The sequence below is a fragment of the Haematobia irritans genome, chromosome 1, assembly GCF_050003625.1.
Source record: "Haematobia irritans isolate KBUSLIRL chromosome 1, ASM5000362v1, whole genome shotgun sequence".
NCBI classification, from domain to species: Eukaryota; Metazoa; Arthropoda; class Insecta; order Diptera; family Muscidae; genus Haematobia; species Haematobia irritans.
In genome coordinates, this window is record NC_134397.1 from 49177633 (window position 1) to 49248573 (window position 70941).

At 33.9% G+C, this 70941-nt stretch overlaps 7 protein-coding genes and 2 long non-coding RNA genes across 13 annotated transcripts; 4 read left to right on the forward strand and 5 right to left on the reverse strand.

Annotated features, from left to right (window-relative positions):
- Positions 1 to 811: 811 nt before the first annotated feature.
- On the forward strand, positions 812 to 8848 carry LOC142220843 (dynein regulatory complex protein 11). Its single transcript, XM_075290218.1, has 6 exons — positions 812 to 1633; positions 3025 to 3437; positions 4852 to 5005; positions 5058 to 5812; positions 8447 to 8617; positions 8683 to 8848. The coding sequence occupies exons 1-6, from the start codon at positions 812 to 814 to the stop codon at positions 8846 to 8848; spliced, it is 2481 nt and encodes an 826-aa protein (XP_075146333.1).
- LOC142220849 (U6 snRNA phosphodiesterase 1) lies at positions 8844 to 11565 on the reverse strand. The gene is made up of 4 exons (XM_075290226.1): positions 11423 to 11565; positions 9636 to 9971; positions 9419 to 9581; positions 8844 to 9040 (listed from the first exon to the last, which is right to left on the reverse strand). The coding sequence occupies exons 1-4, from the start codon at positions 11518 to 11520 to the stop codon at positions 8867 to 8869; spliced, it is 771 nt and encodes a 256-aa protein (XP_075146341.1). The 5' UTR covers positions 11521 to 11565; the 3' UTR covers positions 8844 to 8866.
- Positions 11566 to 11689: 124 nt separating this feature from the next.
- On the forward strand, positions 11690 to 13815 carry LOC142220854 (metaxin-1 homolog). Its single transcript, XM_075290233.1, has 5 exons — positions 11690 to 11907; positions 12065 to 12211; positions 12396 to 12671; positions 12902 to 13300; positions 13364 to 13815. Exons 1-5 carry the CDS (start codon positions 11827 to 11829, stop codon positions 13439 to 13441), a joined length of 981 nt encoding a protein of 326 aa, XP_075146348.1. The 5' UTR covers positions 11690 to 11826; the 3' UTR covers positions 13442 to 13815.
- MBD-like (methyl-CpG-binding domain protein 2) lies at positions 13705 to 15715 on the reverse strand. 2 transcript variants are annotated; one of them, XM_075290234.1, is made up of 3 exons: positions 15344 to 15715; positions 14807 to 15145; positions 13705 to 14423 (listed from the first exon to the last, which is right to left on the reverse strand). In XM_075290234.1, the coding sequence occupies exons 1-3, from the start codon at positions 15469 to 15471 to the stop codon at positions 13940 to 13942; spliced, it is 951 nt and encodes a 316-aa protein (XP_075146349.1). In that variant the 5' UTR covers positions 15472 to 15715; the 3' UTR covers positions 13705 to 13939. The 2 variants fall into 2 exon arrangements, with proteins under 2 accessions (XP_075146349.1, XP_075146350.1); XM_075290235.1 differs by lacking the exon at positions 14807 to 15145 and having other exon boundaries at positions 15344 to 15711.
- A 746-nt stretch (positions 15716 to 16461) lies between these two features.
- pll (serine/threonine-protein kinase pelle) lies at positions 16462 to 20086 on the forward strand. Its single transcript, XM_075290236.1, has 5 exons — positions 16462 to 16627; positions 16755 to 16952; positions 17944 to 18056; positions 18125 to 18847; positions 19009 to 20086. Exons 2-5 carry the CDS (start codon positions 16755 to 16757, stop codon positions 19511 to 19513), a joined length of 1539 nt encoding a protein of 512 aa, XP_075146351.1. The 5' UTR covers positions 16462 to 16627; the 3' UTR covers positions 19514 to 20086.
- A 1473-nt stretch (positions 20087 to 21559) lies between these two features.
- On the forward strand, positions 21560 to 28680 carry TTLL6B (Tubulin tyrosine ligase-like 6B). Of its 2 annotated transcripts, none has more exons than XM_075290238.1 (5): positions 21560 to 22074; positions 23094 to 23390; positions 23450 to 24247; positions 24312 to 24801; positions 28482 to 28680. In XM_075290238.1, exons 1-5 carry the CDS (start codon positions 21698 to 21700, stop codon positions 28590 to 28592), a joined length of 2073 nt encoding a protein of 690 aa, XP_075146353.1. In that variant the 5' UTR covers positions 21560 to 21697; the 3' UTR covers positions 28593 to 28680. The 2 variants fall into 2 exon arrangements, with proteins under 2 accessions (XP_075146353.1, XP_075146354.1); XM_075290239.1 differs by having other exon boundaries at positions 23109 to 23390.
- A 1031-nt stretch (positions 28681 to 29711) lies between these two features.
- On the reverse strand, positions 29712 to 39916 carry pygo (pygopus family PHD finger). Of its 3 annotated transcripts, XR_012717920.1 has the most exons (4): positions 39065 to 39916; positions 36086 to 39006; positions 35804 to 36009; positions 29712 to 31242 (listed from the first exon to the last, which is right to left on the reverse strand). XR_012717920.1 is itself a non-coding variant. In XM_075290237.1 (3 exons), the coding sequence occupies exons 2-3, from the start codon at positions 38760 to 38762 to the stop codon at positions 31122 to 31124; spliced, it is 2874 nt and encodes a 957-aa protein (XP_075146352.1). In that variant the 5' UTR covers positions 38763 to 39006; positions 39065 to 39916; the 3' UTR covers positions 29712 to 31121. The 3 variants fall into 3 exon arrangements, 1 of the variants encoding a protein (XP_075146352.1); XR_012717919.1 differs by having other exon boundaries at positions 35804 to 39006; XM_075290237.1 differs by lacking the exon at positions 35804 to 36009 and having other exon boundaries at positions 36010 to 39006.
- Positions 39917 to 42274: 2358 nt separating this feature from the next.
- LOC142220859 (uncharacterized) lies at positions 42275 to 44414 on the reverse strand. Its single transcript, XR_012717921.1, has 5 exons — positions 44055 to 44414; positions 43626 to 43989; positions 43230 to 43561; positions 42834 to 43165; positions 42275 to 42769 (listed from the first exon to the last, which is right to left on the reverse strand). It is a non-coding gene; the product is annotated as an uncharacterized LOC142220859 (long non-coding RNA).
- A 4810-nt stretch (positions 44415 to 49224) lies between these two features.
- LOC142238539 (uncharacterized) lies at positions 49225 to 49602 on the reverse strand. The gene is made up of 2 exons (XR_012722749.1): positions 49482 to 49602; positions 49225 to 49419 (listed from the first exon to the last, which is right to left on the reverse strand). It is a non-coding gene; the product is annotated as an uncharacterized LOC142238539 (long non-coding RNA).
- Positions 49603 to 70941: the final 21339 nt, after the last annotated feature.

Sequence of the window (70941 nt, forward strand, 5' to 3'; positions counted from 1 at the left end):
GGGAAAGCTCAGAGGTCTTCCTAAAGAGTGTATGACCTTCAGGTGTATGATCAAATTATTGTTATAGACTCAGCAGATCGGATGGAATTTTATCAGACCGCCTTAGGGTTGGTAAGGCACTTTTTAATATCCGGCACAACTAAGATTCAATGGATCGCCTGATGTGCTCATTTTGTGGAACAGTTTTGTCTATTGACCATTTCAGTTGGTTGCGCGATGCGCGAATAACATTCGAATTCGTGCTCATAACATCATTGATATTTAAACTAGCGTTCATTATAGATATTTAATATTTTTTAGGTTATATTAGTACACATGATTATGTATTAATTTCCTATTTTCCCTATTTTTAATCAGCCGATTCTTGCTTTAAGACGGTTCATTTCATTTTCTATTCTAATTTCATTTTTTAGTATTTTCGCTTTCGTTCTATGATGGGGTGCGTATGATCTTAGTTATCCTGCGCCTTTTATATATATTTCATAAATTGTATTTATGTGATATATTTGAAATAAATATATAAATAGAATACGGTGGAAATATTAGCCCTACTATGAGCACAAACCCCTCAAACATTTTACGTTAAAAACCCTTGCCCCTTGCTTCTAAATAGGAACAGGTGTTTCTGGCAATGTCTTTGGTGGTGTGCCCAGAAAAAAAACATTTATTAGGATTCAATATCGAAAGGATACAAATGTATGTTACCATGACATCTCACATCAAACAAACATTATTGTGAACAGCACTATGGCCTGCCACAGTAGTCTTAAACATCACCTCGGAACATAAACGTATTATCCATAGAAAAAACATGTCCAATAATTATTACAATGAGATATGGCATTTATCTCAACACGAAATTGAGCTATTGGCAATTGAAGATTTCGAAAGACAAAACCAGGATGTGGACACAACAATTGCAGCTCAAACATCCGATTTAACATGTGATGAAGCAACGCGCAAGGCACTAATTCAAGCCAGCACATATGAATTCTATTTGAAATATATCTGTATAGCAAATCGATTGGAGGAAGTGTATGACAAAATGATACAACCACAAAAGAGACAATTGATAAGGAATATCCTTAATGCATGTCTGGGTAGAATCATTGAACTAAAACATGATCTCGTTAATATCGATCTCATGGAATTTAGTTATAATGATGCAGTTGTGGAACGTTTAAAACTGACGCCCATAGAAACTGAGTTGAGGATACCTCGATACTTTCTCAGAGAGAGAAAAGCAGAATTGGAACATCGCAATAGGACAATGCATGAAATTCTCGTTAAATTGGGATGGGTTGAAGAAAATCCAGTTTTTGAAAAATTGACAGAGATTGATGCTATACGTTTGATCCAGATGCATGAACGTGCACGTCAGGGTCGATTACGGGCCCATTTTATGAAGGAAATACGTATGCTAAAGGAAAAGGGAAAAAATGAAGAAAAAGATAAAGATGGCAATGATTCTGGACTAATGGCAGCTCTGAAAATTCAAAAGATTTGGCGTGGCCACACGGATAGAAGAAAAACCAGACGCCGGAAATTGGATGAAATGATTTTAATTGGCATGTTACCACCACCGGCATCGGTAATAAAAGCACGAGCAGAAAAAGCAGAAGCATTAAATCAGGTAAAGAGTGAAAAAGTTAGAACGATGGTGTGCAAAAGAAACTAAAAAAATCGCACTCTTCTAATAGTCCACCTGTAAATTAGGGTCCAAACAAGACACTTATGTCTCGAGAAATCAATTTCCTTTAGATTATGTATGAACTTCTCTAATCTCGTAATCGCAGGGATTCCGTCTGTGGAAATCACACTAACTTCCGTACGAAACAAGCTATCAACTTGAAAATTGGCACAAGTAGATGTTATTGATGTAGGTCGATTGGTATTGCCTCCATATAAACCGACCTCCATCGCTTGCCAAGCCGCTTAGAGGTGTTAATTTCATCGAATCCAGTTGAAATTTGGTACATGATGTTGGTCCATATCGGTCCATAATTATATACAGCTCCCATATAAGCCGATCTCCAGATTTGCCTTAGGGAGACTCCAGCAAGATCAAATCTCATCTGATCCGGTTGAAATTTGTTACATGATGTTAGTATATGCCCTCTAACAACCATGCAAAAATTGGTCCATATCGGTCCATAAATATATTGAGCCCCCATATAAACCTATCCCCAGATTTGACCTCCGGAGCCTCTTGGAGGAGCAAAATTCATCCGATTCGATTGATATTTGGTATGCGGTGTTAGTATATGGTCCCTAACATTCATGCAAAAATTGATCCATATCGGTCCATAATTATATATAGCCCCCATATAAACCGGTCCCCAAATTTGACCTCCGGAAACACTGAGAGGAGTTAATTTCATCCGATCTGCTTGAAATTCGGTACGATCTGTTAGTATACGCCATCCAACAACCATGCAAAAATTGGGCCATATCGGTCCATAATTATATATAGCCCTCACATAAACCGATCCCCAGATTTATCTTACGGATCCTCTTGGAAGAGCAAATTACATCCGATGGAAATTTGTTTGGTTGTTAGTATATGCCCCCTAACAACCATGCACAAATTTGAAAACATCTGTCCATTATTTTATATAGCCCCCATATAAACCGATCCCCCAAGATTTAACTTCGGAATACTCATGAAAGAAATAATTTTATCTCATCAGGTTGAAAGTTGGCGCTCTAATTGCTATGCGGTTCATAATTATTTATAGACTCCTCTATATAAAACGACCAAGAACTAAAGAGGCTTATAAAGGAATTTATTCTGTCTTTTTTATCGAACATAACTCGATATGGACTATGATGGTTAAGCCCTCTCTCCAGTGGACGTTCGAGATTTATATTGTTTTCAATCAGGTAAAAGAAAACTGATACAACTTTTAAATTTTGTGGTGGTACAAAACTTAGAGATGCACCCTCTCCTATGTAATTATTCTTTGATTTCGGTTAAAATATTTTGGTAATAAAATTGCATTCTTCTTCTTCTACATAACACAGATATATGAACAACGCTATGCTACGCAAGAGGCATTTAAAGAAAAATTTGAAGCTACCTTAGAGTTGGTACGAGAGGAGATTAAAACAAAGCATGGAGCTAATATGACCGAAGATATTTCCGATGAAATTCGTGCTTGGATAAAAGATTTTTACGATAAAACTGGAAAATTACCCGATTTCCCATCAGAAGATCAAGGCGGTTCATTGCATATTTTTAGTAGACCTGGAACAGAGAGTGAAGTAAGTCGTTCATCGGCTAGATCTTCTAAGGAATCCCGTAAAACAAAAGATAAATCCAAATCGCCAGCTCGTAGCGGAGATCTTAATGTCAATGAAAATCAAGATGAAGAAGGTAATGGACTGCAACCGGCTCAGTCAGTTTGTCTGCCGGATATACGAGTCGAAATTGAAAGGTAAGCTGGTTTATTTAACCCTTGTGGGAGCCACCGTGGTGCAATGGTTAGCATGCCCGTCTTGCTACACAAGGTCGTGGGCTCGATTCCTGCTTCGACCGAACACCAAAAAGTTTTTTTAGCCGTGGATTATCCCACCTCAATAATGCTGGTAACATTTCTGTGGGTTTCAAAGCTTCTCTAAGTGGTTTCACTGTAATATGGAACGCCGTTCGGACTCGGCTATAAAAAGGAGGTCCCTTATCATTGAGCTTCCCAGCAAAAAAATTTGGAAATTCTTCCAAAGGCACAACTTTAAAAGCACTTCCAGAAGATGCACTCCCAATGATGTTCTTTATTTTAACTACCCAGGAAGTTCTTTAATTCAATTTTTATAACTTGTTTTTTTCATACTTTTAATGGATAATTTTAACTTTTTTGTTTCAAATAGGTTAAAAACAGAGTAAGAATTCATAAAATGGTACAAATCATTTAAATTTTGTCGACAAAAATGCTAAATCCTATCTAAAAAAATTTTGAATTTTTGAAAATATTTGAGGTCAAACGTTTCCGACAAGCGTTAGAAACCATTAAAAATTACAAAAAATTATAAAAAATATTTATTTGACAAAATATCACAGAATTTTTTAATTTACAACCAAAACATTGAATTCGGATCACACCTAAAGAAGTGATGAAAATTCGGTACAACGGCTGTTGAAATAGAGGACTTCCGTCCTATGACAAGCCCATGTTAAATTCATCGCTTCTGCGTAAATTTTGCACAACTTCCGGATCCAAAAAGTACATTTTCATTACTTTTTTGGCGATGCTTTTTTTGCTGGGTTAATATGGAATCGGGCAGCACTCAGTGATAAGAGAGAAGTTCACCAATGTGGTATCACAATGGACTGAATAGTCTAAGTGACCTTGATAAATCGGGCTGCCACCTTACCTAACACTTGTGCACTCCTGGGTAAGTGCCCTTTCCACGTGCGGATTATGGAAATATTTTATTTTTATTATTATCTTCTAAAAACATACATTTCGTCCTTGTAATGGATAAATAAAAGTTTCAAAAAAAAAATATCCAAAAACTAAAGGAATAAAAACAACGTTTTAAAAACAATGTTGGGTCAAATTGACCCAAGGAGTGCACAAGGGTTAACATCACACAGAAAATGGAATTGATAACCGGTGATTGTACTCAAAAACTCAAGTGAAATTTTAGACCAACGAACATTATTTGTAAAATTATTTTGGCGGCATAAAAGTTGGTTTGGAAGAAAAGTATAAACGTAGATGACTTCCGCAAGCCCCTAGATTTGGCTTGCGCAAACTCTTAGTGGAGCAAATTTCGAAATTTTTTACATCGTTCTTTTTTCCCCCATTGAAATTTATTTATTTTTTTATTCATTTAATCAACTAAATTTAGGTTCAATGACATCTGGCGTGAAAAGGATGAAACTGGAAATTTGTTGCAGACTCAATACGATGACATGATATACGCTGAAAAATACGATGAAGTCGAAAGGGAATTTCGAAGAGTTGTTGATGATGTTATGAGGCAAGAACTGGAATTATTACAGGTAAGCATGCAAAAGATAATCGAAAATCGATTAAATAAATTTCTTATCGCAGACCGCTATTGGTAAAAAAGCAAAGAAAAACAACAAAAAGGCCCGAAGATCAGGCAAGAAAAGTAAGAAGAAAAAGGAAAAAGATTTAACTCCAGATCGAACCACAGAGTCTCTATATGAAGAACTGGTTACAAATGGCATAATAAGAAAATATCCTGAAATACGTTTGAGCCAATTTCTTGGAGATAAAGCTTTGACATGTCGTTCTGGAATAAATCCCTCACCTGGGGACATAAGGCAACTTCTGGTGGAATATTGTATACTACCATTGGGCTCGGAACAAATCCATAATACGTGCCCGCTTATACGATCTGTATTGCTTGCTGGCCCTAAGGGTTCAGGAAAGAAAGCCTTATTACATGCAATCTGTACCGAAGTTGGTGCTGTTCTATTTGATCTTACTCCTGCAAATATTGTTGGAAAATATCCCGGAAAGTCTGGATTGATAATGTTAATACATTTAGTATTGAAAGTTTCACGTCTCCTACAGCCAGCAGTTATCTATATGGGTGATGCTGAGAAACCTTTTATGAAGAAAATTCCGAAGACTGATCGTACAGATCCAAAAAGACTGAAAAAAGACTTGCCAAAACTTATCAGGAATATAGCTCCAGAGGATCGAGTATTATTTGTTGGGACATCCAATTTACCCTGGGAAGCCGATCAAAAACTTTTGCAACAAACATACAATCGTTTCATATATATACCGCGACCAGACTATGGGGCTTTATCACATGCTTGGAAAACATTATTATGGTAAGGTGATGAAGCAATCGTTTACATTAAAAACATAGTCGTTCACATATATATATATATTTTTTTCATTCTTTAAATATTTAAAAATTCGATCTGTTCTTCTCAAAACCAGTGATAATTGGTTTATAAATGTAGTAGCGAACAATTTTAAAACATCCATATCCCATCAAATTTTCTGATCTTTAATTTTAATCAATTTCTCGTAATTGACGAAAATCGACTAATCGGATATATACGTTATTGATCAAACCCAAAATGATTTTTATGAATATTAACAGCATCGTTTCGGATTTTCCAAACATTCTTTGTAGGCATAGCAGAAAAATCTGCCGAAAAAGGGGAAGCAGGCACTGTTTGCTGAAATAGCATATATGGTCTGCTATTTTTCAAACTCGATTACACTTAAACATACTTTAGTTTAACTGAAACAAACAAAACACTCAATCTTTATTCAGTGGGTCACAGACTCTAAACAAAAAAGTGTTGGTTGTCCAAACCAACGTGGGATGGAAGTAGAAACTGAGATCTACTCAAAAATATAATTCATGTGTTTCAGACCCGCTGGGAAGTTGAGATATGACCCATTTTGTGCTATGGGCCACTGATCCTGGACAGAAATCTCTAAAGTTCTTCCAAACGGAAATATGTGGGACGACCAAATCAACGTAGAATGGAAGTAGAAACCGAAATCTACTCAAAGACACAAACACTGTGCTCTAGACATGCTGAGGATTCGAGATATTGTCCACTTTGCGTTATGGGCTACTCATCCCGGAGAGAAACCTCCAAATATGTTCCCAATGGAAGTATGTGGGCTCACCAAACTAACGTGGAATGGAAGTAGAAACCGAGAGCTACTCAAAAACATAATTTAAAGGGTGATACGGTCAAAATTTGGTCAAGGGAAAACGCGTGTAAATCTGTGAAATCGTTTATTTAAAAAATCAAATTAAATTTCTTTTTCAAGTTCAATTAGTATAAAATTCAGGAAAAATATTCAGTTAGGCTTTCGCTTTTCCAAATCCGAATTGCCGGGCCTCACGCTTGACACCTGCCATCAGATTTTGTACAGCCACCTTGTCCACCTTCTTCGCCGCAGAAAGCCAGTTTGCCTTGAACTGCTGCTCGTCATTAGCAGTTTTTTTGGTCTTCTTTAGGTTCCGCTTGACAATAGCCCAGTATTTCTCAATTGGGCGGAGCTCTGGCGTGTTGGGAGGGTTCTTGTCCTTAGGAACCAACTGCACGTTGTTGGCGGCGTACCACTCCATGGCCTTTTTACCGTAATGGCAAGATGCCAAATCCGGCCAAAACAGTACGGAACAACCGTGTTTCTTCAGGAAAGGCAGCAGACGTTTATTCAAACACTCTTTCACGTAAATTTCTTGGTTGACAGTCCCGGAAGCTATGAAAATGCTGCTTTTCAAGCCACAGGTACAGATGGATTGCCAAACCAGATATTTCTTTGCGAACTTTGACAGTTTTATGTTCTTGAAAATATCTGCTACCTTTCCCCTTCCTTTTGCCGTATAAAACTCCTGTCCCGGAAGCTGCTTGTAGTCGGCTTTGACGTAGGTTTCGTCGTCCATTACCACGCAGTCAAACTTCGTCAGCATCGTCGTGTACAGCATCCGGGATCGCGCTTTGGTCGTCGTATTTTGTTTATCATCGCGATTTGGAGTCACTACCTTCTTGTAAGTCGATAGTCCGGCTCGTTTTTTGGTTCGATGCACGGTTGTAGACGGTACACCCAGCTTATTTGCGGCATCTCGGAGAGAGAGGTTAGGGTTTCGCTTGAAACTACCGGCAACTCTCTTTGTCGTCTCAGCGGCTTCCGGTTTTCGATTTCCCCCCGATCCAGACTTTCTGGCTGTCGACAAACGTTCCCCAAACACTTTAATTACATTTGTAACGGTTGATTTGGCAACTTTTAGCGATTTTGCCAGCTTTGCGTGCGAGTAGCTCGGATTTTCGGGATGCGCGAGCAAAATTTTGACGCTGCTCTACTTGCTTGGACGGCATTTTGACAACTGAAGAGTGAATTCCAAAATCAAAATAGGACCAACATTCTACATACACACACCTTCAAAATGAGGGGTGTTCAGGTTTTTTATATGCAAAATTGAAAGAAATACGTCAAGTTTATATTGACCAAATTTTGACCGTATCACCCTTTATGTGTTCCAGACTCGTGCCAAAAAAAATAATTTATAAAAATTTGAAGAAAATTTTACCAAAAAAATCTACCAAATTTAAAAAATTTTGTATCGAAGTTTTTTATCAAAATTTTATCAAAGTTGTATTTCTATAGAAAATTTTGTCAAAATTTTATTTCTATAGAAAATTTTGTCAGAATTTTATTTCTATGAAAATTTTATCAATTGCAAAACGTCGAATTTTGTATCCCTAATTCGAAAATTGAGATTTATTGTAAACATTTTCACAAAATACAGCTAGAAATTTATTAGTTCGTGTCAGCAATGCTGTAATTTTAGGGATCCATCTTAATGTAATGTAACTTTATCTAACATAACTTAATCTAATGTAATTTTAATGTAGGTTGTAATTTTACATTTTTCATAGATAATTTTGCACACATATAGTATTAAGAAAACTATTCCCTTGTTTTTTTTCTAGTGAATATTCTGGAGGTTTATCAAATTTAGACTGCAGTGTTATGGCCAAAATATCAGATGGTTATACAATAGGATCGGTTAATGCCTGTCTTAAGGAAGTGTTGACATGCAAACGCAAATTACAATTACGTTCTCAACCTCTAACTCATGCTGAGTTGATAAATGTATTATGGTACAAAACAAACAAAAACTTAATGATATAATGAAATAGTGTTATTTAATTATTTCCATTTTCAGCACCAGAGATCCTGTGTATAGAGAAGAAGAGGAGGCCTATGAATCGTGGTGGACCAAAACTCCATTGGGACGTAGACGACAAAAACTATTAGAAATGGAAGAAGAAGCTCGTCTAGAAGAACAGGCTCAAGCGGCCAAACAAGGCAATGGAAAGAAAAAAGTTTAAATCGCATGAATATTTATTTTATTTAAGTTGAAAAGTAAACTCTTTAAAACCACTTTTACATTTAATTTGATCAATTTTTAATTCTATTGGAAAATTATCATTTAAACAAGGTATAATGTCGGATAATTTTTTACTCAAAACATCGCAATAATCACCGACGCACCATAAAATGCTTATGTGGAATGATGGCTCCTGAAATATCCAAAAAATGTTTTTAATAAGGTTTTTTTAATATAAAACTACAACAGAAAGTTAGTTAAGGATCAACCACATATCAAAATCGCGTTATGCGCAGTAGCTTGTAAACCAATTTTTTATCACATTTCAAGAAAATCGAGGGGTAAATAAAGCCTTTTAAAAGTTAAAAAATAATAGAGTTAAATAGGTGCAATAGGTAAGTTTCCTATTACAAACCCAACAATGCAAAATTTCAATTTAAATTATGATAGCAACCGGCGGAAAGACATAAAGCATTAGATTGACTCATACTAAGCACATCAGGAATTATATATTAATAAAGGAATTTTGATCCAAAACAAAGAAAATGTGGATTGGTATAAAATTACATACCTCATAAAATGTGGCAAGTTTGAAATTCTTCATAACACCATCTACATGTTGTAAAATTTGCAACATCTTCTGCAAATGTATATCCTCCACTTTTACAGCTAAAAAAGTGCGAGTTCGCTCAGCGTTTGTGTAAACTTTCAACTGACTAAGCGAAGTTATAAAACTAGAATGAGCAAATTTTGAGAATTTATCTCTGTGGGCAATTTTATATGTATACCTCTGTATGGGAGTAAAAATGTCCTCTAAATTTTTCACGAAAGATTCTATAAAGTGATATTGTAGAACCACCGTTTTACTTAAACTAATATGCAGATCAGACACAGCATTAAGATCACATGTATCTTTAAAATATGCTTGGCATATATCCTGGACATCTTCGAGTACACTACTTAGGGGTACTCCAATGAAAACATATGTAGCCCAATTACCACGCTCGTGCTTGAAACTTCGTATACGCCCTTGATGAAGAGAGGGATCATTCGTCAAATTATCTTCATCGCAAGTAGATCGTTTTCTTTTTCCAAGTAGAGTAGTAGCCCTTGGAAGGATTGATCTGCATGAGAATCAAGAAGAGAATTTGGCAAAATATAATCAAATGTGTTTAGCTGCTCCCATTATTTTACTGCATTCAGTGGCAAACTATTTTCTTTCACTTACCATAAATATGAGTCTTGTTTTACAAAAGCTAGTCACTCTTTGGTCTTTATGTATCAAAAATCTATAACGTATGGCAATATACACTCATATAAAAAAATCGGCTAAAAAGAACAGTCGATGTTTGCTGTTATATATTTGTTTCTAGACCTTTAACCAAAGTATTTTCAAGGACCAAAAAAAGTTGAAATCGGCAAAAATTCTGTTCGCTGTTATGCCTTAATTTTAGAAATATTCAAATTTTTGAGCAAATACAAGACATATTGTTAATATATTGTGTTTAATGTGTTTCGATAGCTACTAGTCTAACTTTAATACATTTTTAACTGCCAAACATAAACAAGCTTAAGAGTATTTTACTTTAAAAACAGCAGACTTTATTATTTCAGCAAATCGTGACATTCCTTTTTCTGTTATTTTAGCAGATACTTCGGCTGTTTCTTTTAACAAATTTCTTCGGGTGTTGCTTTAGCCATAGATTTGAATTGATCGCCTTACTTGTATTGGTACTTTCACATGAATGAAAACCCGCAATGGCTTACTGCGATCTTTACCAAGTATTATGCTTAAAATCTGCTACCCCACTGAGATTTGGTTGACAAACCTCATATATGAAAGACGCTCTAAAAATCTTCAAAAAGATTAATGTGGAACAAATGGAAAATCCACCTTCAGGAGGCAAATGAGAAATTCGCTCGATTTGTGGTAAGGACTGAAGTTGGGATGGTACACTGCTAGGAATAATTTGCAAAACATAGCAACTTGTGTCTGCTGTTATATTCTAGTTATTCTTCTTTCAACAAAAATTGTACTTTTAAAACTTTACACAGCCAATTTTCAAGCACCCTGTTATGTTAGGTTAGGTATTGTGACAGACCGTTACTTTACTCACTTCGACTATTCAGTCCATTGACAATTACAAAGAACATTGCGGTGAAATCGTTCAGAGAAACTTTGAAACTCTCTGAATTGTTGGGTAGAACTGGGATTGAATCCACACTTTTGTATGCAAGACGGTCATGCTACGGTGGCACCCTTCAAGCAACATAAATAATCATTTTTAGCCTAAATAAATAAACAAGGATCTCATTCCAGGAGAATCATATCTAATAGGATTTCTTTTAAGCTATGATCTTTTTAACATTTTGATTCGGTTACTGGCCTATCGCTGCTAAAGAAAATGTCTTTCCAGATTTTTCTATTTTTGACTCATGATTTCGTAATACCGCTAGCCTTTTGGCGCCAAAAAAATGCGATACGCCCTAATATACGAATGTAAGTTCGTTCTAGTGCATATAATCTCTCACTTAAGATGCAATTGAAATTAATAAAAATATTGCAAGTACTTACAATTTTGAATCCAAAATATTTGTTTTTTTGTTCCATTGACTTTCCTTTTCGCCATCCTCTGAATCGGATGAAGAACTACTGCTATAATTCACCAACATGCTGTTTAAATCACAAAATGTTCTGAATCCCCCCAAACCCGACCACATTCCTTAGCTACGCGTCAGAAAACATGAGACGCCGTTCAATAGAAACTGCTTCGCAGTAGAACAGCTGTGCTATCAACGCGCCTACAAAACAAAATAAGAAGAAGCATTTATTTTGACATGACCGTTCATAACCTCGAACAAAATCTCAGTTGATAAGTAGAGTTTAATAGCCACAAAACTATTTTTGTAAACACTTTTTCTCCGTTATAAATGAATTAACAAATTTAATAAATTGAATTTTCAACACAATAAAGAAATATGAGATTAGGAGCTGTTTTATATGTATATAAGGGTGAATTTGGACTTCCTTCAATAGATTTTGAATGCTGTCGAGTTTTGGTATGTTGTTAACATCATTTTCTTTAAAGTTGCATCATATCAATTCGACTCACCATCCTTAAAAGACCAACGTCACTTCAGTATCAATTCATTCCAACGCATTATCACAATCTACGATGTTGTTTAAAATTCTTTTTTTTTTTAATTTTCCGATAAGTGTTTAATCAAATTCACCCGCTGCCCTGTTGAGATTGAAACAAATGCAAATCCCCTACGTTCTGGAGCCGGCAAATTACCCTATCTACAAATAGGTGATGAGAAATTTGTTGGATATCGCCAAATAAAGAAGTTACTAGACAAAGAGGTGAGTGAGAATCTGCAATTTTTGGTTGCTGCAACAAGCAGCCCCATGACGTAGGTAAAGGCGCACACACATACAAACAGTATAAGATGCATTTCGCACATACTTACCAATTGCGTTCGATGAACTCAATTGTATATCCTATGCAACTTTTGTTTTTTCTTTTTGTTTCTGTCTGTTCTTATAGGGTTATCCCGTAAATAATGAATTGCGTTTGAAGGAAAGACATGTATCCGAGTCCTTTGCCAATTGGGTGTTTACAAATCTACATGTTTATTATCACTACTACATGTATGGAGAACCTAATAATTTCGATGTAACTCGAGCTTTATATGCAAAGCGTACACCGTTTCCGTTTAACTTCTATTATCCATCATCTTACCAAAAGGATTCACACGATATTATATCAATAATGGGTGGTTTTGATATAGACGATAAATTGGAACATCATAATGTAGACTTTGTAAGTTTAAATGTGTGTTAATGTCTATTATCGTATTATCACCAGACAAACAATCATAGGGCAAGATTGTTTGTCTGGTGATAATACGACCGAAGTTTGACAAACATGATAACAGGTTATCATGTTATGTTAATAAAAAAATTAACATAGCATTGTAATATTAAAATTAAATACATTTTGAATTCATCCGACTTTTGTTAACATAACATAAAATTTACTATTCATTCCAGATAACAAATAATGCCAAAAAATGTATAAATGTTTTATCGAAACGTTTGGGTAGGAATATGTGGTTCTTTGGAGACCATTACAGCGAGTTTGATGCCATTGTATTTTCATATTTATCCATACTCTCTAAAATAAATCTTCCTACAAATCCCATACAAAATCACATAAAAGCCTGCCCAAATTTGGTAAATTTCATCAATCGAATATCGAGAGATGTCTTTAAGAGAGAAGCATTTAATTCTATAAATACAAGTAAAGATAATGCTTCACCGAATGATCCAATGCTGACGGCAACAGAACGTAAGTTCCTAGAGTCTGAGAAGAAAACAAAAATACTAGCCGGTATAGGAGCTGTTGTGGCTATGGGCACATTTGCAGCATTAAAAATATTTTATAAAAAAGTAAGCTAATTTACATTGTTCTCTGTTAAAATATATGTATTATCAACTTGTTGTTATTTTCAGTTTTCCAGTTCAAATGATTACTACGATGGTGGCATACAATACGATGATGATGATATAGATGAAGATGATATGGACTAAATTACAAAAATCCAAATCCGTCGTAATAAAACCCAAAAAAGAAACTGCCTTTATTTTTTACATTAGGCATGTTTTATCATTAGAAATGTCGTGTTATTGTTTCTTTTCTGGTACAGAAAAACTGCATTTACCCAGATAACCACATTTAAGGCATGTGTGCCAGCAATTGTTGTTGAGTTTAGCAATGCTATTTTTTGCTGTAGCAAGCCACAAAGTTGAGCTTTTGTTAAATTTTATTACAACTTTACATATAATGATGCCACTTTTATGTTTAAATTAAACCTTATTATTTTATCTTAATGTTTTGTTTAATGAAATGTTGGTTTTACAGTTTTTTTTTTTCGAAAATAAAATACCACATACCACAGATGAAACGTAATGAATCATTTTAATAAAATGAAGAGAAATAAAAAGAAACTATTGACTTAATATATACCTAAATTAGTATTTAAAAAAAGATACCTAGCAAATATAATTTTGCATAATGCTTAATTATTTTTATGCCTTTAGGGCTTCCTGTAATTTTTTTCTTGCCATATTCACACGGTCTTCTTGTCTTTTAATATCATCTTCGGATATGAGTATACCCTGCATTAATGGCTGGTCTGGGTTAATGAAAGCTGCTGCGTTTTTTTGAAATTCAGTCTTAGAGGCGGTTTGTCCGGTCACTGGGGTATTGAGAACATGCAATGCAGTGGCCAAGGATTGCATGACAGTTTGCTCATGGATATTGGGACCCAAGGGCTTGAGAACTTTTGGTAAATTTATATCATCAAATTGTTCGCCTGTGGCATGACAGGCCCTCATATTCTCCAAACGTTTCTCCCAAAATAGTTGCTTGGGTTTGTCTTGGTTTATCTGTTTGGTGTCATGTTTCACTTTATTCCATTCATGATTGCGTATTACAGTAACAGGTTGCTTAAAAATTGAAGCTGTTTGTCGTATGGGTGGGACCAAGGAAACATCTGTTCGCATTGCTCGGCTATTAAAAGGAAAATGCGAAAATTGTTAAATATTTCGCAAGCAAGTAATTTTTTTCAAAACACATCAAATTAAACTTTTTATGAATGTTGGCAAAGACCTATACTCCCTTGCCATCATCCAAGTAACAATATACATATATATAGGGGAACACAACATGCATATATAACTGATCAATAAAATGTGCGAAAAATAAAATTTAGCTTTTTAAACAAAACTATAAACCATTTTTTTTTCTGCAAAATATCGCCAATATTTTTTCTTAAGAAATAAATATAGAGTACATATAGATTTTTTTTTTTGAAAATGGTATTTCATCAATACTAAATAACATGAACTTTTCTTGACATGCAACACAATTATCCTTACTAGGCTCATTTCTACCTGTATTCTAATTGTTGCTGTTGCTTTGTATTAGACGATGATATATTGGAAGACGACGTTGACGTCGTTGTACCAGAACTCAACACATTATGTTTGCGCTTTAATGAGTTTCCGGTTTGGGGTACTATTGTAATACTGCTGCCACCGCCACCACCACCACCACTACCAGAGGTGCTGGCACCGGTTCCTGTTCCCGGCAAGCATCGATATAAAGAAATTGACGGTGCTGGTAAATGCAGTATAAACTTTCCCTTTTGAAAATCAAAACTGCTTAGATCTATGGCATCTCCCAAATGTCTGGCTAATTGGGGTTTACTATCAATACGCTTTCCAGTAGGACTGAGGGGGGAGGGGAATCAAAAAAGGTTGTAAGTTGTACAAGATGATTTGAATTTATTTGTACAAAAGGGTAAATTTGTTGGTGTATTTTGTTGTGTAATAGTGAGGATATGTTTTGCGTGCTAATATTGTGCTACCAATATTAATAAAAAATTTTGTTTCATTTTTTTGCACAAGTCAATAGCATACATTGCTTACCTGTAGTAGTATACATCAACTTTTCCAGCTGAGATTCCAGACTTTCGTAGAACTTCTTCTCTCTGCCATCCTTTGGGCAGGGCATTACAATCTATCTTTTTACGTTCTATTGATATATTGGAATTCATTGTGGAATAATCCAATTCTTTTTGCTGAAATTATATGTATCCCTTATAGCCGTGGACTTAAGGACTTTGATGCACAGTTTGTGGTTTTTACAAATTTGTGCGTATCCTTCTTGTGCGATTAGAGAGCTATTTCGAAGTAAAACCAAGTTTTTTTTTAAGAATTTATACAAAAATGCAGATTTAACAAGATTTTTCATAAACAAAATATCTAAAGTTTTTGACGTTTCCTTTTATACTATTCTGTAAACAATCAGAAAATCAAAGCCATCTACATTTTGAAAACGGTGTTAGCGAAATGACAATATTTAAGGTAGGGCCATATAAATATCTGATAATTGATTGTCATACAAAATTCTTAAATTCTCTTCAGATACATTTTAAATTATGTTATCATTGAGATGGAAGAAAAAAATTGTTTATTTTAATTTTTGATGAACTCGTCCTCGGAGATAAGAAGTGCATCAACTAAAATTCTCGTTAATGTTTGTTCTGATTTCACCCATTTTATATATGCGTCGTTCATAGTATAAGTTTATCCAGAAAATAACTCCCGTATCCAACTTTTCGAGACATATACCAGATATTGCCGACACTATAAATTATATTCGAAATTTTGGTTATCGCCAACAATGCGTATCTTTTGGCCACACCATAAGATTTTTTACAAACACATATATTTCATCCGGAATCCGGATAAACTTATAATCTGAACGTCACATTAATGGCGTTTGATCATAACTAATTTTGAACCGAAGACTTTTACCACGGTGGCTCTCGCATATATTAGTATATAATATTAAAAGTTAGTATATAATATTAAAAGTTGTAATAATAAATTGTGCATCATTTTATGACCCGTTCACACTATACATTTAGAAACAACGTAGATGTATGGATGAGGTTGGTGTGTAATACTACCTTTATTATACCTTGCTTCGTACGAATCGTCTTCAAAATGGAATTGAAAAAACTGTGTAGATGTCGCTTTGAGAAATTGGCCCCTTTAGGTCTACAGCAATATTTTATAAACATTATGGTGATCGTTATAACTCCTCCCTAAGTAACTTTCCTTCCATTTTCTCTACAATAAGTTGGAAATCTATTTTTAAAATTGATCTACTTCAATTTAAAGGCAAATGTTTTTGTTTCGTTTTTGGTACGTATCCAATGGACATATTAAATGTGTGATCATAGGCCACTAGTTGCATTTTTATTTTTTTTTTTTATTTTCTCGTGTTTTCCATTAACTGCAACATTGTTTGCGTACATACATGCACTTGCAGATGAGTCAGTGTTTATCTGTGAAGATGTCCGGTGCTGCAACAAAATCTAAAGGATCAACAACGACCCGCAATCCGCCATCAATTTTTATTTATGACCTACCCTTGTCGAAAACAAGCGAATTGTGCGAGCATTTGGATGCTTTGGGGGTGTGGATGCAATTAGCCAATCGAATGGGCTTCAGTGATGAGGATATTAAAGTGAGTATTTAAGTATAGATGATATTTTGGGGGCAATTTTTACTTGATACCAATATAATATGTGACCCTAAATAAATTAATAGAATATTATTCCACTTTAATAGAAGCCATACAGAAGAAAAAACAATCAATGGATAAGATGCTTCTAATTCTTCTATATATATTGGTTAGTGCCCTACTGTTAGCTAAGCAGTTTCTTAGAAATGAACTGAGGAATTAAAATGAGGCTTCTTAAAATAGATCTGACAGGGAGATCAGTAGATTTGGCGTCGAAAACAATGTGACAGGTGGCACATGGATCTATACAGTATATAGTACTCCGTTTAATTATGCTGATTTCCATATCAGTCTGGTCCTATTAGAACAACAATCTTAGCCAGTGTTGCCAGTATTTCTGGGGCTCTTGTCCCCAAAATAGGACGCTTTCATCCCCAAAAATCTCCAATTTAATTTAAAATTCCCCACAAAAATACCCAATGTTGTTGTAAAAATCCGTCATAATTTAAAATTTGGGAAAATATGCAATTTTTGTTATACCAGTTTGCGATTTACAATAAGATTAAGCTTTCAAAATCCAAAACCAGGAGACGGGTGCTAAAAATATTATGCAAATCGTCTTCTAAATACTCGAGAAATAAAAATGAGAGTTGGGTCAACATGCGTAGTTATGAATAAAAAAAAGTTCTGAATAGCCAAGAAATAAAATTGGGTGATCGATCAAAAGGTGTTGTGGCCCCGATATGAACTCTATTCTATAGAGTTCTTACGAGATAATTTCACAATAGTAAAAAATTTTTTAGGAAACTTGTTCTGATTTTTTGTTGAAGACTTGGGAGAAATGAGAAGTTTTTGTCAATATTTTTATGGTGACCCAAAAGTGGTTCTATATGTTTGTTTAAGATTATCGGCAAATGTATCATTTAGGAAAATTCTGAAAATTACAAACATACAATTGATACCGAACTTTCTAAAAAAATTGAAATATTTTCAGAGTATGGATAGACGAGTTAAATCATCCGGTGGATCACATACAAATGAATTACTTAATATATGGGGTGGTAGATATAATCATAAAGTTCTTGAATTGTTTATAGTTTTGTATAGGTAAGTCATCGTATATTTCATTCATAAACATAATAAAAAAATATTTCGTTCTGTCTGAAACTTTACAGATTAAAAGCATTCCATGGCATGAGAATAATCAAAGATTTTGTTCCACGAGACTATCAACTCCTTATACCAGATAGTGGACCTGCTCTCAGTAAAATTTTACCCTCAAATCCATTGGTAAAGTCAAAAAACAATGGAGGATTTACATCGTCTGGTGTAACATCAACAACTAATACAAATAATTCGCCAATCGTCTCCTCTGATGACAATAATACTCAACAACAAAGTAATCCGAATAATAACTCATGGAAAAGTCGTTCGAATATACATCGAGATCATCGTGCACATGAAAATCAACATCAAATGATTTCCATGAAGCAAAATAATAATCACCATGAAGCTAGTCTACCAGAAATCGATTATCAAGAAATTGCCGAGGGAACGGACAATTGGAATGAGAAAAATAAATTGGGTGAAGGTGGTTTTGGTGTTGTATATCATGGAGTTTGGAAGCATACCGATGTTGCCATTAAACTCATGAGCTATAAAGGTAATGTTGGACGTGAACGTGCCAAAATACAACTTCAACAGAGCAGAAATGAATTAAACTGTTTATATCGATTCCGCCATGATAACATTTTACCCATCTATGGATATTGCATACAGGGCGAGAAACCCTGTTTAGTCTACCAATTGATGAAAGGTGGTTCCTTACAGGATCGTTTCAATAAGTTTCCTCCACTACCAGTGCAAAAACGAATCGATATATGTGCGGGTACAGCAAGGTAAGGGATAAACAAGGTTAAATGCCTAAAAGCCAAAATTTTCTTGCAAAAAACCGATGCATCGGCTTTGATCACTTGCATATATATAAATTAAATTTTAAATAAACAAATTTATTTTTATAAATTTTTATTGATTATTTAAAATGTGTTTTTCTTTACAGAGGCATTTTGGTTTTACACACATTACTACCGAATAAATCATTAATACACTGTGACATTAAACCTGGTAATATTCTGCTTGACCAATGTTTACAACCGAAAATAGGTGACTTTGGTCTAGCACGTGAAGGTCCCCGCGACAACTCTTATATTGAAGTAGCACATGTTTGTGGTACCCGAGCTTATTTACCTCCAGAGTTTGTAAACTTAAGACGATTGAGCAAGCATGTGGATACGTACAGTTTTGGTGTGGTACTCTTAGAAATGTTCACGGGTCATCGATCAATTGAAAATAAAAATTTACTAACTAATAATATTAAGATATTGTTACAAAATAAAACCACTGATGATTTAATAGATTCAAGAATCGAATTAACATCTCAGGAGAAAGTGCTGTGCAAGACATGCATTGATCTGGGGATAGCATGTATAAAAGATGATCCCTTGGAAAGACCAAATATGGAGGATGTTGTGAAAACATTAAATCGTTTTGTTACAGTTGATTGATATGCATGTATGCCATAAAGTGTGATACGCGGGGCACAGATAATAGTTTGACTTTGGCAGGGAATGTGTGGATTAAAAAAACGACCAAACAAATTTCCGTTTCGAAAGTTTTTATGTGGCTTTTATATTGACGAGAAAATATTCCAACACAAAATTTTTTCAATTGAAATCATTTCTTAATTGATCGTTTTTTCTATAATAATATAGTTAATAAGCATAAAACAAGATGCAATGATACAAATAACGTTTTTGTAGATATATTTTTTCTGTATATAAAAATTAAAATTTGTTTATAAAGTTATTAGCACATAGTTAAATATTGACATTGTAAAATTATTTGATATTTAGTTTACTTTTTATTCTGTTTTCAATTTTATATGTTTAATTGACAAAGAACAAAGCTCTATTAATTGTTAGAAATGATTGAATTTTCTCAAAATTATTATTTTTTAGTTTAATAATATTGTATTCAAATTTTTTATTTACTTATTAAGAAAACATTCCAATATTCGGCATTTATACGGAACTTTTACAATTAAAATATAAGAAAATTCTTTTGGCATATAATGAAAATCTATTGTTTTGTTTAATTTCTCTGATATCAGAAAGCAACTTTTATTTCGGGTGCCTCTTGGTAGTATGGGGGAATTTCGGTAACCTTGCATACCGAATGTTCCAGATTTGATTCCTGGAGGAAAAAGCAATGCCAAAAATAATGTAAAATTTTTTTGCATTTGAAATTTGTCAAAATTTTATTTCTATAGAAAATTTTCTCAAAATTTTATTTCTATAGAAAATTTTCCCAAAATTTTATTTCTATAGAAAATTTTGTCAAAATTTTATTTCTATAGATAATTTTGTCAAAATTTTATTTCTATAGAAAATTTTGTCAAAATTTTATTTCTATAAAAAAATTTGTCAAAATTTTATTTCTATAGAAAATTTTTTCAAACTTTTATTTCTATAGAAAATTCTTTAGAAAATTTATTTCTTTAAAAATTTTATCAAAATTTTATTTCTATAGAAAATTTTGTCAAAATTTTATTTCTATATAATATTCTTTCGAAATTTTATTTCTTTAGAAAGTTTTGTTAAAATTTTGTTTCTATAAAAAATTTTGTCAAAATTTTAATTCATTAGAAAATTTTGTCAAAATTTTAATTCATTAGAAAATTTTTAAAAAATTTATTTCTATAGAAAATTTTGTCAACATTTTATTTCTATAGATAATTTTGTCAAAATTTTATTTCTATTGAAAAAATTTTATTTCTATAGAAAATTTTGTCAAAATTGTATTTCTATAGAAAATTTTGTCAAACTTTTTTTTTCTATAGAAAATTTTGTCAACATTTTATTTCTAAAGAAAATTTTGTCAAAATTTTATTTCTAAAGAAAATTTTGTCAAAATTTTATTTCTATAAAAATTTTGTCAAAATTTTATTTCTATAGGAAATTTTGTCAAAATTTTATTTCTATAGACAATTTTGTAATAATTTTATTTCTATAGAAAATTTTGTCAAAATTTTATTTCTTTAGAAAATTGTGTCAAAATTTTATTTCTATAGAAAATTTTGTCAAAATTTTATTTCTATAGAAAATTTTGTCAAAATTTTATTTCTATAGAAAATTTTTTCAAAATTTTATTTCTATAGAAAATTTTGTCAAAATTTTATTTCTATAGAAAATTTTGTCAAAATTTTATTTCTATAAAAAATTTTGTCAAAATTTTATTTCTATAGAAAATTTTGTCAAAATTTTATTTCTATTAAAACGTTTTGTCAAAAAAATAATATCTGTGGAAAATGTTGTCAAAATTTCATTTCTATTGAAAATGTTGACTTGTCGAAGCATTACCTTTCTAGTAGTTTTCGTTACAGACATCGCATAGTTTTCGATCTAAAACTTCGTCAACAGTCTTTTGACTCACAGAATTTTACAAAGTGTACTTTTATAACCATGCATAGAATAGTATTTTTCACCAAAAATGTACTTCCAAAACTTGCTCGAATATAAAAATAAATTATTTAAAATCACACAACATTTATTCGTAAAACAGGAATGATTGATTTAAAACCTTTCACAAGAAATTCCTAACCATAATTATAAAAAAAAACTATTTTCTGAGATTACCTCAACGGATTAAAACTCCTCAAAACAAAATACTACATTGTCCACTTATTCGATATGAATCTTCGAAAGTCGAAATTTTTCAAACGCATACAAACGTTACGACGTATGTCCAAAGAACAACTACACAGAGAAAGAGAACGTAGCCTTAATTTTGATTCGATTAATGAGGATATTTTTTACGAACGCAATGGAATGCCAAAACCACAAGAAGATCAAGAAAGTTATTGTGGCAAAAGAAGTAATGATGGAAAGTTTCAGTTGAATAACAAATCAAAAGGGCACCAGAAAAATGATGAAGAACACATTACGGATAATAAAACTACGGCAGATGGTTTAATTCACATCAATAATACCTGTTTTCGGGTGAAAATTCCAACTCCGGATAATTCTAAGGAAATGGAAAAATGTTCTGAATCGATGCCCTCTATCAGGTTAGTTATAAAATTAATATATGGATATTGTTTTGAATCCCTCAACTCAATGATGGGGCAGCTGTTACTAATAACCATGAAATATTGAACAAATTCACAAGCACAATTTAAGTGTTCGGGCTTCCCCATAGTGTGCTTGTCATCCTTAAGACCACACGTCCTTATACACTCCTATATGTTTCTCCTTTCCATTCACTCTGATCACGTGGACTCCATCGACCATGAATTATTTTCCTTTCCAAATGTGTCTGCTGAATGGATACGCCCAGGTTAGGTTAAGTATAGTGGCAACTCGTTACATCAAGTTCACTTTGAACTTCTATCTCCCAAGACAGGTGTACTGCTAAAAATGTTTGCTATTAGCACCAGTATTTTTCCTATATTCCGCTCATTCCATCATTATAGTACACAGAAAAAAATGTCACGAAAATTTGTTCAATTAAATTCTTAGGATAGGTTAGGTGTCAGCCCAATGTATCAGGCTCACTTAGACTATTCAGTCCATTGTGATACTACAGTGTTGAACTTCTCTCTTATCACTGAGTGCTGCCCGATACCATGTTAAGCTCAATGATAAGGTGCCTTCTTTTTATAGCCGAGTCCGAACGGCGTTCCACATTGCAGTGAAACCACTTAGAGAAGCTTTTAAACACTCAGAAATGTCACCAGCATTACTGAGGTGGGATAATCCACCACTGAAAATCTTTTTGGTGTTCGGTCGAAGCAGGAATCGAACCCACGACATTGTGTATGCAAGGCGGGCATGCTAACCATTACATCACGGTGGCTCCGTGAGTTTTAAAAAATATTCAATTACAATTTTAATTGATTCAATAAATTTTTTAATTGAAACCAAAATCAATCACAAAAATTAATAGTATCAATTAATTTTTTTAAATTGATACTATAATTTCCGTGATTGAAGACATTTCAATTAAAAATTGATTGGATCAATTAATTTCGTGATTGAATCAGAAATTTTTTCTGTGTGTATAATAATAAACTTATCATAATCACAGTTCTATCCGGGGCAGCATATGTATTTCAAATTCTCGTTATTCTATGATTGGAGCCATGGCCAAGTCATTGGGCTTTAAAGTAGTGAAAGAAAATAAACTATGGAATATATTATGGACAGACTCTTTGCCAGGAGTTGAACTCTATAAAAATATGAAGCGCTTTCAACAAATCAATCATTTTCCCGGTATGATGGAGATATGTCGCAAGGATTTATTATCCAGAAATCTTAATCGTATGTTGAAGTTATATCCCAAAGATTATAAAATATTTCCCAAAACATGGATATTTCCCGCAGAGTGAGTTGTTAGAGTAAAAATGTACAAGGAATTCGAATAAAATAAACTCATATTTGCAGCTATGGCGAAGCGGTAAACTATTGCAACAATAGTTCCAAACAAAAAACGTTTATTATCAAACCAGATGCTGGTGCTCAAGGTCGAGGCATATGGCTGACTAATGATTTGAGGGGTATCAATCCCACCGATCGCATGATCTGTCAGACTTATATTGGCAAGCCCTTACTGATCGATGGCTATAAATTTGATTTGCGTCTTTATGTCCTAATAACTTCGGTTGATCCTCTACGTATATTCATGTATAACGAGGGTTTGGTACGTTTTGCCACAAGTAAATACGTGGAGCCATCGGCAAATAATAGTTCCGATCTCTTTATGCATCTCACGAATTATTCCGTAAACAAGCGCAATTCTCAATATGATCTATGTGATAATGATGACTGTGGCAGTAAACGTAAATTGAATTCCATAAACAAATGGTTACGTCAACGCCATCATAACGTTGAAGAGTTCTGGTCAAAAATTGACGATATCATTATTAAGACAGTTCTAAGTGCTTGGCCTGTATTGAAGCATAATTATCATGCTTGTTTTCCAAGTCATGATAAAATTCAAGCTTGTTTTGAGATTTTAGGGTTTGACATACTGGTGGATTCGAAATTTCGTCCATATGTATTGGAGGTCAATCATTCACCTAGTTTTCATACACACGAATTGGTGGACCGCCAGGTTAAGAGGCCTTTGATAAGGGACACACTGATGTTGGTGAGTACGGCTTTGGCTGATAAGAAACAAATATTAAAGGAGGATCGTAAGAGGGTGAAACATCGTTTACTAAAGCTAAAACAAGCAAATAGGTAAGCTTTTAGCATATCAATATTTTTTTGGAATAATCCTACAAAATATTGGCCTTTCGCTTAGATCATCTATTGCCAATGAGCCACGTCTGGAAGTCGAAAACAATAGTCCCCGGTTTAGTGCTCTAGCCCAACAAATTGCTTGGGAAGAGAGCCATTTGGGTAATTTTAGACGTATTATGCCACCCAGTGATGCCAGAAAATTAAACTACTACAGTCAATTTTATGGTCAGGAAAATCAAGCCTCTATCTTTGCTGAAACTGCAGCTAGTAAAAAACGCGAGGAAGCATCAAAAAAATTACGTCTGCAATTGGAGGAGAAGAGACGTAAGCTAAATGATATTTTAAATCGAAAAGTTCCTTTGAAATTTGAAGAACGTCGTCGTAAACGATCTGCCCTGCCACGTGTTATTGCCGAAAGAAACAGACAAATGGCTCTCCGAAATCAAGTACATTGGAAACCGGGCTTTATATCTGCCGCAGAGGAACGATTACGTCTTACATACATGCAAATGAGAATGGATGTTTTGAAGGATATGCGAATTTTAGAAATGGTACGTATTTTTGTGATATAATCAAAGAGTAGAAAAAATGTAAATTTCTAAGAAAAATGAACAACGTTTTTTTGGTAATTTGGACTGTATACTATTAAGGTATTTGTTAGCTTGAAAAGTCGGATTTCTCTATCAATAGATTTCGCACCTGACATAAACCTAAGCCTGTGTTAAGTCTGTTGTACCCTATTGTGTTAGTCTTCTGAATAAATAGAACAATTTGAACAGATGATATCATTTCTAATTTCGAAGTTTTTAATGGACGTATCTTTTGTATCGGAAATATTCGGGCAATGTTGTACCGCTCGGTCATTTTAGAATCACTTAGACAATTCAGTTATATTAGGATCACTTTAACAATTCAGTCCATTGTGGTACCACAAGTGGAGAACTTCTCTCTTACCAATGAGTTCTTCTCAATTCTATGTTTAGCCCAATGACAAGGCACCTCCTTTTAAGAACGGAATCCAAACGACGTTTCCCATTACCGTGAAACCATTTAGAGAAGCTTTGAAACACCAGCATTACTGAAAGGATATAATCCACAATTGAAAATCTTTTTGGTGTTTGGTCGAAGCTGGGATTCATCTGATGACCATTGGTATGCAAAGCGGACATGCTAACTATTGCACTACGGTGGCCTCTTTATTCCAGCATGTCCAGGCAACCATACGATGCGGATGCTGTTGATCGTTTTATATTCTGAAAACTCTTTGAATATAAGGGCAGCCTTTTTATACCCTCCACCATAGGATGGGGGTATATTAACTTTGTCATTCCGTTTGTAACACATCTAAGACCCCATAAGTATATATATTCGGGGTCGTGGTGAAATTCTGAGTCGATTTGAGCATGTCCGTCCGTCAGTTGAAATCACGCTAACTTCCGAACGAAACAAGCTATCGACTTCAAACTTGGCACAAGTAGTTGTTAATGATGTAGGTCGGATGGTATTGCAAATGGGCCACATCGGGACCACTTTTACGTATAGCCCCCATATAAAATGACCCCCAAATTTGGCTTTCGGAGCCTCTAAGAGAAGCAAATTTCATCCGATCCGGCTGAAATTTGGTACATGGTGTTAGTATATGGTCTCTAACAACCATGCAAAAATTGGTCCATAATTATATATAGCCCTCACATAGACCGATCCCCAGATTTGACCTCCGGAGCCCCTTGGAAGAGCAAAATTCATCCGATTCGGTTGAAATTTGGTACGTGATGCTAGTATATGGTATCCAACAACCATGCAGGAATTGGTTCATATCAGTCCATAATTATATATGGCCCCCATATAAGCGACCCCCATATTTCAATTATGGCTCCCTACGTACCGTGCAAAAGTCCATATCGATTCGTAATTATTTGTAGACTTACCTACACATACATTTTTTGTCTAATATATACCACGTATGGACTTACTCACAATTTAGAAAACGAGTTAAGATACCACAACCCAAGTAATTCGATTGTGGATGACAGTCTTTCGTAGAAGTTTCTACGCAATCCATGGTGGAGGGTACATAAGATTCGGCCTGGCCGAACTCACGGCCGTTTATACTTGTTTTAACTGTCAATTATATTTTTGCATCTTAAGACGGCATTGTTTAATCGCCTTCCTGCTATCCGTGAATACATTCATATTCATCTTTATTTAATTAAACCGAGCCCATGCGGACTATATGTTCACGCAGTTGCGTTCTAATTCGCATTCGGAATGGTATCTCATGCCTAGGTCCAAACCTAATGCATTCAATCTCGTTTTCTTTCCCATATTCGATCCAACTGTTGAATAATTATTACTCTCTAGTTTCTATTCTTGGGTCATCATCGCCAAAGACGGCATTTTTGGCGTCATAAACCCATATATAGTTATATGGGTTATAGCTGCATATCCCACCCAAGATATATTTAGGAAGGTAGTTTCAAGCTATCAGGTGATTACAATTTTTTCATTTGAGCAGAACTTTGATTGTTGGTATTTGCTTAATGGCATAGGCCTAGCTAAGGGGGTTTTATGGGTGTGTCATCTCCCCCTACCAAATACTATGCAGTATTTCTTCAAACTATGATTATATATCATTGAATTAAATATTCTGCTTTCTTCCCGTCTACAAGAATTTATTTTTTCTCTTTGAGGTACCTTCACAATGAGCACACATTGTAGCTTTTACCCCTTACAGCGTTGCCGTTGGGAATTTTCAAAAAGTGGCAAACGTCAAAAAAAAGTGGCACATTCTTTTTATTAACTTGTACCAAAAAAACTTAAAACTTAAGAATTTTGTATTATTCCATTTTTTGTTGTTATGTCAATTCATAATAAAATTTGACAATTTTAGGGTAAAATTTTAAAAGATAAGTTTTACTGTGGTTGTACCAGTTTGAGGGATGCTTTCTGAAATAATTTCTGATTTGGCTTCATGGCCTATGTATTTTTTTTGTAATTTCTTTAATACAAAAAATAATATATTTTATCAAAATTATAGTCTGCCGAACTACAACAATCAGTCTCCAAGAGTGATTGCAAACTTTTTTACCTGAGGTCTAATGGGATCCATCAATTATTCTTTGCGGTCACACTACAAATCTTGATATTTACTCCACAAAAAATTTGACATAACCTAAATTGAATCATAGCCGCTCACATATATTAAGAATTAACGGACGACATCTTTTTTTTGTTGGTACACAATATCGAATTTTCTGAATATTTATTTTATTTATGATGTTAAATTCCCATACATTTTAAACTTTTGAAAAAGTGGCATAAATTATTGGAAAAGTGGTACAAAACCGTAAAAAGTATCACATTTAGTGGCACAAAAGTGGTACCGGCCAAAAAAAGTGGCAAATTTGACACTAAAGTGGCACAACCGTAACGCTGATTGTGACAAATAAAAATTCAAAATAAAATTATTTTATACCAAAAATTTTGAAATATTTAATTTGCTTTAAATTTATGACAGAAAAGTATCGAAATAAATTGTCCTCATAATTGATGGCAATTACTTCAACTATTCTTGCGAACCGTAAGACATTTCCTCATATTTCGAAGCATACATTTCCAGATTTTCTCTATTTCAAATTTCCCACTTGTTGAACATATTGATCAACAAGTGGGAAATTTAATTCAATTTGACTGACAATCAAAGCTTCAATATGGCGACTGACATTTTTGTTCTTGTAATACTAAAACTAACTTACTAAATCTGCCTTGATCCCACCGTTTCCCCAATTACCTTCTGACGGTTGTCATTTATTTGACTTTAGCAGACTTTTCTGCTGTATGTACTAGCAAATTTCTTTGGGTATAATTTTAAAACTTTTCGATAAATGGCATGTTTCAAATAAGGTGATTGCTTCTTGTAAATCCGTGGGGTAACATTTCAGAGCTTTAAAATTTTTTTTTATTTTTCTTTAGGCCAATAATTACAAACATCCAACAGTAGTAACCCATGGTTTTTCTTTGCTGAAATTCTTACTTGAGTGAGGGAATTATTTAGTCTTAACATAACATAATTATTGCCTAGGCATCGTTGGAGATGCGTAGCTATTATAGCAAACGTACAGTCAGGGTTAGATTGACTCAGGCGAAGATTGTGTACACCCCAATACATGTACTTCATTTTGTTTTTAATTTATTTTTATATTAATTTAATTTTTAAAAATTTTTATTGTAGATATATTCGAATCTTTACAAGGCAGGTAACTTGAGCAATACCGACATTATAAAATTTCCAGAGTTGTATCGATGCTTGGAAAGTGGATGTGACATAACAGTATCATCGTAAAAGTTCAAGAAAAATTTCGCTAATATTATTCATAATTATTTTGTTAAAATTGCCTGAATAAATTGATAAATTTCGCTGTGAGAAATAAGATCGAGTATATGAAAATTAGAACTAAACCAAGATCATGTGAATTTTGCCCCTTTTTGATAGGGATTCTTAAATATAAAACCAAAACCAGGATCCAGCCCATTCCCGTTTAATGGTTTTCTTCAGAGTATCCATACTGGCATATTTTTTTGCACTTACCTTGCTCTCGTAAAATATCCAAAATGGAAGTCTATCGTTTTGCCAGATGGTCATTCTTGGTCACACCTTTACCGATAATGGTACACGCCAGAATAGATAAAAAACAGCAGGTGAGAGAACATCGACAGCATAAATTGAAATGGAACATGATAAATCGAAATGGAACTTTCCTTCGTTTGACCTTGTTTTCCGTACATTTTCTGATCTTTAGCCATTTTATTGCCACTATAGCTTGAATTTAGTTGCCTTCATCCACCGAATGTTGCAGTTTTTTTTGGACCTCCATCTTGGAATTTGGCAACGATACCAGGTCCATTATAACGATTATGATGCGAAACCCAACAATTCTGTTCACTTGGGGTTTTATAATAGGCCCAGCATGAAATTGGTTGATCCAATTTATTTAATTCAATTATTTGATGTCATTAAAAATTGCATTGGTTTAATTAAACAAATAAATTAATTAATCTGTTATCGAATATATTTCCAAATTCAATTAAGATTTTTATTGAAAATATATTTCGAGGAATAATTCACCAATAAAGCTTCAACAAAAAAAATTATTTTAATTTTTGTTTTGATAGAAAACTATTGAAATCAATTAATTGATTATTATACCTAACTAAATTTTAAATTCAATTAAGACTTTAATTACTGGTAATATTTTTTATACGAGAATATTTTGCAAGATCTAAGTATTTCTTTGCATAAACTGGTAATATCACAAAAAAGTCCTAGATTTTGTATAACAAAAAATCTCTTATCTAGAAATGGAATCACCATGAGGGCTCAATAAATTTGATTATATACATCAAGTATATATTCTGAAGAGAAGAACAATTTTGTATTGAAATGAAAATTAAAAAAACAACCTTTATTTTTACAAATATATTTTTAATTCAGTTATATGACAATACTATATGTATATGTGTATGTGTGTGATTTTTTTTTATATTATATTCTTGCTTTGAAATTGTTATGTTGTGTAATAAAACTTAACCAACCATATATATTTATTTAAATATATATTAATTTCCTTTTGTTTTTTTTTTTTGTTTGTTTACTTTGTAATAAAATTTAACTATTGTTTTTGAGACACATGCAAATACCAGGTGTTTTCCAGGGGACCGACCATGGCATGTGGAAGTGTTATAGGCAGACGGACAGACTAGGAGAATGTGTATGTGGTGTTTGTGTGTGACTGATAGGTATTGAAAGAAAAAATTAATTTGTTTTTTTTTTCGAAATCAAGGCTGAGAAATGTTCTCTAATTTGTGGTAAGTGTTTAGAAATAAAAATTCTTTTTTTTTTTTGTAGTGGTTGATAATTTTGTTTGTTTTTTTTTTTGTTATACCTATTGTAAATATGTTTGTGTGTGTACTTCTTATTGTTATTTCTGGTTGTTTATTTTGTTTGTTTTAAATTTATTTCTTAAACATGATATAAATTGTTTGTTGTTATTTTTATCCGTCAATTGCTTAAATCGTAACTTATGTTTTCTTTGTTGTTTTTTTTTATTTTTATAATATATTTCAAAATTTTTATACAATTTTTTCACTTTCTTTTCCTAATGTTATTTTGTTTTCGTTTTTTTTATATTATTATTATATTATACTCTTATATATTCATGTATGATGTGTTGTGGTGTTTTAGATGATGATTTCCGTTTCCGTTCTTAATTTCATTTATCTTATTGTTCATTTAGCCGGAATTGTTGTTTTTAAGGAGGGGGAAATTTTTTTTATAAGTTGACTCTGTGCTTTTGTTTCTTGTTGGTGTATGGAGGAGTGGGTGGAGATGGTGGCTGTGGTGTAGTGCTACTGTTGTTGTTTGGTATTATTTTGTAATCGTTGTTATAAACTAAGTATTTTCAATACATTAACATATTATTCTTTTCTCAGATGGTTTTAGGGATTGTTGTGTTTTGTTTTTTGTCTATATATTCAATAATATTTATATATATTTATATATATTACTTTTTTATACAATCAAGAGGCAGTCCTTTTTTATAGATTCAGTTGCTTACATTTACTGTGACAGGGAGAAGAATTTGGATAGGATTTCTTTTTTTTTAATTTCTTAAGGGGTCATTTTGTTTTAGTTTTATTTTTCGATATTTATCACTCATTGTCTCTGTTTATTAATAAACAACCAACACATTGCATTTAGTAAATTTCGTTGCATCGAACTATCTGATACAAGGATAAACTGATGTATATATATATAGATTTTGTTTTGCATGCATGTTTGTCCCTCTTTCTTTATCAATTGTTGTAATGGTGTTTAACATTTAAATTTAACCATTGGTATGTTTTTGGTTGATAAACACTTGTCACAGCACCACTCAGCGAAAACTTCTTTCGTTAGCATTTTAAAGGCAGCCTCCGTTAAACCCACACATGTCCTAGAAAGAAAAGAAAAATGTACAATGCAAGATTATTACAAAAAAAATTAATTTTCAAATTCATGTTAATAAACGGCAGTTACGTCTAATATGCCTATTATGAAGCATTTAATTTTTAGGTAAAACACAATGGTCCTTATGTTTTAGGTATTCTTCTAAAAGTGAATATTGATTATTTGAAATGAACAAATAACAGATATAGGTCATATTTTTATATAGATCACGACCGATCGCTACATCTATGGCTGAACGCAAATTTGTCAAAAATGATTATGTTAAGCCGCTGTCGGATCAGAACATTCAAAATTCTTTCAATTTCTCACGATTGTATCGTAAGCTGAGTATCACCTAAGCAGAAACTCATGTAACCTCTACTAAACAGGCACTACTGCAAAATATTTTTTTTTATTGGTTTTGTGGATTTTAATAAAACTGCCATTTACATTTAAAATTGAACTCCTCGTTTTTCAATAACAAAAATAATATCAATATCAAATGATACTAAATTTCCTTAGAATAAATATGGACCCATATTTTCCCTCCCGCTTTCACAGGATTTAAGGGCGGAAATGTGGTATCACAATGAACTGAATAGTCTAAGTGAGCCTGAAACTTAATCGAGCTGCCACTTTAACTTACCTAACCTAAAGGTAATTTTTTCACGATTACTTTTCTTTTGTAATCCACTTTAAGGAATACAAACTTTGTGAACATTTGCTTTGGGCTTTTCCCCATCAAGTTATAATAAAATTTGCAACAAATATGTATAATGTTATGCATTTTTATACCCTGCGCCACACTGTGGAACAGGGTATTATAAGTTAGTGCATATGTTTGTAACACCCAGAAGGAGACGAGATAGACACAGGGTGTCTTTGGCAATAATGCTCAGGGTGGGTCCCTGAGTCGATATAACCATGTCCGTCTGTCCGTCTGTGAACACATTTTTGTGATCAAAGTCTAGGTCGCAATTTAAGTCCAATCGTCTTCAAATGTGGCACATGTTACTAATTTGGGTCAGAATAGAACCCTATTGATTTTGGAAGAAATCGGTTCAGATTTAGATATAGCTCCAATATATATCTTTCGCCCGATATGGACTTATATGGCCCCAGAAGCCAGATTTTTGGCCGAATTTGGTTGAAATTTTGCACTAGGAGTACAATTAGTAATATAGTCAAGTGTGCAAAATTTTATTGAAATCGGTTCAGATTTAGATATAGCTCCCATATATATCTTTCGCCCGATATGGACTAATATGGTCCTAAAAGCCAGAGTTTTGGCCCAATTTGGTTGAAATTTTGCACAGGGAGTAGATTTAGCATTGTAGCTATGCGTGCCAAATTTGGTTGAAATCGATTCAGATTTAGATATAGCTCCCATATATATCTTTCGCCCGATATGCACTTATATGGACCCAGAAGCCAGAGTTTTATCCCGATTAGCTTGAAATTTTGCACAAGGAGTACAATTAGTAATATAGTCATGTGTGCCAAATTTGATTGAAATCGGTTCAGATTTAGATATAGCTCCCATATATGTGATATGGTATCGAAAATTTAGATCTACAAAGTGGTGCAGGGTATAATATAGTCGGCCCCGCCCGACTTTAGACTTTCCTTACTTGTTCTTACTGATTTAGTTTTCACTTTAGCGATTTTAGCGGCTAAACTCGAACATAACACTCACCTTAAGGTTGGAAATTTTTTTCACAATACTTTGCATAAAATTTTACTAACAATTTTACAAAAGCTGGTTTTAGTACAAATAGGAAGATTTAAACTTATGGTAGAGGAGTTCAAAAAAAAAAAAAAATATTTTAGGAATAATATTGCAATTTCTTTTAAAATTGTATTTCTAATATTTGCGTTTGGTATGAATGAATTTGTTTAGGTGTCTAAAATTTATACCACAAGAAAGAAGTTTTTCTTTGAGCGACATTCCGGAAATTTTGCAAAAAAAAAAAAAACCCCGCTTTCCAGGGAAAAGAAACCTCTACTTTAGAATAGCACACTTAAGATTTTGATTTCAGATATATTGGTTTTTAAATTTGGAATATCGATCAATAGCGGTGAAATGTCAATAACCCTTCACACAATACGACGAATTAAAGTATTTGTCGTAATCCTGTACGCATTTGCAGATTTGTTTTATCGTCTTTCGCTAAAATGTCACTATTCCGAATTGCCAGGAAGTTTTCTGGCGGTACAGAATCACACAATTTTTTTTTTTTATTCAATCACAAAATTAATTGATCCAATTAATTTTTAATTGAAATGTCTTCAATCACAGAAATTATAGTATCAAAATTCATTGATATTAATAATTTTTGTGATTGGTTTTTGTTTCGATTAACAAATTTGTGAATCAATTAAATTTTTAATTGAATATTTTTTAAAACTCAATCAGGACTGTAATTGGAAAAATTTTCGTGAAAAATTTTTTGTGTAGTTTTCGCTTAAAATAGGGGACTTTTTTCTTTAAGTATTGTGACATAAATTTCACATATATAGTTTGCTGAATAATGCATTTCACTTATAAGCCGATTTTATACATATTGCATTTTCTATTGTGATGAAAAGAAATCGATATAGACAATTTAAGATATAGTCCACAATAAAGTTAAATTTTGCAACATCATAAAAAAAGCGTCAGATCTGGTTTTTAACCAAATATATAATTGAATTAATTTTGCTTTCTTGAAAATGTATTTTATTGATTTAAATATATTTTAATAAAAAAATAAATCGTCTTTTATTTATTTTTCCTTTTATAATCCTTTAAATGTGCGAAAACAGTTATATACCAAAGTGGCATATAAAGGAATTAGCTTAACTGTCGACTATAAGCGAAAACTACTGTAATATCTCAAGCACAATATCAATGAAAACCACTACCCGTTTCGAAACATTAATAGCTATCAAAAATCTAAATATAAACTCCTTAAGTCGACCCAGCTAATTTTTAAAACGCACTTCATTGAGAGCATATGTATGTAAAAAGCCACTTTCAACCAAGAAATGAAAGGTTTCGAGTGCTCGGTCTGGGCGATCACCATTTTTATTTTTAAAAAAATACAATTTTTTTACTTCTTTTATTCATACACAGAAAAAAATATCACCAAAATATTTCCAATTAAAAAGTTAATTGAAGTTGAAAATGTTTTCAATTAATAAATTAATTGACACAATTAACTTTTTAATCAAGGTAGAAACATTAAGTTAATTAAGTAAATGATTGAGAATTTTAAAATGTTTAATTAAAAAATACAATTAACTTTTTAATCAAATTCGAAAGACTAAGTCAGTTAAAAAAAGTGATGAACAATTTTTTTATTTTATAATTAAAAATGTATTTCAAACAATCATTTGTTGTTCCAAATACAAACTCTAAGCCAGTTCAGAAAGTAATTGATAATATTGACCTTTTTTAATTAAAAAATTAATTGAGTTTTGCAATCAACATCAATTAAATTTTTAATTGAATCAATTAAAAAATTAATTGAAATATGCTAATGAAATCAATTATTTTTTTAATCAAGAATTTTTTCTATGTCCAATTAAAACTGTGATTGATACTATTATTTTCGTGATTGAAGAAATTTCAATTAAAAAATAATTGGATCAATTAATTTCGTGATTGAATCAGAAAAAGATTTTTTTGTGTGTAGGTTCGACTCTCCGGACTTTATCGCGTAGTGAGACATTTGTTCTCTAACGAAGACACTAACTCGATAAGAAGATGATATCGCCTATGAAAGTTTTATTCTCCATGGCAAAACTACTTCGATACACGATTTTTATTGGAATAAAACAGTGATTTGTGCCAAAAAAATCATGAGTCAAAAATACAAAACAAACAAGAACATTAGGAAATTTGTGATATAGTGCCCAATAGGCAAATTTAAAACACAAGCACAATATAGAATGTACAATGAAAGAAAAGTTTTCTTTTTAGAGGACAAAGTTTTTTTAGGTTAATAAAAAAAGACTAGAAACTATCGTTGTATTCCCTCAAGCAAATTAGCTCATACCTGTACAAATTTCTTCACATTCCATACAGTTCAAAGGTTGTGTTACTAATTATTTTAATGGTGACATATGATAAAATGGAATACGAAGATCGAAATTAGGACTATGAGAAATGTGATTAAACCTTGAATAAAGCTGGGGAAATTTTTATTCTTGTAATTTTTTTCCATAAACGGCACCTAAAGGTCGTTACTATGTTCAATTTTCGATTTAAACATAACTTTATTATTAGGCACAAAATTATGAATGTTATTTAGTTAGGTTAGGTCTGGACGAAATTGAAAATTTGTACGGATTGTATTAAAAACTAAATAGTCTCCCATAAAATAACTTGATCTAAACATAATCGTAGTAGTAGTATAGTAGAATATTTTTTGATGGTAAAAGTGTAGTTTTTACGAATATGTCAGTCATTATAATTCGAATATATTGGAAGAGTTTAGTGGTTTTAAAAAATACTATTTTTATAATAAATGTTTCTCTAATGTTCTACTATAATCCAATTACTGTATATCTTGTTAAGCGTGTACCTTTTTTCTTGTGAGTGAATTATGCATGTAGGTTAGACTAAAGTAGTGAGGAGATAGAACGTGGGGATGTATAGATGGATTGGATGATGAATGGTTGGATGGATGAATGTAGGTATCAGTAGTGATGTTTTTCAAGTTCAAGTGTTTGTGTTTTTATGCATTTGTACTCTTCTTCTTCGTCCAGTTCACATGGTTCATTCACTTACCTATGAAAAAAGAAATTACAACCAGATTCACAGAAGACGGCTTCGTCATTATCATTGACTTCTTTGTGGCACATACCGCATGGATAGATTGGTGGCGCATTTGGATTTTGTGGATTGAAGACCATTGGTTGTCCAGGAGGATACATTTTGCCGGCACCCATCGTCATTGGTTTTGGGGGACCACCGCCGCCAGGACCCATTGGATTGCCGTGTCCCATTGGTCCCCCGGGACCCATTGGACCGCCGGGTCCCATTGGACCACCTAGACCCATTGGACCCCCGTGACCCATTGGACCACCCGGTCCCATTGGACCACCGGGACCCATTGGACCGCCGGGGCCCATAGGACCACCAGGACCCATTGGACCGCCAGGACCCATTGGACCACCAGGACCCATTGGACCACCAGGACCCATAGGACCTCCGGGACCCATGTGGCCGCCCATATGACCCATTGGGCCGCCAAACATACCAGGTGGGCCTCCACCGCCCATAGGATTGTGATGATGATGTGGTGGCATACCGCCATGAGGACCGTGAGGCCCATGAGGACCATGCGGTCCATGCTGATGTGGACCATTCATGCCGCTGGGACCCATATTTGGACCTGGGCCCATACTGCCCATGTGAGAATTAGGAGGACCTTGACCCATATGTGGACTTCCTCCAGGACCCATGTGAGGGCTTCCGCCGGGACCCATCATGTGATGTGGGGGACCACCGCCACCCATATGATTTGGGGGTCCAGAGCCCATGCCCATTGGAGGGCCACCACCAGGTCCATGCATCATATGTGGCGATGGCATGCCACTACTAGGGCCTGGACTCGGACCGTGACCTGGCCCTTGATTCATATTTGGCGGAACATTAAGATGGGGTGATGGTTGTTGCGGTGGTAACATCTGATTGGGTCCACCACCACCCATTGAACTTGGACCGCTACCTGTGGAGCCTCCGCTCCCAAGCGGCACATGTGCATGCGGTGATTGTTGTGGCTGTTGCATAGGAACATTAGGATTCATTTGTTGTTGCATGGGTCCGCCGCCAAGGCCGCTATTTCCGCCAGCATTGGGACCATTGTTATTGCTATTGTTGTTGGGTCCACAACCTAGAGGTGATGTTACAGCACTCGAGGGCCCATTGTTGTTGTGAGGACTAGCACCGCCCATGTTGGTCATGGAGTTGTTTCCAGCTGCATTATTACTGTTGTTGTTACTTGTATTACCAGGATGAGCCGGAGAGGCCAGTGGACTTCGTCCAGGGCCACCAGGCATATTATTTACTCCACCCGGACCAGGACTAGGTCCCGGTCTAGGTCCGCTTCCGCACATTGTATGATGTGGAGACATTGCAGGAGGCCCATTTCCGGGCGCTGGTGAAGATATAGGCACTGACGTCGACGCTGTGGTCGTCGTTGTCGCAGAATTCGATGAGGACGTACAGGAAGATGGTGTGGATGAAGATGGCAGGGGCCCATTTGGAGTTATACTGGCAGATGGTGAATGTGGTATTCCAAGCCTTAACGCCGCGGGCGAGAGCATAGGGTTTTGTTGACTTTGATTGCTATTGTTGTTATTGTTGCCGCTACTGTTTATTGAATTGTTGCTATTCACACCACCACTTACATTGGAGGCCATACTGTGAGCAGGAGAGATACCACCTTGTTGATTCGGAATCATTCCAGGAGGAGGTTGCAACTGCCCGCCAGGTCCAGGTCCTGGTCCTGGCCCACCAGACATATGATTTTGTGGCGCGGGTCCATTGCCTAGGGGACTGTGCATTGGAGGTGGCCCCATTTGGCCGTTGTTCATGTGAGGCGGAGGAAGTTGCGACTGATTTTGCGGGTGAGGTGGGCCTGGTTGAGACGTTGGTGGTCCTAAAGGACTACCCATTGCTGCACTCATCGGTGAACCCATTGGCATTGAATTCATGGGCGAACACTGACCCGGTCCGGGGCCTGATCCACCCGGACCCCCAGGCATGGGTGAACTCATACCTCGAGGACCGTTTGGAACAGGACCGCCCATAGGACTTAGACCACCCATGCCCATGTGGTGCGGTGATATACTTGGACCACCCATACCTCCCATGGGACTCATACCGCCCATTGATGCTAAGCTGCCCATAGGACTACCCATCGGTGGGCCTCCTGGTCCTTGTCGGCCGTGTCCCATATGTGGAGGCATACCCATCGGTCCGGGACCCATAGGATGACCGGGCCCTCCTGGACCTCCCATTGGACTGCCCATGCCCATGGGACTCATTCCACGCATCGGTGGACCACCCATTGGATGATGTGGATGTGGAGGACCGCCAGGATGATGATGCATATGCGGATGCATGTGTGGACCATGTGGGCCGCCCATACCCATGTGAGGCCCAGGTCCTGGACCAAAATGACCCGGAGGACCACCCATATGACTCATGGATGACATTGAGCTTGACATTGAAGGCGGAGTATCATCAAAAGGATTCGAAGCTACTATTGTATCGCCATATCCGCCCATTGGAGGTGGGGGCAGCAAATCTTGCGGTGTTGGTGGCGCCTGCGATTGTTGCATTGTGGCCGCAGCTGCAGCGGCTGCCGCTGCGGCCACAGCGGCGGCGGAGTTGGCATTTGTCTTCCGGCGTTTTTTCGGATTACTCGGCGCCGAGATAATATCCGTTGGAGGTGGTGGCTTAAAATCAGGCGGGCATAGACCACCTGCTGGACCCGGCATACGATATGGCGCCATACCGAGATTGTGGGTCATGTTGTTAGTATTTTTCCTCCGAATGGTGGCAGCTTTTGTTTAAAACGATCGGAAAGAAAATTACAAAAAGGCCTGCCGCAGCAGCAGGCAATGAAAAGAATAAGGCTTTCCAATAGTTTTGTGGGAATTTTCAACTCAGCTACACGCAATCAGATTTATAATTCCACAGGTGAAGAAAAAATTAAAACCCAAAAATGTCGTTGTTAATGAAGCTTATCAGCAATATGTGAACGGCATACTTTTTCTGAAAATTAAGAATAATGTTAAGTGGGGATTCGCACTTTTATTTCTTACTAACTTACATTTGTTTTACGTTTTTTTTGCAAAATAATCGAAATAACCCCAAATTTATTTAACTATCGATATGGTTAATTTGACACCGCAATCTTGACCATTTTCACCATTTGCAGCACGTTTGGCCCAAGTGGTTGGGGGGGTCACCATACACAGATTCCCGCTACCAAAATATTTTTTTTTTCTACTTTACTTGGATTTTTCGCCTCAGCAAAGTGATTGATTTAAACTAACAATAGCAATAGTAACAGTAGGATGGATTTTATTTTGTTATTGGATTGGAATTTTAAATGCTTTTAAAATACGTATGCTCTTTCATGCATTTACTTTCTTTGCCTATTAATGTATGCGCTACTGATGCTTCTTCTTGTTCCGAATATTTTTGTTCTTTTATTCCTTTAGCACCACCGCTCACTTTCTTGACGTTTTTTTTTTCTTATGGCTCACTTTTCCACAATTTTTACTTATATTTAAAATTATTCCACTGGATGAAAAATAATTTAATGGGAATACATTATAACACACGGCATCGCGGAGGAGATTTCAATAAAGTTTTGGTTATTGCTGTTGCAGTTTTTTCTCTCCACTTCTTTTCGATGAAATATGCCGTCGTTCCACTGTGTGTCGTCAGTTTAGTTGCAAAAAAAATTTACTACCACTCTATGCTATGTTTAGCGTAACGTATTTGTTTACTCGTTGGACTGTTTGCGGTATGCATTTAACAAATTACAATTGATTCTTGTTTTGGTTGGATTTTGAGAGGAATATTAATTGATATTCCACAAAAAATGATTAAATTTGTCAAATTCCATTTTTTACTTGTACACAAACACACGCCAACCACAGAGTTGTATTTACCAATGGATGTCTGTAGTGATGACAACTATATGAGTAGTGGATAATCGCTACATTATCTGAATATGCAGTACCCAGTACTCTGTTTACGGATATGAGGAGCTTTACACTGTTCAATAGGATTGTAAATAATATGAGCCCTTGTCACATAGCTAAATATTATTTAATGCGCCGTATTTGTGAAAAATATCAGAGTGTGGTCAAAAACTTATTCCCACATTGACCATTGATGAAAAAATTGTAATTAAACTTTATACCTACATTTCCCTTACAATTTTCTTCGATAAACTGTTTATAAATTATTTTGAATACGATTATGTCGACGAACATATGGGGTGGCCAACATCTGTAATATGTTTCGAAAATTTGGACAAGGGCATTATCGTATAGTGTAAACGGCGCCTAGAATATTTTGTCAAAGCCTTAAGATTTGTCTCCGATAGGATAAAAACCGATAAATACGTCATCGTTACATAAATTAGCTGTAGTGTCGATAATGCCGTGGAACATAAATTATGTTATGGCCAACATGTGGGATTTGTCTCAAAAGGTGGATGGCGGACACGTTCACACTATGCCCGAAATCTCCTAAATGTACCGTTCACATTATAAGTTTATCCGTACGATTTGTCTGTGTTTGTCAAGAATCTTACAATCTGGTTAATTCGCTTTACAAAGTATCAGTTATTCCGGACGGAATGTCGGTGTCGGATCGATACGACTTGTCGGCGATGACTAAATAATCGGTAATTGTGTTATCGATCCTATAAACATGCAGCAGTATCGATTATGCCTTCGGACTTAACTGATAATGTGCACAATATATGGGATATGTTCGACACAAGCATTGTCGTCCGAGCACTGTACTTGTCAGAGCGGGCTTACACTGTCGGATAAACACTACAACAGAAGATCGCCTATTTGTTGTGTGTTCGTTCAAGTTTTGCCCTTAAAGGTGAGTACTATGTTCGAGTTTTTCACCAAAACACTAAATTAAAAGTGCAAAAATATATATGAAGACGATAACATTTTTATCAAGTCTCTTCAAATTAAGGATGGAAAAGATCCAATGTATTGATTGCGAACCATTTAATATTTCGAAATTAATTGATTAAAAAAAGTAACCGTGAAAAAAAGCTGGTTTTCAGCTTGAAAACTGAACATAGTACTCAGCTTAAGCCTAGTACTAAGATCACGTTTTCGCACGAAAAACTGTTATACTCCATATAAAAAACGTTAGTGCGGAATAAATGCGAAATCTTTGTTTTAAGTATATTCAGACATATATTTATACAACCCTGGATTTTTCGCGCGAATTTTTCGACTATTCAAAGGCTTTCGACTTAGTACAACACGACATATTGCTAGAAAAGCTACGTTACAGTATCTGGCCGTACAGTGGAGCTTCTAAAAGATTATTTGAGTAATCGATTTCAATATGTCCAAGTAGGCGAATCCAAGAGCAATAAATTGCCAGTAAATTATGGTGTTCCGCAAGGAAGTGTACTAGGACCACTACTCTTCAAGATATATATAAATGATTTAAAAAATATAAACTTTAATGGGAAGTTAGTAATGTTTGCTGATGACTTGTGTCTGTTTTACAAATACAAACATGAAACAGTATTGCAGACGGAGATACAATACGACGCATCAATATTGTCGGAGTATGCTCGATTAAATAAACTTATTTTGAACTCATCAAAAACTAAGTTCATTAGGTTTACCACAAATGTAAGAGAAACTGGAGAGATGACTGTTCCAATTAATGGAGAAACTATTCAAGAGTCTAAGACGGTCAAATATTTAGGAGTGAATTTGTGTAGCAATCTTCTTTGGGATGAACACATAAAAAATGTAAAGGCAAAAGTATCATTAGCCACTGGAATTTTGCATAAGTTTAGAAATATTTTAACTACTGATACAAAACTGATGATATATCACTCACTTATCCATTCCCACTTGACATATTTACCTATAATTTATGCACATCGTTCAACGAGAACTTTAAAGGAGCTACAGTCCGCCCAGAACAAACCCAATAAACACAAACGTTTGAAAAATACTAAAATTCAATAATTTTTCAAACATTTTTTCAAAGGATTAGGGTAATATTCAAGTTGAGAAATTGTTGAGAAAATCGCGTTCTCAACAAAAAACAGACATTACCCTCAACAGTAAAATTCAACACAATAGCAATAATTTCTCAATTGTAATCCTCAAATTGAAATGCATCGCTACTCAATAATTTCTCAAACAGTTTTCAATGTGAGAAAAATAAAAAACTAGCATTGTTGCGAATACTTTCAAACCACAATTTGTATGAAAGTCAATCCTAGTTCCAACTGAAAGTCAATACAAAATTTCTAGGGATTTTGTAAATTTTATTTTTTCGTTAACAAATATAATAATCTTAAAAATAACATTAATAATATATGAAAATAATAATATTATACCAATCAAAATGTAATTATCTTATTAAACGTATTAATAAATAAAACTATGAATACAACTTTAAATATCTTAAACATTTTTACATGTATAATTCCATTTCCTCCATAATGTTGGTGTCATTAATATGCTGGCAATTTGAAATATTTACTATCGAGGAACTTGCTGGCTTGTGTGTTAGAATAGATTCCAGCAAGAGGAAATCACAAAATATCAAACTGATGACGGGATGTAAATTGATGTAATGCACATTTTCATCCAGAAGTTCTTGATATAGGAATTGTTGCACTTTGTTTTAATTGGTTGCACTTTGTAAGTTTTCTGAAAACTTTTCTTTGTTGTTTCCTTCATCGGTTTTTCATCGGCCAACATCTTCCAAGAATATACCATTCAATGATTTTAGTTTTCTGCAAAACAATCGAGTTTTGTGATTTCCATTATGTTTTCATTTCACTTTTTATTTTGACTTACCAATTTGTATTTCTTCCAACTGACCACGTACTTCGTGATTTCCTCAAGAACGTTGGTGTTACAAAATTGTTGTTATTAAAATACTGGCAATTTTCAGGAACTTGATGACCAGATAATTGGAATAAATTTCCAGCAATTTCAATTCACAAAATAACAAATTAAACCGATGATGCACATTTTCATCCAGAAGTTCTTGATATAGGAATTGTTGCACTTTGTTTTAATTGGTTGCACTTTGTAAGTTTTCTGAAAACTTTTCTTTGTTGTTTCCTTCATCGGTTTTTCATCGGCCAACATCTTCCAAGAATATACCATTCAATGATTTTAGTTTTCTGCAAAACAATCGAGTTTTGTGATTTCCATTATGTTTTCATTTCACTTTTTATTTTGACTTACCAATTTGTATTTCTTCCAACTGACCACGTACTTCGTGATTTCCTCAAGAACGTTGGTGTTACAAAATTGTTGTTATTAAAATACTGGCAATTTTCAGGAACTTGATGACCAGATAATTGGAATAAATTTCCAGCAATTTCAATTCACAAAATAACAAATTAAACCGATGATGCACATTTTCATCCAGAAGTTCTTGATATAGGAATTGTTGCACTTTGTTTTAGTTGGTTGCACTTTGTAAGTTTTCTGAAAACTTTTCTTTGTTGTTTCCTTCATCGGTTTTTCATCGGCCAACATCTTCCAAGAATATACCATTCAATGATTTTAGTTTTCTGCAAAACAATCGAGTTTTGTGATTTCCATTATGTTTTCATTTCACTTTTTATTTTGACTTACCAATTTGTATTTCTTCCAACTGACCAGGTACTTCGTGATTTCCTCAAGAACGTTGGTGTTACAAAATTGTTGTTATTAAAATACTGGCAATTTTCAGGAACTTGATGGCCAGATAATTGGAATAAATTTCCAGCAATTTCAATTCACAAAATAACAAATTAAACCGATGATGCGATATAAATTAATCTATCGATGTGATGCGAATTATCATCCAGTAGTTGTTGATATGGAAAAGCATAAATACCAAGTTTTTTTGGTTGCACTTTGATTTATGGAAACTTTCTCTTCTCGATAAGCCACTACCATTTTTCATCGGCCAGCCTCTTAATGTGTCCAAGAATCAGCATCCAAATATTTTAGTTGTCTGCAAAGAGATTTGAGTTTAGTGACTTCCTTCAAGTTTTCATTTCGTGTTTTAGTTTTACTTACCAATTATTATAAGCAATTTCAATTGATTATTAAAAAATTTCCACATTTTTGTATTTCTTCCACGAACTTTGTTGTCCAAAGTAGTATTGAAAACCATGTGGTTTTTTCGTTGCATTTCAGGGTAGTGTTTTGTCAAAGTTTTCTCCAATTATCTTCAACACATTTTCAAAGTTTTCGTCAACATTTTGCCAAATTGGTTGTAATTCGCAAACAATTTGAAGATGAATTGAAGATGAGCTTTTTCAAGTCAAGTTGAATTTATGTTGAAAATGATATTTACCCTCAAACTGAAGAGGTGTTGCATTTGAAAAACGCTCATCCTGTGTTTATTGGGAAGCCTTAAAAGTTGTCTACAATTTGCCACTGCGTTATCCAACAACACTTTTATATAAAAATCATGCTAAAAATATATTGCCAATTCGTGTTTTATATAAGCAGCAGTTATTGTTATATATGTTCAAATCTGTACATAGATTAAACACAAGATCGTTACAATTTGATCAAAATTTTACCAGAACAGGGAGAGTAACTAGACAATCCAGTAATTTGAATGTAGCACGTTGTCGGATAGATTTAACCAAGCAAAGAATATCATTTGCCGGTCCTACTGAATACAATAACTTGCCAGGCAGATTAAAAAACATTTGTATTATATCTTCATTTAAAAATGAACTAAAGTCATATTTATTAGATAATTTGACAATGCTTTTGTAATCCAAATATTATGTAAATTATATAGAATTTCTTTTTATGGAATCGTTGAATATTAGTTAAAGTTGCCATGGTTTGGTCTCTTTAAAGCCTTAAGGCGCTGAGACCTCAAAATGTACATATTGTAAATTTAAAATATGAAATAAAATGAATTAAAAAAAAAAAAAATAGGCAGACATATTATTTCGCATAAATAAGTTAACATCCCTGAGTTTGAGACCCTATTTACAGAATAGATGAAGATATTCGTTTTTCGCAGAAACGAACTTAGTACTAAGCATTACACAGTACGAACAAATGTGATGACAACATGAAAAAATAAGGAGAATCGTAAACACAAACAATGAAGATGCTACTAAAAATGGAAGAAAGCAATACAAGTCCCGGTATATATGGCAATACAATGATTCCTAAAGTAATCCAGATTTAATAAATTACAAATTACTTTATACATTTCAAAATACTTCTCGCCCAGTTTTCCATGAATGGAAGTTGAATTTTTCTACGTTTTTGCCACAATCCTGGTATAGATTTATATATTTCTTGAAGTCCCATGCAGAATTTGCTATCCATCATTAATTTTATTGCAGAAATGGTTGTTTTATTTTGAAAATAAATTTTTGATAATGTTTGGCGAACATCCCCTTACACGTAAAGATTTGTGCCTCCCAACCAGAAAAAATCAAAGTTGTTTTGATTTTATGCCAACACGTCTCCGCAACACGCGAACATGACCTTATTTGTAGCCGCAACGTGTTGTGTCGCAAGGTTTATCCGACCGTATAAGGTGCCCTTAAACGATCCCATTAATAAGTTGCAGTATCGATTTGACATCGAACATATATTATGGTGTAGCCAACATCGGGGATAGTAGGTTAGGTTAGGTTAAAGTGGCAGCCCGATTAAATTTCAGGCTCACTTAGACTATTCAGTCCATTGTGATACTTCATTTAACTAAAAGTACCTATTACATATGGGCACTTCTAGTTTTAACCACTGAACCTTCTCTATTATTCACTTTTGTGGAACCAACCAGATTGCTCCAAAAACATTATCAAACTGCTTAAGTTAACGTTTTCCAGGTCCGCCAGTAATCTAAAGCTATATGCTCCTAAAATTCGCTTACGTCTTACACAAAAAGCAGGACACTCACACAAGAGGTGTTTAATTGATTCCTTTTCCTCCACATCATGACAGCTTATACAATAGTCATTATACTTCGCACCTAAAGTTTTTGCAAATTCGCCTATCAGGCAGCGACCCGTTATAGCAGATATCAGGAGTGCTATCTGACGCCTTGAGAACACTAGCATATCTAGTGTGCGGTTTAAGTTTAAATGGGGCCATATTTGTTTGGTGTCGTTACAACCCTTGCAATTCTCATACCCTTGCAATTCTCATAACCGCCTTCTCACGCAAGAGCTTGCAGGTGGCCAGAGGCATACCAACAGATTCTAGTTCCCCTGGAATATGTAAGGTAGTTCCTAGCCTTGCTAACTCATCTGCTTCGCAGTTCCCCGGTATATTCCTATGGCCAGGCACCCATATTAGGTGAATATTGTACTGCTCAGCCATCTCGTTGAGAGATTTGCGGCAGTCTATGGCCGTTTTCGAGTTAAGGAACACAGAGTCCAAGGATTTTATTGCAGGTTGACTGTCTGAGTATATATTAATGCCAATATTTGTTGGAACATTACTTCTCAGCCAATTCACCACATCTCTTATTGCCAATATTTCAGCCTGAAAAACACTACAGTGATTAGGTAATCTTTTCGCTATTCGAATTTCCAGATCTTTAGAATATACTCCGAACCCCACTTGTCCATTCAATTTGGAGCCATCAGTATAGAAATCTATATATCTTTTATTCCCCGGGGTCTGTGTACACCACGCCTCACTGTTGGGAATTAGAGTTTCAAACTTTTTGTCGAAAAGTGGTTTTGCCAGGGTGTAATCCACTACGTTAGGCACATCTGGCATTACTTTGAGGACCGAACTATGACCGTAACTTTTTTCCGACCACAGCGATAGCTCGCGCAATCGCACAGCCGTTGTTGCAGCTGACTGTTTGGTCAAAATGTCTAAAGGCAATAGATGTAGCATCGGGGATAGTACGGATAAATGATAAATTTTTTAACTTAAGGAGGGTAGCGATTTTAGCGCCTAAACTCGAACTTAACACCAACCTTTAGAAACGTAACAAATATCAATACAAAATAATTTTTTTTCATGTACATTTGATGAGACGTGACTTTTTTGATCTGCTGAATTTGAAAAAATAAATTAACTTTTTTTATAGAACAGTTTTTGAGATATCCCGTTATTTTTAGTTTTTCACTCTTTTTCACTAAACAAATTATATCTCGAGTTAGAAATGTCCGATTATATCGTTGTTGGTACTTGAATGAAAGGTATTGAGATGATGAATAATCGTGTATAAAGGGTGATACGGTCAAAATTTGGTCAATATAAACTTGACGTATTTCTTTCAATTTTGCATTTAAAAACCCTGAACATCCCTCATTTTGAAGGTGTGTGTGTGTAGAATGTTGCTCCTATTTTGATTTTGGAATTCACTCTTCAGTTGTCAAAATGCCGTCCAAGCAAGAAGAGCAGCGTATCAAAATTTTGCTCGCGCATCGCGAAAATCCGAGCTACTCGCACGCAAAGCTGGCAAAATCGCTAAAAGTTGCCAAATCAACCGTTACAAATGTAATTAAAGTGTTTGGGAAACGTTTGTCGACAGCCAGGAAGTCTGGATCGGGGGGAAATCGAAAACCGGAAGCCGCTGAGACGACAAAGAGAGTTGCCGGTAGTTTCAAGCGAAACCCTAACCTCTCTCTCCGAGATGCCGCAAATAAGCTGGGTGTATCGTCTACAACCGTGCATCGAGCCAAAAAACGAGCCGGACTATCAACTTACAAGAAGGTAGTGACTCCAAATCGCGATGATAAACAAAATACGACGGCCAAAGCGCGATCCCGGAGGCTGTACACGACGATGCTGACGAAGTTTGACTGCGTGGTAATGGACGACGAAACCTACGTCAAAGCCGACTACAACAGCTTCCGGGACAGGAGTTTTATACGGCAAAAGGAAGGGGAAAGGTAGCAGATATTTTCAAGCACATAAAACTGTCAAAGTTCGCAAAGAAATATCTGGTTTGGCAAGCCATCTGTACCTGTGGCTTGAAAAGCAGCATTTTCATAGCTTCCGGGACTGTCAACCAAGAAATTTACGTGAAAGAGTGAATAAACGTCTGCTGCCTTTACTGAAGAAACACGGTTGTTCCGTACTGTTTTGGCCGGATTTGGCATCTTGCCATTACGGTAAAAAGGCCATGGAGTGGTACGACGCCAACAACGTGCAGGTGGTTCCCAAGGACAAGAACCCTCCCAACACGCCAGAGCTCCGCCCAATTGAGAAATACTGGGCTATTGTCAAGCGGAACCTAAAGAAGACAAAAAAAAACTGCTAAGGACGAGCAGCAGTTCAAGGCAAACTGGCTTTCTGCGGCGAAGAAGGTGGACAAGGTGGCTGTACAAAATCTGATGGCAGGTGTCAAGCGTGAGGCCCGGCAATTCGGATTTGGAAAAGCGAAAGCCTAACTGAATATTTTTCCTGAATTTTATACTAATTGAACTTGAAAAAGAAATTTAATTTGATTTTTTAAATAAACGATTTCACCGATTTACACGCGTTTTCCCTTGACCAAAGTTTGACCGTATCACCCTTTAACACTAGTTTGCACTGAAAATGTACATTTGATGACAGGTGACTTTTCTTATGTATTTTGATCTGCTGAATTCGAAAAAAATGTTTAAAAAAAAAAAATATGGAACAGTTTTTGAGATATCCCGTTATTTTTATGTTAGTTTTTCGCCGCTTTTTTCACTAAACAAATTATATCTCGAGTTAAAAGTGTCCGATTACACGCAAAAAAATAATTCTTTCCTCCCAAACGAAATTTTAGACAAACAAAGTTCGTTTCTCATTTGCTTTTCGTTGAAAGGAAGTATATTTGGAAGAAAAGTATATACTTTTTGTGATAAACGTTTATTCTTTTCCAGGATGTAAAAACAATTTCATACACCCAGAAAAAAGTGACCCCTTCTTTAAGTTAAAATGAACTCATTGTGAAGAAAGTTGAACTTCGTATAGCGCCAAAGACATTTTTATTTGTTTGAACGATGTGATTTTCGTAGAAATTAGGAATAATGCATTCCATATATTAGTTAACATTTTCCTATATTTATATACCACTATACTACAGAATGAAAAAATTTAACTAATTTGAATTCATATATGGAATGATTTTATTGAAATTTTTTCATTCATTTCGACAAATCTTACACATTTGTGGTAAAACTTTTACTTCATAATTAGAACTGCTTACCTTCGTTTTTAAATACAATTTTATTTATTTCTATAAGCAATTTTATCTTCAATAAAAGACATGTTTTATTAATATATTGAATATATTTATTAAGAATCAACAGCATCGAATCTCTTTGAAATATTAGTTTATTATTCCACTATTTCCAATTCCGTGTGATATTATCAACTGTAAAACTCACTTTTTCTTCTTCTTGTACTTTTCACTTTTAATAAGTTGCTGCCTAACGATTTTGTCCTCCTTTTACAATTTCAATACCTACAAATATAAAAAATCATAAAACATTTTTGTTGCAAAAGGTTAGCGTCACTGAATATTACCTGATAATTGAAGATTCCAAAATGAAGACAAATGAAAGGGTTGTTATTCTGCTGGTGTTTTCTTTCTTTATACACTATCACGAACATTGATAGATTTATTTAAAAAAAACGAAAATTTTTCTCACTAATTTAAAATAACAAATATTTTATATATTTTATTTGTTATTTATTATATTATTTTACCATATTATTTTTTAACAATCTCTCCGTATACCAAAACAACGCGATTCCAACTAAAAAAACAACCGACGCGCAAATATATCGATTACACCCACGCGCAAACACATCGATTACGATGACAGGTATCGATTACAGGTAGACAATAGAAATTTAGGAAAATTTCCTATATTCTAACAAGTGTGTTTCCTTAAGTTTTGAAAGGATTGCATACTTCTTAGTACGAATGAACTAAAATATTTTTCTATGCCAAGTGTTGTTCGTATGTATGAAAAACTTTCTATTATAAAGGAAGTCGCAATTATCATTTTATAAGAAATTTTACTAATTTTGAGGAAACTTGGTTTTAGTTCGGTTTTTGTTTATTTTTACGAATGCTTTGTTATCGGTGAATAAAATTTTCTTTTTCAGTAGTAAATTCTTATACCCAGCGAAGAAAATAGTATGAGTAAAATTCCATGCCTTATTCTAGTTAATGAACTATTCCTAACTGCTTACAGTTTAGGATTTTTTTTACTGAAACGAGTAAATTTTATTATTTTTCACAAAAATTTACCTTAATGGAAATAAAATGGATAAACTATATTGATGAAAATTTTTTCCTTTAGTTTCGAAGGCACTTTTTTCTGGGTGTAAAGACTAACTCAAAAAAAAAATTTTTCTGGCTAATTGCATTTTCCCTCACATCTTTCTCATTTCCACGAAGTTTTTTAGTTTTTTTGCACCTTTTTCTGTAATACAAACAATGTAGAAGAAATTATACGATTTTATAAATTTTTTAATATTTTTTATAATTTTTTTTACCTTTCGCCTGGACGGAGAATCGAACCGCGGACCATGCACTTTGTAAGCCAACACACTAACCACTGAGCTGTGTACCTGTTATGGTCATCAATAGATAATTATCCATATAAGTTATATTTATATAGCATGGCTTGTGGCGCCCACGAACCGAATAAACAAAGTTTATTTAAGAGAAACAAACATTTAGTTTGGCACCGTGGAGCAGTGGTTGCTACGTCCGACTTGCATGCCAAGGGTCGTGGGTTCGATCCCTGCTTCGACCAAAGTTTTTTTTTGTTTTTGTTTTATTTTTTTAAACATATATTCCAGATATGTTCGGAAGATTCCGAAAAAATGTTCAACATTACATTGTAGTATATTAAATTTTGAACTGCAAAATGTGTCTTATTAAAGACCTAAAGTCAGAAAAGAACAGTGTTTGATATAAACGAAATGGACTGTGTTGTTGTTTCAAAAATAACTTTTTTTATTGAAAAAATAAAAATTTTGTAACAAACGAATTTTTTTGGCGATAAAAGTTTAAAATTTTCGAAGCAATTCAAAAAACTCTAACAAAAGAAAAACGTTTTCGGTACACGTTTTCCAAACGTTTTTTTTTCTTTGCGTGTATATCGCTTACGTACTTAAGTGAAATGTATTGAGATGACGAATAATCGTGTGTAATTGGATCTGTGATAAGTTAAGTGGTTTTGAAACTGTCGATGCAAAAAGGGCAAATTTTCAAAAAATTATGTTTTTCAGTAACCCTTTTCCGCCGGAAAAGTACAAACTATTGAAAAAAAACGTCCGGTTTAATCTGTTTAAGGTGGGTATTAAGTTCGAGTTTAGCCGCTAAAAACGTAATTTTTTCACGATTAATTTTCTTTAATATTCCATAAAAATATTTTTTATTTTTTTTTTTCGAATTCAGCAGATCAAAATAAATAAAAAAAGTCGCATCTCATCAAATGTACATGAAAAAAATTTAATTTGTAAACTAGTATAATTGGATCTGTGATAAGTTAAGTGGCTCGATGCAAAAAGTGCAATTTTTCAAAAAGAAAATCATGTTCCCGCCGTAAAAGTACAAACCATTGTTTCTCTTCATGGTCGTATAGATGATACTCTGACGCAAGTAATAAGACCAACTAGAAGAAAATCGACCAAAAAATGACAATGTTATAAGCAGTTGAGTGAACAAATCCGATGTCAAATCATGCAAATATGAGCAACTCACCCACACAAAAATACCACTCGGCCATACAAAAATGCATTTTTGTGCGGGTGAATGGCTCATATTTACATGATTTGACATGATAAATACAGTTTTGAGGAGTTGCCTAAAATTGCTTCAGATTTAAATTTTACCCATATTTTTTTACTAACATACCTTTCATTCAAGTACCAACAACGATATAATCGTACATTTCTAACTCGAGATATAATTTGTTTAGTGAAAAAAGAGCGATAAAAACTAAAAATAATAGGATATCTCAAAAACTGCTTCATAAAAAATTTTTTAACATTTTGTTTTCGAATTCAGCAGATCAAAATACATAAGAAAAGTCACCTCTCATCAAATGTCAATTTTCAGTGTAAACTAGTGAAATTATTTGAATTAATAAACATATTAATTGGATCCATTTTCTAAATCAATTAAGGTTTTTGTTAAAATATTTTTGGTGATAAATTTTTGTGAATAGAATTTGGCAAAATGAGTAGTCTCCTGACTCGCGAAATAAAACATATTTTAATTTCAATGGGATCCAAGAACATTATTAAACGCAAAAAAAAAAAAAATAATAATAATAATTTAAAAAAATGTATATAAAACATTATTGATTATTGTTATGAAATTGCTGATTCAATTGTTTATATAAGATTGTTGTTTATTTTAATTAATTTATATTTAATATTTTTATATAATATTGTAATGTCCGTTAGAGTAGTACATTGTAATTCGTTAAATTGGCCCTGTAAAGGCTTTGAATTGCTTAAATAAATGGAAATACAAAATAAAATAAAATAAAATAAAATATAATAGGATTATGTTTGTTTTCATTTATATGTATAAATTTTAATTAATTTATTTTTATTAAAACAGAAAAAGATCGAATAAGAAACAAAATAAATATTTTCATTAATTTGAAAATAATGTCATTTAAAACTCCAAACCCAAACATAATACCTACTTTTACTTGTAAACACTGTAGTCTGCATTTACTTAAGTATGATTGAAATGTTAATAAATGACATAACAATTGACCCTGACAGTAATATAATTATAAATGTCATCGATACTCGGAGTCGATTAAAAATAATAGATTTAGTTAGGTGATGCCAATATTGAACACAAAAAGAAGAAAAATTATATAAACGCTTTAAACTGTCAAATGAATTGATACACATCAATTAATCTATTAAGATCATATTCGTCTTTTTATTCACAATTTTGTTTTGAAATAGTTGTGCTATATTGTTTTTTTAAAGGTACATATGTAGTGTTAATTAATTGATTGATATAGTTGTGGTATTCATACAAAACAATAGATGTGTTGAATTTAATTTATTTTATTTAATCCACCATAGGATGGGTGGTATATTAACTTTGTCATTCCGTTTGTAACACATCGAAATATTGCTCTAAGACCCCATAAAGTATATATATTATGGGTCGTGGTGAAATTCTGAGTCGATCTAAGCATGTCCGTCCGTCTGTTAAAATCACGCCAACTTCCGAACGAAACAAGCTATCGACTTGAAACTTGGCACAAGTAGTTGTTATTGAGATAGGTCGGATGGTATTGCAAATGGGCCATATCGGACCAATTTTACGTATAGCCCCCATATAAACCGACGCTCAGATTTGGCTTGCGGATCCTCTTTGAGGGGCACATTACATCCGATCCAGTTGAAATTTGGTTCATGGTGTTAGTATATGATCTCTAACAACCATGCAAAAATTGGTCCATATCGGTTCATAATTATATATAGCCCCCATATAAACCGATCCCCAGATTTGGCTTGCGGAGCCTCTAAGAGAAGCAAATTTCATCCGATCCGATTGAAATTTGGTACATGGTGTTAGTATATGGTCTCTAACAACCATGCAAAAATTGGTCCATATCGGTTCATAATTATATATAGCCCCCATATAAACCGATCCCCAGATTTGGCTTGCGTAGCCTCAAAGAGAAGCAAATTTCATCCGATCCGGTTGAAATTTGGAACATAGTGTTAGTATATGGTCTCTAACAACCGTGCCAGAATTGGTCAATATTTGTTATGATGGCCAATATTCGATGGGAGAATTGCAAGGGTTGTAACTTAAACCGCACACTAGATATGCTAGTGTTCTCAAGGCGTCAGATAACACTCCTGATATCTGCTATAACGGGTCGCTGCTTGATAGGCGAATTTGCAAAAACTATAGGTGCGAAGTATAATGACTATTGTATAAGCTGTCATGATATGGAGGAAAAGGAATCAATTAAACACCTCTTGTGTGAGTGTCCTGCTTTTTGTGTAAGGCGTAATCGAATTTTAGGAGCATATAGCTTTAGATTACTGGCGGACCTGGAAAACGTTAACTTAAGCAGTTTGTTAATGTTTTTGGAGCAATCTGGTTGGTTCCACAAAAGAAAATAATAGAGAAGGTTCAGTGGCTAAGACTAGAAGTGCCCATATGTAATAGGTACTTTTAGTTAAATGTGGTATTACAATGGACTGAATAGTCTAAGTGAGCCTGAAATTTAATCGGGCTGCCACTTTACCCTAACCTAACCTAGGTCCCATTCTTTCAATGATGTACAAAATACAACTTTTGGAAGTGGAAGTAATGTCATTTTACATACACTGTAAAAATTTTCGCAAGATTTCGAAAATTTTTACTACGTTTAAATGTGTCTTATTTATTTATGTCTTATTTATTTATTAAGACATAAAGCTAGAAAAGAACAATGGTTCATACAAATGAAACGGCCTGTGATTATTGAATAAAAAGTATTATATAATTAAAATTATGTAACCCAAGAAATTTGTTGGTGATAAAAGTTTGAATTAAAAAAAAATAATAATAATTAAAAACACTGTAACAAAAAGCAACGTCTGCGATACTCGTTTTTTATGTTTTAATTTCTTTGCTGTGTAAATTTCAAAAAATGGAATACAATTTAGTTAAATTTTCGCACGAAGTAATTAATTTTTCACATAAAAAAATTACTTTTTTTATTTCACTCGAGAAAATTTTAAACAATCGATAAAAAAGCCTCAAGGGATTTTTGCAAATTGAAATAGGATTTTTTTCGGCCGTTTTAAATTACATATAGTATGTTAAAATATATCTGTAAAATATTGACCATTAGGTTTACAATTGAAAATAGGTCATAGCAATTTTTAATTGGTCTACAAATGTCTATCAATACAGCATAGATTCATAGATTGTATGGCACTTACCATTCAAGTGGCAAGATAAAAAAAAAACATCTTCACAATGTTGTTTTTCGCCTTCTCATTGAGTGGACTCAACTTATGGATGGACAAACCGGCAAGCATAAGTAATTAAATATTTAATCATTTATTTGGCTGCGCAATGACGCTGCTCTGTTTACGCGTTAAGTCAAAACAAAAAAATGTGTTTGCCAACATTTGGTTGCTTCCATTCGCACATGGTTTTGTTTCAAAATGACCAATTTAGATATATTTTATTAGATGGTCTTTTAAACAGAAAACCACAAAATATTCAAAGTAAGGTAAATTGTAGCTCACAGCAGCTGTTTCTATTTCTTGTACTGCACTACAGTCCATGATTTTGGTGTCCATGTTTTTTTTTTTTTTTTTTCTTTTTTTTTTTGGTTGGTGATGAAGTTACTGACCTACTCTACTACGTGCCAATGATCGTGGTTGTGGGTTGTTGAGATAATTGTTTGTTTTTTTCTTGTTATTGTTATTGTTAATGTGTTATTGTTACTTTCTGTCACGATAAACTTAAGACAAAAAACAGCTGTTACACAGAGAAAAATGTAGCTCGCAATTTAAAACAAAACACATTTTTTTCGATACAATCACGAAATTGATTGATCCAATTAATTTTTTAATTGAAATGTCTTCAATTACAGAAATTATAGTATCAATTAAAAAATTAATTGATACTATTAATTTTTGTGATTGATTTTTGTTTCAATTAAAAAATTTGTTGAATCAATACAGTAATCCCTCGATTTACGTCGTCTCGGTTTACGTTGTTTCGATTTAGGTCGTAAAATTGTTTGTTCCATCAAACCTCGATTTACGTCGTCGATTTTTTTGGCCACTTTATCAGAAACGCCTTCCATAGGTAAAATAAGTATCAACGATGATGACATCGAAATATATTTTTTTTTTAATTCTTACTGAAATTACTGAATTACCTTTATTTTTGAAGTTTTTTATTATGTATACAACATACATACAACATAAATGGACTTAGGAGTAAGTATGAGCAATTTTTAATTCGGTTTACGTCGTCGAATTCGGGAACCAATCACGACGTAAATCGAGGGATTACTGTACAATTTTTAATTGAATATTTTTAAAAACTCAATTAAGACTTTAATTGGAAAAATTTTCGTAAAATTTTTTTCTGTGAAGTTTTGAATTTTAATTTACTTTATTACATTTACATCTACATAGTTACTTTAATTTTCCTGAAATTTTTAAAAATCTTGTATTCATTATTATTTTGAACTAAAAATTCAACGAAACGAAAGTTGAACTTACACATATTACAATATGTTTTCATACCAGTCAGTTCAATGTTATAAAAAATGATCGGATTTACTTGCCAACGAGATCAGCTGATAATGTACACCTTCGATTGGCGACCAGAAGCGCCGCCCATGGTTATGGTGTGGGAAGCCGTTCGCTCCCCGCTCGCATTCATCGACTGGGTGGGGTCAAAACAAATGCCGAATATCATCGTGCGAATGTCCTTGCCAACGAGATCAACTGAAAATGTACACCTTCGATTGGCGACAAGAAGCGCCGCCCATTTTAACCGAGTTCGTGACGTTTAGTTTTTGGCGCATTTTTCTCAGCACCGGTCTAAACAGAAAACATCGTTGGAAAGGTATTTGAAAGAACATTATTCTTTTGCAATTGAAAAGAACAAAAAATACGAAAATTTCAAGTTTTTGGGGCAAGGAACAATTTTTTTTCAAAAATTCCGATTTTTGGGAATTAAAAATATGAATTGAAACCTTAATAACTTTTAAAATTATGATATCATTATGAAATTTATTGATTTTTTCAAGAAAAATTGTTTTAAGAAATATTACTGAACATAACATTCCCAAAATTGGTATCGAAAATCCCCAAAGTTGGGACATATGTTGAAAAACGTTATTTTTTGTAATTTGCATATTTCTCAGCTGTTTACTGGTAGGATGTTGAAACCTTTTACAGTTAGTTAGTGGACATATAGGGATTTTTGGAAAACAGATCGTCTTGGATCGGAGTTGACAACTGAGACAAAATTTCATACCCCCGTGGTGACCAACTTCCAACACCTACAGGTCAGCCCGTCAACCCACTAGGAACCCACAAACTTAGAGGAAAACACCTCAACTTTCACAAAAAGAAAAAATTATGTTGATAACTTTATCCGTTTAAAAGTTGCAGAATTATTTCCAAATAAAAGCGATTTGAAACCACTGTGTAGCCTGTGATGCCTTTGTCAGCCGTTAAAAGCCATAATTCGAACCAATCTAACAGCCTGTTTCTGTATGTCGAACGAGCTCTATTGTTCGACTGAAACGGAGACTAACAGCTGAATTTATTACCAAAAATCAGCTGTTTCTGTGCATTTCAGTCGATCGATAGAGCTCGTTCGACATACAGAAACAGGCTGTAAGCTTTATTGTTTATTCCAACATTTTGTCTTTTGAATAATAAAATAGAAGGTATAGCGCTTTGCTTTGTTGCATTAAATATTAGCTACCCTGCATTCTATTACACCCTAATGTTTTTATTGACCTAATGCGGAACTGAACCAAAAATCAATTCCCATTTCCTTCACGCCCAAATTTCCACATAGTACAATAGAAACAAGAAACTGGTTAACACATTGTCTTGCAACAACAGAAACAAAGTGAATTAAATGACAACAATTGATAAAGTAGCCGTAACTTCGTATATAAAAAAACTTTAATTTTAGCCATAGGTTTGCAATGTAATGTGCAGTTGTATTAACAAGTTAACAAGCATTAAAGCTATGCATGTTCAATCATCATACATACCCAATAGCTGCCTACCTCCTCTAAACCTTAGATATTTTTTGAACAGTCAAAAAATGCATGAGAAATATTCACCAACCACAGCCATCCATTCAGTCATTCGTCTTGAACGTCAGTGCAAAAGAAGCCCATCCATAAATTGTATGCATGCTTACCGGTGACGCCATGAACCCCAGATACAATGGTCGCCGCATTCTTCTTACCAACCGCCTGATGATGAGGACGGTGATGATGATGTGTAGTGTACCACCAAAATGAAAAAGAAGATTAACTGAAAGTACTCCCCAGGCAAGCAAAGTTTCTATGACCATATGTCTCTCTCCGTCCGTCTGTCTGTCTGTCTGAAACAACAAGGTGCTGTTGGCTGTCGGTAATAACGATGAGCTTGCATTTTTAAAAGTACAAAAAAACACATTACGTAATGTCCTCCCAGATATGCTGGTTGTGGCGGTGGTGCACTTAGAGGAAAATGTTTACACATTTTGAAACAAAACCTTGTTATCTATTCAAGAGAATATTTAAGGAGTCTGAAGTCCTTTGTCACGAATTATGGCCATCACAAGACTCGCAAAACTAACACACGCTGCATGAACCAAACACACTGCTGGAGTTTGATATAATTGACACTTTGATAGTTTTTAGTGCCAACCTTGCTCTTCACACTGACCAAAATATTATCATAAGTCCAAGGATTTCATGTCCTTAAAACACGAATGTAAATATTTTCTAGCAAAGAAAACTCATTTTTCTAATATGAAGTGTTTTTACCTTGCCAAAAAGTCTATAAACATTTCAATGAAGTCATGTTGTCTTTAAAGTTAAGCAATTCGATTTAAAACTATGTATCTTTACACCAAAGAAAATGTTGTTTGACTATGGTCAACTTGGCTTTAATTCTGAACAAGTATATACGGCCATAAGTTCGGCCAGGCCGAATCTTATGTACATGCCAAGAAAAAAAAAAAACGTTTGGAAAACGTGTACCGAAAAAGTTTTTCGTTTATTAGAGTTTTTTGAATCTCTTCGAAAATTTTTTATCACCAAAAAAATTCGTTTGTTACAATTTTTTTTGCAATAAAAGAATTATCGTTCTTCCTTTCAGCGAAACGCAAATGAAAAACGATCTTTGTTTGTCTAAAATTTCGTTTGGGGAAAAAGAAATATGTTTTTGCGTGTAGAAACGTTTACTAAAGACTGTCATCCACAATCGAATTTCTTGAGATGTGGTAATACTTACCGATGGCAAGGTATTTTAGAATTTCCTAGCATCGTCTTCTAAATTGTAAGTTAGTTCATACGTGGTATATATTAGACAAAAACCAGATTAAATACGTATATAATTTAGTTCTTGACCGGTATATATAGAGAAGTCTACAAATAATTACGACCCTATAGGAAATTTTGCTCGGTAATTAGAGAGCCAGAATTGAAATATGGAGCTTGCTTTATATAGGGGCTATATACAATGAAAAAATTTACGTGATATTACAGATTACGCAACCTAAATTTTAGGATGCGAAATTTACAAAATATTAAGGACAAATTTCTTTAAAATAATGAAATTTTACTTAAAATAAAGTTTAAGTAAATTTTTTTATTAAATTTAGGACACAGATTTTGTAAATTTGCCTCCCTCCGTTAAAGTCGCGTGTCTTAGAACTAAGGCTAATTTTCCTTAAAGTAAAAAAACACATTTTTGATTTAAAGAAATTTTCCTTAAAATAACTGAAATATTGAAACTTTAGATTTAAGATAAAAACGCTTCAAATATGGGCTAAGACTTATTTTGAGGATTTGGCGTCTTTGGTTTAAAGTTTTTTTTTGGAATTAAGAAAACATTTTTTATTTTGAAGTATCCGTTATAATTTGGATTTTTAAACTGGCATTTGTTTGTACGTGAGTACCTTTATTAATAAACCGCGAAATGTGAATGAAAATTTGATAAATGAGATCTGTATCCTAATTTTAATTTCATTGGTCCTAGATTTAAAGCCAGATAGGTCGCTAAAAAATTTCTTTATTTTAAAGAAGCCGCATCTTTGGCTAAGAATCAATACCAAAATCCTTAGGGGAAGGTCAAAATCTTTGGATCCAAGTAAACTTTTTTTGGACCGATATGGACCAATTTTTGCATGGTTGTTAGAGGGCATATACTAACATCACATACCAAATGTCAATCGGATCGGATAAATTTTGTTCCTCCAAGAGGCTCTGAAGGAATCCAAAATCTGGGGATTGGTTTATATGAGGGCAACATATAATTATGGACCGATATGGCCCAATTTTTACATGGATGTTAAATGTCATATACTAACTCTACGTACCAAATTTTAACCGGATCGAATGAAAATTTCTTCTCTAAGAGGTTCCGCAAGCTACATCGGCGGACGCCCCCCCCCCCCCGTTCGGTTTATATGGGGGCACGTAAAAGTGGCCCGATATGCCCCATTTGCAATACCACCCGGCCTACATCAATAAAAACTACTAGTGCCAAGTGTCAAGTTTCAAGTCGAAAATTTTTTTCGTTCGGAAGTTAACGTGATTTCAACAGACGGACGGACAGACATGTCTAGATTGTCTCAGAATTTCACCACGACCCAGAATATATATACTTTAAGGGGTCTTAGAGTAATATTTCGATGTGTTACAAACGGAATGACAAAGTTAATATATGCCCCCCATCCTATGGTGGTATAAAAATTCTTCAAAAATAATGAAAATTTAATGAAATTCTTTAAATTTGTTGACTTTTTGTATCTTAACAACACCAAAACAACAAAAGTTTACTCGGATCCAAAGATTTTGACCTTCCCTTAAGAATTTTGGTATTGAATCCGAGCCAAAGATGCGGCTTCTTTAAAGTAAAGACATTTTTTAGCGACCTATCTCACTTTAAATCTTAAATTTAATGTGTCTTAAATTTAATGAAAAAATTTTTTAAAACAATATTATAAACTTTATTTTAATTAAAATTTCATTATTTTGAAGGAATTTGTCCTTAGTAATTTCTAAATTGTGCATCCTAAAATTTAGGTTGCGTAATCAATATCACGTAAATATTTTTTTCAGTGTACAAAGCAAAAAAAGTTCCAAAATATGAAATAGTTTTCATTAGCATTTACGAGTTTTGCTTAGCATTGAAGACGCGTTTTTCTGATTTAGATTCGTTTTCCTTGTCCAAAAGTCGATAAACTTTTCAATGAAGTCGTTTTGTCCTTACAATTAGGTGACTCGACTTAAAAAAGGGTACCTTTTCATGAAAGAAAATTTTGTCTGAAATTAATAAAATCGTCTCTAAATTTTTTTGACTTTTTGTATCTGGACTAGAAGAATAATCCAAAACAAAGGTGGTAAAATTTCCTCATGGGGAGTACCCCTGATTCCATTTCTAAGTTCATTAACTTATGAGAGGCGTCCAACATTGTGTGGCACGCTGTTTGAACTAGGCTTTAAGAAGGAGGTCTTCTTAATCCATTGCTATGCGGAACATTCCTATTAATTTATTTTATTGCAAGTGTATATTGTTTTCTATTTTGCGTTTCATGAAAAATTATCGGTTATATTTCACTGAAACTCGAAAAACAAAAACCTAAAAACCTACAACAATCAACGTTAAAAATACAAAAAAAAAAATACAAAAAAAAAAAACAATCATGGAGTATGAATGCATTTCCTAGTTACTTTTGCACTCCTCATGCTGGATGAGCCTCCCGGCATACTAACACCAGTGCTAGCAATTTTGGATACCATCGAATACCAAAAGACCTGACATGGAATATTGGCACAGACAATAAACAGGTTTTCACATCAAGAAAACATCATCATCTGCATACAGGTTATGAAGAGGATGATTTCAAAAAAAAAGTAAGAAACAAGAAAGGGAGAAATTAACAATAAAATGCACACTATGTATACATGGATGCAAGTATATAGGATGTTTCATATAACAAAAATAAATATTCATTTATAATTAAGTTTATATGGTATGTAAAATTCAATACATATCGATATAAACTGTATGGATTCTGAAATTACGGAACTTGTCATTTGAATTAATGAAAAATATTTTCACCAAAAAAAAAAAATTATGGTCGTTGTCAGGCATTTGTATTTAATTAAAAAAATTAACTGTCTACACGGATGAAAAAGACTGTTCTTCATATGTTTGGCTATAAACATTATATGTTTGGAACACAAATTTTTAAACACAATATTTTTGAGTGCAGGTATATAATGTTCATAACCTAGCATAACATGTTTGGGACATATATGTTAATATGTTAGAACATATTATGTTTGGGACATAAAATGTTTGTAAATATAATATGCTTGGATGCAAACATATATTAATTTAAAAATAACCTATAAACATATATGTGTTTAGTAGCTTGGAGCGCTATTTAACAGGGAGCGATATTGAATTAAGTTGGTGGTTGTTGCTTGTTATTACAAAATTAACATTTTATTTTTCCTTGGGCAATTGATCAGCTACTTCTTTGATCCTTACAAACTGTGTGGTCCGCTGTTCGAATCCCCGTCCGGCAAAAGGTAAAATTAAAATAAAAAAATCATAAAATTGAATAATTTCTTCTACAATGTTTGTATTACAGAAAAAGGTGCTAAGAACTAAAAAATCTCGTGGAAGTGAGAAAGATGTCGGGGAATATACAATTGGGCAGAAACAAAATTTTGAGCATTCAGGTCGAAAACCTATGTTGTTAGCATATATGATTGTAAATATATAAATAAATAAATAAAATTTTGAGCACAATATTGTTTGGGAGAATTTTTTTTAAGCATATAATATTTTTGGGTGCAAAATGCTTCCAAACATATTATATGGTCACATAATAACATATTGTTTTTTGGAAGACAACATTATTGAATTTGGATGCAAAAATACAAAATGTTTGGACCTTAGACTACCCAAACATATATTGTTTAGACCAATATGCTTTCAAACATATTATATATTGGTAGAGATCAAACATATAAATGTTTGGGCAATACCCAAAAATGTATATGCTTGAAGCAAAATATGTTTGGGAGTATATGTTACAGAAGCGATTTTTTGTGAGGGTGTACTCCTTGTGCAAAACTTCAAGTTAATCGGGGTAAAACTCTGGCTTTTGGGGCCATATAAGTACATATCGAACGAAAGATATATATGGGAGCTATTTCTAAATCTTAACCGATTTCTTCCAAAATCAATAGCATTATATTCTGACTCAAACCAGAAACTTGTGCCAAATTTGAAGTCGATTGGACTAAAATCGCGACCTAGACTTTGATTACAAAAATGTGTTCACAGACAGACGGGCATGGCTATATCGACTCAGGGACCCATCCTGACAAAGACACCATATGTCTATCTCGTCTCCTTCTGGGTGTTGCAAACATATGCACTAACTTATAATACCCTGTTTCACAGTGTGGCGCAGGGTATAATAAACTGTCTACCGTCAATTGGTAGTTTTAATGTGGTATTACACTCAAAAAAAAAAAAAAGTAAACTCTATATGGCACTAAAGCAAATTTAATTCTATTTTAGTTCATGGATTAATTGGATTTCGTTTTCTTGACTTTAATAATTTTTGCTGTACGTTATTTAAATGATCTAAATAAGGTGGAAAAATTATACACAAATGAAGCATAAATATTTACCAAATTCATGTGTCCCACAAAATAGCTCAGAATTTTTTAAAATTTGCAGATGTTACTAAAAATACGCCCATCATGAATTTCGTATGGTACTAAAGAATTTTTTGCAATTTTTAACTCCAATTTTTCCTCCAAACTTCGATTTTTTTTTAACAAATGAAGAAAATTAACTATGTCTAATAATTTTTCTTGAATTTGTCGAAAAATATTAACTTATTTAATTAAATTCGCGTGAGATCTGCGTTTGTAATACAGTTTAGTTAAAATTTTCTAAAATTAACCTACATTTTCTAAAACAACCAAAAAATTTCTTTCTGGTGTTCACTGATTTTATACACACCACCATAGAATAGTGACGGGGGTATAATAAGTTTGTCATGCCGTTGGTAACACATCGAAATATCGATTTGCGACTATATAAAGTATATATATTCTTGATCAGGGAGAAATTCTAAGACGATATAACCATGTCCGCCTGTCTGTCTAGATGTCTATCTATCTGTCTCTTGTAGTCACGCTACAGTCTTCAATAATGAAGCAATCGTGCTGAAACTCGTCTTTTGTCTTCAAGCAGGTCAAGTGCGAAGATGAGCTATATAGGTCTAGGTTTTGATATAGTCCCCATATAAACCGACGTCCCGATTTGGGGTTTGAGCTTATAGAAACCGTAGTTTTTATCCAATTTGCCTGAAATTGAAAATATAGAGGTATTTTAGGACCGTAAAGAGGTGTGCCAAAAATCGTGAGCATCGGCCCATGTTTTGGTATAGCCCCCATATTTCAAAGGCAACCTTATGATTCATGGTGGTGGGTAATTAGGATTCGGCCTGGCTGAACTTACTGCTGTACGAGGGCAGTTCGGAAAATTCTTAGCCTAGCGCAAAAAGCGCGGTATAAACAGAAAAAAGTTAAGCGTTTTGGAAACTTCCATCTCTGTTATGAACACATGTTAAACTTTGTTTCGATCTGGCAACTCCTTCATATAGAAACCGGTGTTCAAAAAAGACGCATCCGCAATTTTTTTACAATGGAAAAATTAGAAATGCGTGCTGTCATTAAATATTTACATAAAATAGGTTTATCGGGACAAAAAAAATGGGTTCTGAATTTAAACGTGGTCGTACAATCATTGAAGATGAACCACGTAGTGGACGTCCAATAACAGCAACAACAACAGAAATTGTAGCCAAAGTGCTGCAATAAATGATCGACGAAAAAAGTGCGTGAAATTGCTAATATCATGGGAATCTCAAATGATCGAGTCCATTTAATTTTGCATAAAGAACTACAGATGAAAATCTTTCTGCAAGATGGGTGCCGCATTTGTTAACAGTCGATCAAAAACGCATAAAGGATGATAGGTCAAAATTTGGTCAATATAAACTTGACGTATTCCTTTAAATTTTGCATTTAAAAAACCTGAACACCCCTCATTTTGAAGGTGTGTGTGTGTAGAATGTTGCTCCTATTTTGATTTTGGAATTCACTCTTCAGTTGTCAAAATGCCGTCCAAACAAGAAGAGCAGCGTATCAAAATTTTGCTCGCGCATCGCGAAAATCCGAGCTACTCGCACGCAAAGCTGGCAAAATCGCTAAAAGTTGCCAAATCAACCGTTACAAATGTAATTAAAGTGTTTGGGGAACGTTTGTCGACAGCCAGGAAGTCTGTATCGGGGGCAAATCGAAAACCGGAAGCCGCTGAGACGACAAAGAGAGTTGCCGGTAGTTTCAAGCGAAACCCTAACCTCTCTCTCCGAGATGCCGCAAATAAGCTGGGTGTATCGTCTACAACCGTGCATCTAGCCAAAAAACGAGCCGGACTATCGACTTACAAGAAGGTAGTGACTCGAAATCGCGATGATAAACAAAATACGACGGCCAAAGCGCGATCCCGGAGGCTGTGCACGACGATGCTGACGAAGTTTGACTGCGTGGTAATGGACGACGAAACCTACGTCAAAGCCGACTACAAACAAGCAGCTTCCGGGACAGGAGTTTTATACGGCAAAAGGAAGGGGAAAGATAGCAGATATTTTCAAGCACATAAAACTGTCAAAGTTCGCAAAGAAATATCTGCTTTGGCAAGCCATCTGTACCTGTGGCTTGAAAAGCAGCATTTCCATAGCTTCCGGGACTGTCAACCAAGAAATTTACGTGAAAGAGTGTTTGAATAAACGTCTGCTGCCTTTCCTGAAGAAACACGGTTGTTACGTACTGTTTTGGCCGAATTTGACATCTTGCCATTACGGTAAAAAGGCCATGGAGTGGTACGCCGCCAACAACGTGCAGGTGGTTCCCAAGGACAAGAACCCTCCCAACACGCCAGAGCTCCGCCCAATTGAGAAATACTGGGCTATTGTCAAGCAGAACCTAAAGAAGACCAAAAAAACTGCTAAGGACGAGCAGTAGTTCAAGGCAAACTGGCTTTCTGCGGCGAAGAAGGTGGACAAGGTGGCTGTACAAAATCTGATGGCAGGTGTCAAGCGTGAGGCCCGGCAATTCGGATTTAGAAAAGCGAAAGCCTAACTGAATATTTTTCCGGAATTTTATACTAATTGAACTTGAAAAAGAAATTTAATTTGATTTTTTAAATAAACGATTTCACCGATTTATACGCGTTTTCCCTTGACCAAATTTTGACCGTATCACCCTTTAAGAATAAACATTTCTCAAGCTTGTTTGGATAGTTTTAAGCGAAATAAAATGGGTTTTAAGCGTCGTTTCATAACGGTTGATGAGACATGCATCCACCACTGCCCCAAAGAAGGCAAAAACAATTCAATCGGCTGGTAAGGTTATGACAACGGTTTTTTGGGACTTCAAACATACCCAGCAAAAACTCTCATTACCCGGTAATCTTGTAGGTAAGCCTATTTAAAAATTAAAATTAATGGCATCGTTTCGGATTACATTTACATACACATGTCATTGGAGGAAAGTACTTCTCCCCAGGCATACTTTCGGCCATAAAATAAGTAGTGCATTTAAAGCATATAATCACCTAATATGTAATGACTTATTCGTAGATACACCAAAGCTTGCAAAATAGCCACTTATTGTCTCAGGCAACCAAATCTCGAAAATATTGATTTCTATCGCCGATTACAATGGATCAAAATATGGCGAGTGGTGCTGTAATAGGAGAACTACTTGAATAGAAATAGAATATTGTATAAATAAACAAAAAATCTAATAAATAATCTAAATACGATTACACTCAAATTAATGTCACACTTAAAATAGAAATAAATGTAGGTTGTTTAAGGGTGTTGGATTCGTGAATTACGTTATAATATATCCAATAGCCAATTCACATAAGGTTCGAAATGTCATTAAACACAATTATTATGAAATATTTGTGATAAAAAATTCTTAACGGAAAAATCTTCAGAATTACCGTTACATTACATATTCTTTTTGATTTTTTATGTAAGTGCTCGATTATGTGAATACTTATATTAACTACAACTGCCTAAAAATTTGAGAATAACAATTCGAAAATTACCGAGAAGTATTTATTTTTGTCATTACAGTTAGTCATTATAACTCGCCGCAATGTAATGCAACGTGTAATGACAGCTTTACTCCTGGTAATGTCAATTGTAATGAGATGTGGTTACCTAGTTTTTGCTGGGTATTTTATTGATTGACTACCCAGCAAAAAAATTTGGAAGTTCTTCCAAAGGCACAACTTTAAAAGCACTTCCAGAAGATGCACTCCCAATGATGTTTTTTATTTTAACTACCCAGGAAGTTCTTTTAATTCAATTTTTACAACTTGGTTTTTTCAAACTTTTAATAGGAAATTTTAACTTTTTTTGTTTCAAAAGGGTTAAAAACTGAGTAAGAATTCATAAAATGGTACAAATCATTTAAATTTTGTCGAAAAAAATACTAAATCCAATCTGAAAAATTTGTGAATTTTTGAAAATATTTGAGATCTAACGTTTCCGACAAGCGTTAGATTCCATTAAAAATTATAAAAAATTATGAAAATTATTTATTTGACAAAATATCACAGAATTTTTTAATTTACATCCAAAATATTGAATTCGGATCACACCTAAAAAAGTGATGCAAATTCAGTGCAACGGCTGTTAAAATGGAGGACTCTCGTCCTACGACAAGCTCATGTAAAATTCATCGCTTCTGCGTCAATTTTGCACCACTTCCGGATCCAAAAAGAACATTTTCATTACTTTTTTGGCGATGCTTTTTTTGCTGGGTATCTGCAAAAGGGTAAAACAATAAATTCAGAGTACCTTTGGCTTACAACACAAACAAAAAAAAAATAAATAATTTTTCATCAAGACAACGCACCAGCGCACAAGAGTGTTTTAACAATGGGTAAAATCAACAAATTAAAGTACGAGTTGCTTGACCACCCACCTTATTCTGCTGATTTAGCTTCCAGTGACTTTTACTTGTTCCCAAATCTAAAAAAAACTTTGCTGACAAGCGTTTTACTTCAAATGAAGATGCAATTATGGTTGTAAACCACTATTTTGAAGACCTTGAGGAAAACTATTTTAATCAAGGGATAGAATTGCTAGAAAAGCGTTGGACTGAGTGTATTGACGTTTCAGGAGATTATATAGGAAAATAAAAATATTTTTGAAAAACTAACTATGTTATTCTCTTTCATTGATAGGCTAAGAAGTTTCCGAACCCCCCTCGTATATACTTGTTTTTTACCCAATCTTATCAAACCTTGGATAGAAGAGTTGTAAAGTATTGATTCTATACAATTTCATGTTTTAAAATAAAGTTATTCAAAAAAGTAACCGTGGAAAAAAGCTGAGAGAGAGGTATGATTCATTAAATTCATGTGAAATTTTAATATTAAAAAGAAAATTTTTGTATGTGTCCATAGTGGTAGTGGTATTTTGTTTTTAAGATTTAATTTGAATTTTTTCTCAACATTTCAAAACATGAATATAAATCTGACGAAACATTAATGGTGCTGAGAAGACACTATAATACTGTATGATACGTGTAAACAGATAATGATTTATTTCGAGCTCCTTTGTAACGAACCGCTAACCTGATAACCGCATTCGATTAATTAAAATTCCACACACAAATTACAAGTTAATGTTTGTTCAAATCTGCAATTTTCCCCCGACAAATAGTGTACCAATTGCAATTATGATTGCAAATTTTTCTTCCCATAGAATTGCAAATGAATGATGAATTTGTAATCTATGCGATGGGCAAGCAAACGCAGCCAAATAACAAAATATTGACAAACAAGTGCACATATTTTGCAGAAATCCAAATTAGTCAAATAAAGCTAATAAAAACTAAAGCATTGCTGCGCATTGAATTGCCAATGATTTGTGTGCTGCACTGTATTAACATCATCTGTTAATGCAGCAAATAACAACATTTAAAATCATCAACATAACATCACCTAACGTACAACATTTCATGCCCATGAGCATATAATGAAGCCGATTAATCACGCCGTAGATTTTAGATGACGCCGTTCAGTTTTCGCTCGTTCATGGTGCCGCCAATTGCACCAGTAAATATTATTAAACATAATAATATTTACTGTACAAGATTGATGTTATTATTATTGGAAGCGCAAATTAAGAATACTGATTTTTTTTAAAATGCTCAATCGAAGTACACACAAAACAAATACAGTAATCCCTCGATTTACGTCGTGATTGGTTCCGGAATTTCACGACGTTAATCGAAACGACGTAAACCGAATTAAAAATTGCTCATATTTACTCCTAAATCCATTTATGTAGATATGTGCGTGTACATAATAAAAAACTTCTAAAATAAAAGTAATTCAGTAATTTCGGTAAAAATTTCAGAAAAAAAGGTTTCGATGTCATCATCGTTGATACTTATTTTACTTATGGAAGGCGTGGGCAAAAAATCGACGACGTAAATCGAATGGCGACGTAAATCGAAGTTTGATGGAACAAAAAATTTGACGACGCAAATCGAAACAACGTAAACCAAGACGACGTAAATCGAGGGATTACTGTATAATCAGCAGTAAGTTCGGCCGGACCGAATCTTAAATATGTTACCCACCACCATGAATCAAATATAATAGTTTACTTTGAAAACTCTTCGTCGTAGCGGGTTACTTGATAAAATATAGAATTTCTGGGATTTGATGACAAATATTCTCCCAAGCAAATCAGTTCAACCAGTACGCAAAGTTTTCTTTTGACACAAGCAAAGTTTTCTTTTGACACAAATTTTAGAGGCAATCGTTGAATCGCTTATCAAAAATACGGGAATTCCGGAATAAGGGGAATTCCGTTTGTCTAAAATTTCATTCCGGAGGAAAATATTTTTTCTTTGGGTAAGGGTACACCCAAAGAAAAAAGAAGTGAAATCGTTCTATATCGATGCCTTACCAAATGGACCGGTAAAAATAAATGCGATAGAGATTTTTAAGGTCTAAAAACCCAGTATATATAAATTTTCGGGCAAATCGGATAAAAACTACGGTTTCTAGAAGCCCAAGGAGTTAAATCGGGAGATCAGTCTACTTGGGGGCTATACCAAAACATACCAAATACATCATATTCGGCTGACCCATTTGTGATCCTAAAATACCTCTACACTGAGAAAAATATTTACGTGATATTAAAGATTACGCAACCTAAATTTTAGGATGCGAAATTTACAAAATATTAAGGACAAATTTCTTTAAAATAATAAAATTTTAATTAAAATAAAGTTTATAATTTTTGCTTCAAAAGTTTTGTTCATTAAATTTAGGACACAAATTTTGTAAATTTGGGTCCCTCCGTTAAAGTAGCATGTCTTAAAGTAAACAAACACATTTATCTTTAAATTAACTGAAATATTGAAACTTTAGATTTAAGATAAAAACGCTTCAAATATAGGCTAAGACTTATTTTGAGAATTTAGCGTCTTTGGTTTAAAGTTTTTTTGGAATTAAGAAAAGATTTTTTACTTTGAAGAGTCCGTTATAATTTGGATTTTTAAACTGGCATTTGTTTGTACGTGAGTACCTTTATTAGTAAACCGCGAAAATAGACTGAAAATTTGATAAATGAGATCTGTATCCTAATTTTAATTTTATTGGTCCTAGATTTAAAGCCAGATAGGTCGCTAAAAATGTCATTATTTTAAAGAAGCCGCATCTTTGGCTCGGAATCAATACCAAAATCCTTAAGGGAAGGTCAAAATCTTTGGATCCAAGTAAACTTTTGAAAAACCAAAACACAGCAAAGACACGTGTTGCCTTCCAAAACGTTATGTTTGTTCTTCTTTTTGTCTCGTATTATATGCTTGTATTGTATACAAATGAGAATAACTCCATGTTGTGGCTCTCTCACGCCAAGAGAAAACTAGTATTTTTGGATATATTATGTAATTTTATGAAAGAGTCCATACACATTATTAAAAATATCATAATTTAATAACATGTATTTACGAAAAAATATATTACGTAAACGTACTTCTAAATTTTTAAAAATGTACAAATTTATGTACAAATTCATATTTTATTTTTTTGTGTGTATTGTCCATCACTAGCTTCTACTTTAACTCATACGGATAGCGAG

Excerpts from the sequence above, each read along its gene's own strand:
- LOC142220854 (XM_075290233.1), top strand. The coding sequence starts at position 11,827 with ATGAGATTAGGAGCTGTTTTATATGTATATAAGGGTGAATTTGGACTT. Across the intron at positions 12,672-12,901 it reads AACATCATAATGTAGACTTT|ATAACAAATAATGCCAAAAA; the intron begins GTAAGTTTAAAT and ends TATTCATTCCAG. Across the intron at positions 13,301-13,363 it reads TAAAAATATTTTATAAAAAA|TTTTCCAGTTCAAATGATTA; the intron begins GTAAGCTAATTT and ends TGTTATTTTCAG.
- pll (XM_075290236.1), top strand. The coding sequence starts at position 16,755 with ATGAGTCAGTGTTTATCTGTGAAGATGTCCGGTGCTGCAACAAAATCT. Across the intron at positions 16,953-17,943 it reads TCAGTGATGAGGATATTAAA|AGTATGGATAGACGAGTTAA; the intron begins GTGAGTATTTAA and ends AAATATTTTCAG. Across the intron at positions 18,848-19,008 it reads ATATGTGCGGGTACAGCAAG|AGGCATTTTGGTTTTACACA; the intron begins GTAAGGGATAAA and ends TTTTCTTTACAG.
- LOC142220849 (XM_075290226.1), bottom strand. The coding sequence starts at position 11,520 with ATGTTGGTGAATTATAGCAGTAGTTCTTCATCCGATTCAGAGGATGGC. Across the intron at positions 9,972-11,422 it reads AATATTTTGGATTCAAAATT|ATCAATCCTTCCAAGGGCTA; the intron begins GTAAGTACTTGC and ends ATTCTCATGCAG. Across the intron at positions 9,582-9,635 it reads ATTTTTACTCCCATACAGAG|TTTTATAACTTCGCTTAGTC; the intron begins GTATACATATAA and ends TGCTCATTCTAG.
- LOC142220843 (XM_075290218.1), top strand. The coding sequence starts at position 812 with ATGTCCAATAATTATTACAATGAGATATGGCATTTATCTCAACACGAA. Across the intron at positions 1,634-3,024 it reads AAGCAGAAGCATTAAATCAG|ATATATGAACAACGCTATGC; the intron begins GTAAAGAGTGAA and ends TACATAACACAG. Across the intron at positions 8,618-8,682 it reads GAGTTGATAAATGTATTATG|CACCAGAGATCCTGTGTATA; the intron begins GTACAAAACAAA and ends TTCCATTTTCAG.
- pygo (XM_075290237.1), bottom strand. The coding sequence starts at position 38,762 with ATGACCCACAATCTCGGTATGGCGCCATATCGTATGCCGGGTCCAGCA. Across the intron at positions 31,243-36,009 it reads TGTAATTTCTTTTTTCATAG|GACATGTGTGGGTTTAACGG; the intron begins GTAAGTGAATGA and ends TTTTCTTTCTAG.
- MBD-like (XM_075290234.1), bottom strand. The coding sequence starts at position 15,471 with ATGAATTCCAATATATCAATAGAACGTAAAAAGATAGATTGTAATGCC. Across the intron at positions 15,146-15,343 it reads GTTGATGTATACTACTACAG|TCCTACTGGAAAGCGTATTG; the intron begins GTAAGCAATGTA and ends CTCCCCCCTCAG. Across the intron at positions 14,424-14,806 it reads CAGCAACAATTAGAATACAG|CCGAGCAATGCGAACAGATG; the intron begins GTAGAAATGAGC and ends TCCTTTTAATAG.
- TTLL6B (XM_075290238.1), top strand. The coding sequence starts at position 21,698 with ATGAATCTTCGAAAGTCGAAATTTTTCAAACGCATACAAACGTTACGA. Across the intron at positions 24,248-24,311 it reads AAGCTAAAACAAGCAAATAG|ATCATCTATTGCCAATGAGC; the intron begins GTAAGCTTTTAG and ends CCTTTCGCTTAG. Across the intron at positions 24,802-28,481 it reads ATATGCGAATTTTAGAAATG|ATATATTCGAATCTTTACAA; the intron begins GTACGTATTTTT and ends TTTTTATTGTAG.